A 72089-nucleotide genomic window follows, 5' to 3' on the forward strand; every position below is an offset into this window, starting at 1 on the left:
GGCAGAAAAGAAAAAAAATGTAAATGAGTGAGACAAAAAAGCCAAAAGACGAAAAAGAAAAAGAGAACGAGAGGGGGAAAGAAGTAATATTTTCCTTGATAAAAATGCACAAAAGGGAAGATGAACTTTGTTCTTTTTCTCTTTCTACTCTCCTCTCTTTTTCTGCTTTTCGCCTCGCAGCACGCCAGTCTAAGCTGAGAGCTGTAATGTCATTAAATTGCAAATGCTTTTTCATTTCCGACACACACTGTTTACTTATCTGGCAAAAACATATGTTGGAAGGAATCCGTTAAATTCTGCCCATTGCCTTGGGTAAAAGTGCAATGGAAACGGACCCACCGAGCGTCCTCTTTCTTCTTCTTTAGCACTCCCCTTATCTACAAGACGGCTTCGCAGAAAACTGGCTAGTTCAATGAAAAATGAAGATACAGCGGGAGATTAGGGAAGAACACTGAGCACAAAATTCCTGGAGAGAGGGTCACTCCATTGCAAATGATTTCACTCCTCTAGATCTGCATAAATTACTATTTTTAAGGCATCTCCAAAGTCTGTATATTTTTCTCACTCTGTCAAACATTTAATTTCACGCCCCGTGTTCTGAATATGCTAAAATGCATATCTCTGATGCACCTTTAAGCCAGAAAAACGAATGCAAAATTGAAGATAAAATGATGTGATTTGCACTACAAGCCTATTACTTGAGGTATTTACATATAGTTTACCTCTGCAGTTCTGAGGATGATTTATTAAAAAAAAATCTGGATTAAGCTCATATAAATATGTATAAATCTTTGTTTAGAAAATAGATTTTGCAGCTGTTGTGTCAAAAAAGTTCTTTAAGATTCTGTGAAGAATTTTCCTTTTAGCATGCTTTAAGAGGGAAAAAATGGGAGACAGAATTTGACATTCTGCTTGGGGGGGGGGAGCGTATTCCACCATCCGGCAGCTATAAAGACTCCTTTATTGCCCTTCTTTGCCCAAAGCAGCTTGGCCCCTCCTCGCTCTTTTATTATACTTATTTAATTTTCCTTTTTTTTTTTTTTCCTTTTTGCTTGGGCACAAATAATAGTGCCCTGGATTACTAAGCTCAAATTAAATATCGCTGTTTAATGACTGAAACAATCATGAGCCTTTTGGACTCGCCCCCAGCCCCTTCCCTGGCCTTTCCCAAACACACTGTCTTCCAATCAATACACCCTCCGAGAGTCTCCTCAGTGACACCAAGCCACGGACCTACCCGGAGTGACTTCTAGTTACTGATTTGGAATGATTATTAACACACTGCAAGTAAAAGATCTTATCCACTGGAGAAGCAATTCTAAAAATACTGCCGTGTCCTTCAAACAATCCCCACATGAGTGTGTTAGTGTTCACCCACCCACCCACCCATTCTTTCTCTAAAATCTAGAGTCTTGCCGCTTTGTCTGAAAAATGGTTCCTTTCGTCTGGCCCCTCGAATGCCCCCTGATCCCCGTCCCTCTGTAATCACTGTGGGCAAATTACTCTTTGCTATTTTCTTGCTAGGCTTTGGGTTTAGGAGAGTTCAGATAACAAAGTTGACTAGTTCAGGGCTGAGCACACACTGGGCCCCGCAAATACACCGTCGGCCGGCTCTGGGATGAGGGCCGGCCCTGCTTCTGGGCCGCACCTGCCAAGATGCTGGGGGAACAGTCGTTTCTGGAAGCAGGCAGTGGGGACAGGGACTTCTTCAAAGCCGGCATCCATCCTTTTGCAATTAAAACAAGAAAGGGGGGGCGCCTGGGTGGCACAGCGGTTAAGCGTCTGCCTTCGGCTCAGGGCGTGATCCCGGCGTTCTGGGATCGAACCCCACATCAGGCTCCTCCGCTATGAGCCTGCTTCTTCCTCTCCTACTCCCCCTGCTTGTGTTCCCTCTCTCGCTGGCTGTCTCTATCTCTGTCGAATAAATAAATAAAAAATCTTAAAAAAAAACTTATTAAAAAAAATAATAAAATAAAACAAGAAAGGGGTGTTTACAGGCATTTGATCACTTTGGGTAGAGAGAGTCGAGTTTGCTGGTGAAGATTGGATTCCAGTTCTGGTGTCCTGCACCTGCTTCAAGTTGACTAATGACGATTTGAAAGAATGAAACTGCAGTCATTTTCAAAAGTTAAGTCATTCTTTTTGCACGAAATGGCTTAACAATCCCCCTAGTGGTCTGTTTCCTGTTACTGTGATTTAGGAACACACTCCTTTCCCAAACTGCCTGCTTGGTTTGTTTATAGGTTCATGGCAGAGGAAGGGCAAAAAAACAAAACCAAAACCAAAGTCGGACTAGAGCTGCGATGAGCTCCCACCGATTCACTCTCTCCGATGAAGCCCACCAGGTGCTGTCTGGTTTCCGGCCCAGAGGTGGGACTGCATCCTTCCACAAAGCCAGCCTCTTCTCTCGAGGGTGTTCTCTGAGCTGACCACCTCAGCCTTCTGGGGTTCATGCCCTCGTCACTGAAATCAGTGGATGGCTGGGGATATGATGCACTCAGGACTTCCAGCATCCGCAGTGCTGGCTTTGGGTTCCTGAAGGCAAAAGGAGTGAATCAAAGAAATGGTCTGTGCCCGTCTTACAGGAAGGTTTGGCCCAAACTGGATTATTTTAATCCTTTAGGAGAATTACCTTTACTTGATTAAAAACACTGTATGTTTTTCAAGTGTCCACAAAGAAAATGCCTGGTCATCATCCCCATCCCGTATTCAAGTCTTTTCTCTACTCTGCACACTAAGGGTGGTAAATCCTGTCTCCTTCAGTGTTTGCAGCTGCCGTGAACTGCTGACCTTCTCCTCCACTTCCCTCTAGGCCCCTGCCAGCACACGAGGCTGGCCAACACTGAGTTGGGGCCACCTAAGTATTTCAAGCTTTGAACACTGAGACGGGGGATATGCCATTCACCTGAAAGCTAGCTACATTTCCCTTGGCCATGCTCCCAGTCGCGCTCCTTTCCAGACTATGGAGAAATGGAATCCAGCACACACACTTATAATGGAAGAGGTTATGTAGTGTTGCCTCTTGGTAGCTCCGATGGGGATAGTATCAAGATTTCTTTTTTTTTTTAAGATTTTATTTATTTATTTGAGAGAGAAAGAGAGAGAGAAAATGAGTGGTGTGAGGGACAGAGGGAGAAGCAGACTCCCTGCTGAGCAGGGAGCCTGACACGGGGCTCGATCCCAGGATCCCGGGATTGTGACCTGAGCCGAAGGCAGATGCTTGCTTAATCGACTGAGCCACCCAGGCATCCCTCAAGATTTCTTATGTCATTGGGTATCCTTGTTCAGGCTGCTGTAACAAAATACCACTGACTTGGGTGCCTCATAAACAGCAGAAATCTATTGCTCACAGTCCTGGAGGCTCTAAGTCCAAGATCAGGGTGCTAGCATGGTCAGATTTTGGTGAAGGTCCTCTTCTGACTGCAGACTTCTCACTGTGACTTTACATGGTGGGAGGGGAAGGGGTCTCTGCTCTGTCTACTTCATAAGAACGTTAATCTCACTCATGAGGGCTCCGTCCCCACAACCCAATCACCTCCCAAAGGCCCCACCTCCTAATACCAACCCACTGGGGGTTCAGATTTCAACATATTTATTCTGGGAAGATATAACATTCAGAGCATAGCACTGGAATATGGGAGAAGAAAAATATTAGATATTTACTAAATATGCATTTACAAAAAATGGTGCAAAACAATCCTAAATCCCTCAGCCCTGATCCACAAGAAGCTTACAATAGGAGGAAAAATTAACATATAAAAATGAATCCATTGCCAACTTCCATGAACTTCAGCCTTGAAGGTTTGCAGACTTGAAGGATATTTCTCCCAAATATCTAGACTATTGCCCTCAGTAACGCCTGGACTTGGCTTCATTTCCTTCCTTTCAGTTTCTAGACTCCTTCCAGATGCACAAAATCAACATTTCTTGCTAGAAGTAGCCCTAGGAGTCCCCGTGCCTCCTTTCATTTATTTGTTAATTCCTTTTAGCCTCGGTAGCAAGGAATAGTCACCTAACCATGCAACCATCCTGCTTGGAAATGTGCTCTGGTTCCCAATTATGTCATCGTGAAACTTCCTCTCCTTCATTTTGAGGCCCCTGAAAGGACTGGCTTTTCCATCAACCACCCAATAATATAATTGTCCCCTCACTCATACTCTAGCCCATAGTTTGTTCAACCTGTTTGCTCTTCCTTGAAGCACAGTTTAGGTCTTTACACCTACACACACCTCTCCCGCAGAGACAAATCCACCAAGAAGCTAGTGAAGCTCAGGCCTTGGGGCGCATCCTTGCATCCGCCATGTCTAAGGCCTCAGCCAAACTTTGCACTCGTTTTCTTAAGGAGGGTCCCCCAGAGTGTAGAAGCTTCAGGCCCCACAAAATTAGTACCTGCTCCAGCCCCTTTAATGTTTCACCCAGTGTGGACATCTACTCAGTCCAGAACCTTCTTAGGATTTGCACATATACCTGCTCGTTCTCTCCCTCTGTCCGAACTATATTATGCTGTGTGTATTGTCAGTATTAAGGAGTTTGAGGATTTTCCTCCCTGCAATTGTGTTATCTTTTCCATTAGATGATATAGTGATTCTGCAGGAGGAACTGTCTCTTCTTTATATTCTGTACCAAAATATGAGAGTCCTAGTTTCATATTTTATTTTATTTTTTGAAGATTTATTTATTTACTTGAGAGAGAGAGAACGTGCATGCACCCATGCGTGAGCAGAGGGAGGGCAGAGGAAGAGGGAGAGGATCTCCAGCAGACCCCTCACTGAGTGTGGAGTCAGACACAGGGCTCCATCCTGACCCTAAGGTCAGGGCCTGAGCTGAAATCAAGAGTCAGATGCCTAACCCAACTGAGCTGCCTAGGCGCCCCAGAGTCCTAGTGTCATATTCTAAACATACTACACAAACATTTTGACCAATTGCTTCTGAGGAAGTTTGAAATGGTTTGTGTGTTCATAAGTATCTATATTAAAGATTATTAGAGGCTAAAACTATAATATATTCTCAATACCAAGATCATTCAAATCAAAATCAAAATAAGCACACATTTATGGAACATGTTCACAGCTGTGTCTTTAAGCCCAGCATGGGTAGGTCGTAAATACTTCTTGAATTAATCATATGTAAGTCAGGCCTGGGGGTAGAGCGTGGAAATTGTCACCCACTGACTTACATCACTAAAGAAGCCGGGGGAATTTAACTGGCTTCTGGCATGGGCTGGATCTAGAAATCAATCTCTTCCTCTGTTGGTTCTACTTCTGTGTTGGATCCACTCTCAGGCAGGTGTAATTCATGCACTCAAATGACCTTTAGCACCTCTAACGCATCCTATTAGTTCAGAAGCCCCATAGTCGGGTTAAAAAAACAAAAACAAAAAGCACAAGCTCCTTTTCCCCAAACTTTCCAACCCGAATTGCAAAATCCAGTCTCATGAGGCCAACTTGAAGCACGACTTGTCCCTCCTGCCTTGTGCCTGGGTTGATGGACCAGAGCCAGGCTGCATGCACTCTGGGGAGTGGGCAGGTGGGAAGGAGGCTATTCCCCATTAGAACCACGTGGATCAGGAAAACAGAAGCAGGTGGTTTCCTAGCAGAAAATTGAGGAAGCCACTTCCATTTCTTTAGAGAAAAATCTGAAGAATAGTTACAAAGCAAGGGAAATCTTTACAAGCCTCTAGATGGAGAATAATTTGGTAGAACCACCATAAAAGATAGCTTGGGGTCATGTCGAGAAGTTGAACGTGTGCATTGTCTGTGAGCTGGCAGTCCCACTGCTCGGGTCTGTGCCCAAGAACGGCTTTCACTCACGCTCAGTGACCTCTGCAGCAGCATTGCACACGATATCTGTTACTTACTTAGAGGTGGAAAATGGTGATCGTCTACCAAGTTGGTTAGTGGGAAGGTAGCAGGATTAAATGCCCAAAGGACACCTTCCTAAATGACCCTTCTCCCTTCGGAAATGTATAAGAATTTGAATACAATATAACTTGCCCAAAGTTACATCATTAAGTGATAAAGCTGGAGTGGTCCTTGAACAGTAAGAGGCCAATGTCCATACACGGTCTCTCCACTAAGATTAAAACTGTTGTGATTTTAAAATACGTGAACTATACACATGCCTAGCTCTCTACATACTCATCCTTTATCATATTTGTATATATATGTATACATGTACACATGTGTGCATGGGCATAAATTCATATATACACACATATGCTTATGCACACACACATATATACGCACATGTACTCAAAAACAAATAAGATAAAAGAGAATGGGTAGAGAGTTAGGCGTGTATATAATTCACAGATACGTCTAACACATACACACAGCTGACACAGCTTCTTCGGGTACTGAGTCTTACATATTTACTACATGTTTCAACAACTTGTCTTTGAAGTATATGCCTAATAGAGATCATAAATCCAAGGACCAAATTTCCCTTCCAGTCTTGAACCTTGTTTAATTCTCAGCTTGCACTCAAGAAATATTACATTGTGACCATAATATTATAGGAAACAAACTAAGCAATTCAAAATCGGAAGTCACAACAAGTGAAAATTAAACTGGTGATTTATGGAAAACAGAGCCGATAGTCTATTCTATATCTCATCTCTTCTAACCAAGATAAGACTAGAAGAAAAAGAACAAGTAGATTACACACTACAGGAAGTATACTGATTACTGTAATCCTTCATACGGACATGTAATAGAGCAAAATCTGGCCCTTATGGTATATGTTTCTGAGGCAGGGTTGGGCAACTTAATATTAGCATTTCAACTCTAATTTTAAATTTCTTACAATTCAAATATCTACTGGATGCTCTTTTAGGCAAACCTATTACTATTTAAAATAAATTAGACCTCACATCTATTAAGTATGAGGACTCATTTGTTGCAATCTGTTAAAACAAATGGTACTAAATTTTCTATTTCTTGGTAGACGTAAGGAGGTTGAACTAAACTTACACTTTCAACATGCCATTCCACCAATGTGGTATCCAATGGTTGAATTCAAAATTAAATGAAATGAGACATATCTGAAAAGTAACCGCTGTACTTATGTGCTAATCACACCTCAAAGCATAACACTGCTTGTTGTTTGCTTTTTTTTTAAAAGAGAAGCAATAAAATCCTATTATGGATTAATCTCGTGCCAAATTTTGTTTTTTAATCAAATCTATTTTCAGCTAAAGAAAATACAAAATGCAAATGAGGGGCCTGATCCTCCAGATCTTGTGAACATGTAAGGGCTGATACACTTCAAAGATTTGTTTAAAAACTCATAAATTAAAATCCTCATACAACACAGCAAAACATACTTATTCGCAAACCTTTTAATTTCATATTCCATGTAAAGTTTTAGCCCAATAAAAATCTTTGGGGGAGAAGACTTTAAAATTCCTAAAATTAGATGTTTATAAATAAACACTGGTCTAATTTAATTTCTTACATATGTACCATATTCTTAGGCTGCAAGTGAGAATTCGGTTTTTCATGCTGTAAACAAAACCAAACAACAACAAGAACACCACATTGAAAAGAGGGCTCTCAAATATGCAGCCTCATCCTCTCCAGTACACACACCACTCGAACACAAAGGGTGGGTGAGTTCATGGAAGGGTTGTTTGTGTGGCATTCCCCTGTGTGCTTTCTCCATCTGGGATGAAATATTCATTAGCAGACCTAAACAAACTCTTCAGAACATTTTTATCTCAAAGTGAGAAAATGCTATTCAAACAGGCTGCTAATGAAGCCATCCACCATCTTGTTTGATGTTCTCCTAGTTAAAGAGTGCCCTGAAAGGCTTCAGGCGGTCCCTACTTTCAGTTGGCAACTGTTTCAACTGCTATAGGGCAATTGTGTAGCTGTAACACAGACTCCTGTAAAATGCCAACTCACATGCTGTAAATGTAAAATACAACAATATTCATGGACATCAACTATATAATAGTAGGTATCACATAAACTACCTTTTACTACATGAGATCACACTCATCATAACATATCATTATGAGGATGCTTCTTCTGAGAATTCAAAGCATAAGAAAGAACGCGATTTGGTTTCTGTCCTGAAGCCAGAGAACACAGAAAATGTTGGGAAATAAATGTATCCTGTTGATGAAATATGTAAATCAAGTCATTTGTGCATATATATTTCATAGGATATCTCAAACTGCTTAGAAGCAAATATGGGAAATAACTATATGATTTTGAAGATGTATATGTGTGTATTTACACAGGACTGTAAGTAAAATTGAAGTGTGTAAAATGAAAATTTGATACTATGATTGTAATGATTCAAAGAAATCTCAAGATGTTTTTATCATACATGCTATTACTATCTTTGTTCAATTGGACTATTACAGTTATTCAGATGATTTTGCCATGTTTGTGCCAAAGCCCATAGGTACTGTGTAGAAAGTCACTAAATGTAGTATTCTACACCCCGATGACACACAGGCATTTCAAGTTCGATATGTTAAAAGCCCAACTCAATATTTAAGCTCAATAAAATTGTCCCTCTTAATGCATTTTCTATTTCGATTCATGACAAACTCTCTGTCGTAGGCAAAATTCTAAGATATTCCCCAGTGGCAACACCAACCAGTGTCTGGATAGGGCCTGTGAATATGACAAGGTCATGTTCATGGGATCACTCCCATGATTATGGTACACTATGTGACAATGGCAAAGGGATTTTGCAGATGTAAAGTCCCTAACTGGTTGACTCTGAGTTAATCAAAAAAGAAATGAAGCTGGGGCAGGCCAGATATAATCAGGTGAGCCCTTTAAAAGAGGCTCTAGTAGTCAGAGAGATTCTCCTGCTGGCTTTGAAGAAGTAAGCTACCATGTTGGGAAAGGACCTGTCAGAGGGCCACGTAGCAAGAGACTGTGGATGGATTCTAGGAGGTAAGAGCAGTCCTTGGATGCCAGGTAGCAAGAGAATAGGACCTTGGTCTTACAAGGGCAAGGGACTGAAATCTGCCAACAACCCATGAGCTTGGAATAAGACCTTGGACTCCAGAAGGGAACACAGCCAGCTGCCACCTTGACTACAGCCTTGTAAGACCTGGGCAGAGGACCAGCTAAGCCATGCCTGGACTCCCCATGGAAACTGACATAATAAATGTGTGTGGTTTAAAGCTACTAACTTTGTGGTAATTTGTTAAACAGCAATAGAAAACTAATATATTATCTCCCCAGTTTCCCAAGGCCAGGCAGAAATCTTGGGCATCATCCTCACCCATTCTTTGATCATGATTATTCACAATCAATCTTACTTCCAAAATATATTTTTATTCCTCTTCCCATTATTTTCTGTCAGGTCTATAGTATTTCTCACCTAGATTGCTGTACTAGGTTCTCCAACTGTAGAGCCAAACCTCAGTAACCAATACTTCAGAATCTGAGGCCAGCATTCTCTTATTACAAAACTGATCAAGTTGCTCTCCTCCTAAAATACATTAGGATAACCGTTGTATTCTCAGTCTGATATTCAAAATTCTTTCTGATCTGACTACTACCCACCTTTGCCTGCCAGCCTCATCTTCTGGCACTCTCCAACTTAGACTTTGTGCTCTCTGGCCTTACCAAACGACTGTATTTCTCCACGCATGCTCATTCAAACCTCTGTGCTTTGCATAGACCATTCACTTGGCTCGAAACATCCTTCCTATTGTGGGCCACCTGGAAAACTTCCTCCTCCAGTCTTCAAGATTCTAATATCTTCACCTTATCCTTCATTTCCTCACCAAAGCCCTCCCTGGCCACCATCCACAGACCTGTAGTTCGCTTTCTCCTACAGTTTTTCCCATCAGACTTTGGGCATAACTCCTTCACTATTACCTCAACACAACATCATTTTTTTTAAAGATTTTATTTATTTATTTGACAGAGAGACAGCCAGCAAGAGAGGGAACACAAGCAGGGGGAGCGGGAGAGGAAGAAGCAGGCTCCCAGCGGAGGGGCCTGATGTGGGACTCGATCCCGGAACGCCAGGATCACACCCTCAGCCGAAGGCAGACGCTTAACAACTGCGCTACCCAGGCGCCCCTCAACATAACATCATTAATGGATTCCATGCTATCCTTCTTCTGCTGTCTTTTATTTTTTTAAGTAATATCTTCACCAATGTGGGGCCCGAACTCATGACCCCGAGATCAAGAGTGGCATGCCCTTCCATGCCTATCCTTTATCCGTAAAAGCTTCTTGAAGAGAGAGCCTCTATCTCCTTTCACGTTCCTTCATATCTCCACCCCTCACACACTGCTTGGCACATAGCAGGCAGTAAGCAAAAATTCACAAATGCAAAGAAGACATAGTAGAACCCACTATCATAGTCCAATATTATTTATGAGACTTCCACCTAGATTTGGCATTGTGCAACACACTATGAAACGTTTAAAAGGCACAATGAGTCAAGATCGTTAATTAATATTGCTGATGTAAGACAAATCACAGAAACACAAGCAGGAAGAAAACGAAAACAAACTAAAAACAAAAAAAGCAGACGTATTATTAAATTTGTGCTATGCACTGGAAAGGGAGAAAATTAATTTGGGCATTAAAATACACAGATCTGGATAAGAAGTATAAAACTTCACCCACAGATGGGAAAGACCATTATCACAGAAACTCATCCATTCCCTCTTCTATGCTGTGATGTGAAAGTCCCTGAGTGCCTACCATGTCCCAGACAGGGAGACAGGGTGCCAACAGAACAGGTCCAACCCACTTTAGCAGAACTTTGAGTGAAGATGCATTTTTGTTATTCTACCTTCTCTGAAAAGGACTGCTTGCCTTTACAAGTCTTTAAGGAATAATTCAGCATTTTTATAACACTGAAAAATAGAAGAAAATCCAATTGTTTAAACCAAATATCTAGGAATTGGTTAAATAAGTGGTATGGTTGCACAATGGAATATTTTAACTGATGCTAAAGGGGCGCCTGGGTGGCTCAGTTAGTTGAGTCTGCCTTTGACTCAGGTCATGATCTCAGGGTCCTGGGATGGAGCCCGGTCAGGCTCCCTGCTCAGTGGGGAGTCTGCTTCTCCCACTCCCCTCTGCTTACACCCTCTCACTCTCTGTTTCTCTCTCTCTTGAATAAATAAAAACATATTTAACTGATGCTAAAACTTAGTAGATCCTGAATATGATGAAATAATATTATAGTAGTCTCCCATTTCATTTGTGTGCAGTGTGATATTTAGCTTATGTTTGGCCAGAAGGGAAAATCTTTAAGAATATATACAAGCGGAGCCGGGACAGCTCAGTCAGTTAAGCGTGGGACTCTTGATTTTCGCTCAGGTCATGATCTCAGGTTTGTGAGATCAAGCCCCGGATTAGGCTCTGTGCTGAGTGTGGAGCCTGCTTAAGATTCTCCCTCCTTCTCCCTCTGCTCTTTCCCATTCTCGCTCTCTCTCAAAAAAAGAATATATACAGGGGCGCCTGGGTGGCTCAGTCGTTAAGTGTCTGCCTTCGGCTCAGGGCATGGTCCCAGGTTCCTGGGATCAAGCCCCACATCGGGCTCCCTGCTCCGCTATGAGCCTGCTTCTTCCTCTCCCACTCCCCCTGCTTGTGTTCCCTCTCTCGCTGGCTGTCTCTCTCTCTGCCAAATAAATAAATAAAATCTTAAAAAAAAAAAAGGATACATACTAATGTATTAACAGTGGTATCTGGTTGTTGGACATAGAGCTTTGTGTTTATTTGGAATATTCTTTTTTTGATCATATTTAAATTATTTTTCCTTAAATTCCTCTAATTTTCCTATATATTTAGTTTTGAACAGAATATATTAAAAAAAGGAATTTCTGCTAAAAAAAAATAGCATGAATGGAGCACCTGCGTGGCTCAGTCCAACTAACGAAGCGTCCACTCTTGATTTCAGCTCAGGTCGTGATCTCAGGGTCATGGATTGAGCCCCATGTTGGGCTCCACACTGAGCATGGAGCCTGATTGAGATTCTCCCACCTTCTCCCTTTGCCCCTCCCTGCTCACACGCTCTCTCTCTCAAAAATAAATAAAATAACACTAATGTTTTTCCTCCATACATGCATGTGGCCAGTAGGAGATCAGTGTTCTTGTAGACAAACTTTAGATAAGTGGTCATCATTCAACAAATATTTACTGAGTACTTACTACGTGTTAGGCCTACTACTAAATTTTGGCAGTATACTGGTGATACAATTCCTCACCTCAAGAAGTTCACAGTGTGGAGTGGAAGAAGACTCTTGGAAGATGCAATGTAGTGTAGGAAGGCAAGGCCACGTATATAGGAGCATGATGCCTGGGATGGGGAGCGCTGGGGAGGCTTCTCAGAGGAACTAACACTTAAATTGAGCCCCAAAGATCAAAAGTCAGGATATTTCTTAATACAAAAAGTAACGAACACCTTCCTTCCTTCCTTCCATAGTTCATGAAAACCAAAACGAATGACAATGCGTACTGACTCAACTGAGGCCATTAACATAGACTCTTAGACGTCCTGAGTTCACCAGTTCGAGGCTGGGGCTGGTGGTGGTTCTCAAGTGGTTGGTAGTTCCTTCTGTGTTTGCAGACAGCCCCACCAACAGAGAATTTTTAAGGCTCCCATGCACACTTTTGGCAGGTGCATGCATCTTCAATCACTGAATTCTTACTAAAAGTCTAACCTAAGTTCCTCTTACTATAGTTTTGAATTACTGCATATCGTTGTGTCATCTGTAAAATACAAAAGAGCTATTTTCTCCATACAATCTTTTATTCAACGGTTTGCTTGCTTGTTTGTGTTTAAGGAGCCCCCTGGACCTTTTCTTGAACCCTTGTAATTGTCACTCCTTTCACCCTTCCTCATAGGACTGACTTCACCTTGTTTTTAACTAAGTTTCTTCCACCCTCTTCAATATAGCCACAGTCCTCTCAGAATACTAAAATCTAATGGAACCTAATACCTAGACTCTGCAAAACAAAATATTGCTTTTCCAGCTCTTCCACATAATGCCTCTATTAAACATATCCAGGTCTTATAGAGGAAAATCCACTCCGCTTCTTGGTCATATTCAACAGCAGTCCAATACGATTTTGCTTCTATACCTTATTTCTACTGACTTATGCCCCCATCTTACGTGAGGCAACCTTGTTAGCAACCTTCATAGCTATGAATACAATGCCAGCTTTTAAAAATATTCTTTAGGTAAAATTTACATAGAGTAAAATGTGTAGATCTTAAGTGTACAAGTTGGTGAATTTTGATAAATGTGTACATCTACATAACAACATGCCAATCAAGATAGGAGTATTTCTAAGCAGCCCAGAGAGTTCTTTTGTGTCCCTTCTAATCAATTCTGTGTTCCTCTTTCTATAGCCATAGATTAGTTTTGCCCATTCTAAAACTTTATATGAATGTGAGGATACTCCGTGTATGCCTTCTTTCGCTTAAGATAATATTTCTGGGATTCATCTATGTCGTTGTGTCTATCAATACTTTGTTCCTTTTCATGGCTGAGTAATATTCCATAATATGAATATATCACAATTTATATATTCATTCCCCTATTTATGGTTTTTCCTAGCTTTTGGCTATTATGAATAAAGCTGCTATGAGCATTCTTATTCAAGTAAAATGTCTTTGGCCATATAAGCTTTTTCTCTAAGATAAAGACCCATGAGTGGAATTGCTGGATCCTAGATCAGTGTATGTTTAACTATACAAGAAACTGACGGTAAATTTTCAAGAGGGGCTGTGTCCGTTTACATTCCCAACAGCAATGTATGGGAGTCTGAGCTTCACATTCTCACCACTTAGAAACTGTCAGTCTGACTAATTTCAGCCATTCTAGTGGATGTGAAGCAGTGTTTGGCTGTGATTTGTTTTTCCCGATAGTTAATGTGGTTGAGCATCTTTCTATGTGGTTATACGTCATTCATATAGCTTTCTTTGTGAAGTGTCAGTTGAAGATTTTTGCCTGCTTTTATAAATTAGGTTGTGTTTTTTCTCATTTATTTGTAGGGCTCCTTTATTGATTCTGGATCAAGTCCTTTGATGGATATGTGTATTGTGCATAGTTTCAGTCTGAGGCTTGCCATTCATTTTCTTCGTGGTGTCTTTTGAAAAGCAAAATTTTGATTTTGACGAAGCCCGCTTCATCAACTTTCTCTGATACCTCGTGGTTTTTGTGTCTTAAGACATTTTTTGCCTCCCAAAGTTCACAAAGTTTTCTTCTAGAAGTTTTGAAGTTTTAGATTTTATATGTTAGGCATATTATTCCTCTCAAATTAATTGTTTAGGTGTGGCATGAGATAGGAGCCAAGGTTCGTGAGTTCACTGGTTGTTTTGCACACCTGCAGTTGTTTTTAGTAGAATCTGTTGCAAAGATTTTTCTTTGCTCGTTTAACTGCCTTGGCATTTTGTTGTAGAGCAATTGACTGTAAGTGTGGGTCAGTTTCTATCTTCTGTTCCATTGATCTGTGTGTTTACATCAAGCCATATCATCTTGATTACTGGAGTTTTATAGTAAGTCTTTTTAAAATTTTTTTAAAAAGATGTCATTTATTTATTTGACAGAGAGAGAGAGCACAAGCAGGGGGAGCAGCAGGCAGAGGGAGAGGTAGGCTCCCCGCTGAGCAGGGAGCCCCATGAAGGACTCGATCCCAGGACACTGGGATCGTGACCTGAGCCGAAGGCAGATGGTTTACCAACGAAGCCACCTAGACGCTTTATAGTAAGCTTAAAATCAAGTCATCTGAGTCCAATTTTGTTCTTCTTTGTCAAGATTATTTTTTCCACATCTTTAAAATCATATACTGTTTACTACAATAAAGTATAACCCTTGAAAAAAGTCAATTTTAATAAATGAACAGTTCCAAGATGCTTCTTTTAGCCAATAAAACCACCACCAATACGATCCCTCTTTGCCCTGAGGGCCCTGCCAAGTCTGTTTAAATACATTAGCAGCCTTATATTCCACATTGATATTTGTACATAAAACCATTCAGGGATGTGTGTGAAGAGAACAGACACTGAGTCAAATTTTAGAATTTCACTTAAAAATATTTTAAGAAGCAACTGTGATGAGAGAGCCAAGTGGCAATGCTGATGTGCTATTGCTGAAGGGAGTATTTTACAACTTCGGCAAATGACACACCTATTTTTGAGGCTAAGATTAACCTCTTTATGGAATACAAGGTTACATATTTGCAAAGAGATTTAAAGAATGCTGAAAAACTATGCTTGTTAATAATGGGATGAATAAATAGACAACTTAAAAATAGGATAACAAAAGGTAAGAACAGAATCTAATTTTCTTTCACATACCTCAAGGAAAGGATAATATTTAATAAAAATGATCTGGTTGATGAGAAAGAGGCAATGCTACCAATAAAAATCAGACATATGGTGACCTAGGAAAATGGAATGGCTTTTCTTTCCCCTCGCCGCAAGCCCAGTACAATAGAAGCAGTGACACACTCGCCCCACCAAGTGTCTCCCCTCCTCCTTCTCTCCCAAAGGGACTGTGGACATTCTGGCAAGTCCATCAAAGTATCACGTGCAAACACGAGGGGCCCAGAATGTTCGTCTTCTATGCAGTACAAAATACCTCACTGGAAGTTTGTTTTAATCACGAGAAGGAAGTAGAGTGGAGCAGCTAATAAGCTTTCGAGCCTGACACAGTCTCCATTCTGTCATTTCACTGTGTAATGTTGGGGAAATTACTTAATCTATTTGAACGCATTTCCTCTCAAGGTTGTTGAGAGGATTACATTAAATAATGTGCCCTTGGTCACTGCCTTGGACTCCCAAGTCATCAATACTAGCTTCTTTTCCAGATTTTTCCCAAAGTAGGTGAAGCAAACACTTAAAAAAACACATATGCCAAAATAACCACATAGTTTATAAATTCAGCGTTCTCAAAATTACTTCATAACCATAATGTTCATCATGTCCCTGAATGCCAGGAGTATGAAATAGCAGAAAGGGCGTACTAGAATGGGACCCAGCAGCCTGGCTTCTATCTGGGCGCTGCCTCTATGTGACCGTGTGATCTTCAGCAAATTACTTACCCCGGAGGCTCTCTAGGTTCCTTTTCCATAAAATGAGGGGATTGTTTTAAGAGAATCTCTAAGACTCCTTTTCGAATCTACGATTTTAAGATTTGGTTAAGCAATATGGTTGCTACTGTGCTCAGCTCTGACAAGTCAAATATTTAGGATAAAATATCTCACATATCCTCACTCCACTCTAGCACTAGGGGAAGGTGCAAAGTTACGGCAAAATAGGCGCCAGAGTCACTTAACCAATCTCAATGCTTTGACAGAAGAACTCTTGCTAGCTGTAAGACGTTACATTTAGTATGGCAAAAACAAATGTCTCCAAACAGGTCACCGAATGTTACTCGGATTGGCAGGAAGACATGGCCTCTGAAAAGTCTCAGGTTCATCCCCCACCATAATACCTTTATCATCACTTGGACTAAAGAAGTCTCCTAACAAATTATCATATGAAACCTTTCTTCACTAATCTCAGTTATAACAGCTACAACTTAACGGCGGTGTCTAGAACAGTCTGGATATTAACGTTTAAATCCTGGATGAATCGGACGAGAAAGTTTCCTCATCTTTCTGTGTTCTCACTTGAACGAATAATGCCTATGTTTCATGGATTCTAAGATGCGTCTATTTTTCAAATGTTAAGATCTTGAAATTGGATGCATCTATAGTCAACATGTTTGGAAAACACTGTATCATAATTTGATTAGCAATACTTTTTCTTTCTTAGTAAAATTAATGGTGAGTCTTAAAAGCAATGAAATCTTAGATTGAGTTAAATACAGTAAATTCCTGCCAACCTAATACAGGGATTTTTGTAAGGCTCTGATGAAATAAATGATCTCCAAAAAGTCTTTTCTATTGTAAACAGGAGAATGGACCGACCATTGTCTAAAGTGCTTAGTCCCTAATGTCTTTAGAAATCCCAGATGAACGTAAGATCTCATCATTAGATTGATTCCCCACGCAAAGTGAGCAGATGTGCTAACGCAAGCCAAGATAAAACCATACTGTTATGATTCTCTCATTGACCAAAGCAATCAAAAAGTGAAATACATAGATTCTTTTTATCAATCTTCCCCAAATTATGCTTCATTCTCAGAGATAAGTGAAATAAAAAATTTAATAAACTCAAGATCAGTTATAATTCAAATCAATATATGTATATAAAATGGATAAATATCTATTTATTTATAAAAATAGAGACAGCAAACTCAGCAAACCTTATGTATGCCAGTGCATATGTCCGCATCAAACAACCCACCTTTGCAAACGATAGCCTTATGATTTTTGTCACAGTTAAAACATTTCTTATACTCGTCTACGCACTGTTTAAAAAATAATGCCTAAAAATTAATCTTTTAAAAAAATTAAAGTTCTTTTGCAACCAATTTTTTTTCCCTTATAAAGGGTAATACATGCTGCTTATAGAGAATTTGGAAAATGCAGAAAAAGGTAAATAAAAAGTTTAAATCTCACCACTTCGAGATAATTGCCATTAAAATTTGAATGTATTTTTTAGTCTTTTACATAGTACTATATACGTTAGTGTAAAATTAGAATTAGTACTGGCATATGTGCATACATACAAAGTTTATATCAATATTTTTCACTTATGCTCATTTTATCATGACCATTTTCGCATCCTTAAGAGGTGGATCGGAACAATCTGGAAAAACAAAACACTGGATCCATACTTGACTACACATTGATTCTTGACTCTTGGTTGAACATCACACTTGCAGAAATTCTAAAACAATGTGATGGCCAGACCCTACCCTCAGAGATTCTAAACGAGTTTTTCTGGAATGCGATCTAAGCGTGAGTTTCGTTTTTGTTTTTTTGTTTTTTTCCTCATGTAATTCTAAGGCATAGTCCTGGACGAGAACTATTGCTTTACATCAAGATAAATTTCAAATAGATTAAGAAATGATGGTTAAAAAAAAAAAAACCTGTGGAAATAGTGAATAAAAATATAACTGTATATGTAATCTTAGGGTACTAAAGAACACTAAAGGCAGAAACATCAAAGGAAAATATTTGTATATTTAGCTACATAAAAACCTTTAAATTTCTGAATGCTGAAAATATCACAAACAAAACCAAAGAGCAAATCGCAAAGTGGGAAAAATATTTCCAATATATATTACAGGCAAAGCTCTTAAGGAAAAGATGAAGAACAGAAAAGGTTAGGTATAGGTAAATCACCTAGAAAAAAAAGTCCCTACATATATGGAGATAAAAAGCATTTCCTTCTTAAATGACAAACAAGCTGATCTTCCCTTCAGAATGTATTCCTCTTTCCCTGACTCTTCCCCTGCCACTCATAACTCAGGGGTTTACAGTAGCACTTACATTCATACCCTGAAGCTTTACCTCATTAAAAAAAAATCAAACTCTAAGCAAATATATTAAAACTAAAATATGAATACATAAAGAGGAAAGTCACACTGACACATAAAGGTCTCATAAAATCAGATGCAAAGGAACGTAGCACCACTTTATTACTGCCTGAGTCCAACTCTGCACAGGTTCAACTTGCAATAAAAGGAAGTCTTTTCAATCTTCTGGAGTGACTTTACCCTTATTAGAATGCATACTCATTATTTTCTGATTACTCCCCTCCATAAAACATTCCATTTTGTACCTTGGTTTCCACACCCCTTGTACAGTATTCATATTTTATCTCTAAAGATTGTAATAAATCACTTCAAACACAATAACCCGTTTAAGAATGGGTTTTATAGGCAAAAAGGCACACCTTGAGTGATGTGATTGCAATCCTCAGATGCTCCCATTCTCCCCCAAGCCCATATTACCCAGTGAGCACACAAATGATACAGGAGCACAGCAGAGACTACCACAGGCTGAACGAGCCAACTCAACCCAATGGGGACTTCCTGGTTGCAGGATGTAGCCATAGGAACCCTTTGAGATGTTTTGTTTTATTAATTTGGCTCCTTCTATTTCTCACTAGTGCCAACACTTTCAAGATAATGCAGTTTAGACATGTCACAGCTGCTGAAACTCAGCATAAGCTTAAGCTGACAGTGGTGTGTCATCAAGCACCAGAAAGGCCAAAACAACATTATGATAAAGAGCAGAAGTATGAAAAAGAAGAAGACAAAGGGCAGGAAATATTGCCTTACCGACTTAAAGCAGAGCCCTGGGGGGAAACATCTGGTTCAGAGCAAACAGTGATCCTTTCAGCGCAGTGAAGGGGTCTTGCTGGAGCGAGTGAAGGCTGACCACATGGGAGAGACGGAGACCCAGAAACTAAAGACCAGGCAGCGACGTGTTGTTCTCTGTAAGGGAATTTCGATATTTAAGGAAGGGAGACATCTATCATCTTGAAATCCAGATAGGAGCTGTAATTTGCGATTTTTACTATTGTGTGTAAAACCCGACCTATGTCGGAACACCTTCTCTTTGAGTTTTCAGGTTAAGTTTACGAACCATTTTATACGCGTTGAGGAACAATCAGAGGTAGATCCTCCAGGGGGTTAAAAGTATTGTTAGTTTGGAAATACTAAACGTTAACAACTATTGACTATCATTTATTTCTACAAAACTATTGTCCTTACAAAAGGAAATAAAGAATATTACAGTTTACTATTTGATGAACTTCAGTTTTAGCAATCTCTGTGTCTGAGGAAAAACCACTTCTCACTTAAAAAATTCACCTTCTCCTCCCCCCCCCCCAATAAACTTTTTACAAACACTCTAACTTCTGGGTAAGTCTTAAAAATTATCTTCTGAAAGATCTATAAGGCTCACAGGCTAGGCAAGAGATTTAAAAGTTTATTTTGTGTGGGTGTAAGTTGGAATGTAGTCGTGTGTAAATTAGATAGAATCTTGAACGTATTCCAATCACGCCTACTTTCTGTTCTAACCACATATGTATGATTATTTAAAGCAAACACTTTCATCTCACGGACATTTAAATATTATCTCCATGAATGAATAGATTAGGAAGAACCTCAGGTTCACTGAAAGTTTTGCACACAACCTTCAGGTCTGTAAATAAAGAACATTGTATTGAGTAGGCACGAGCACCATATATAATCTTTACAGCAATCCCATGAGTTAGTAATATTAAAACCCATCCCTCACATCTGGCCATTCCTCACTCTATTCAGGAGGACCCCTTCTCTGTGCTAAAAGAATCACTATTTGTTCCAAAACCAGATTACATATAAGAAAATCATCGAAACATGGCAGAGTCAGGATTTGAAATCAGTCTGTTGTGCCAAAAAGCCCCTTTTCTTTCCAGTAGATCATAATACCTCCTAAATATAAAAGAATTCAGCACCTTTTATACCTAACCAGCTATACTGTAAAGCACTTACTGGCAACAAACCTGAAATATAAGTGACACATAAAGCAAACATTCAAAATAATACAACTGACTTTGAATGCACTTTTCAGAACAAACACGAATCTTGTCTTTCCAAGACAGCCTCAAGAAGTGAGAGATCTGAATATTTTCATTCTCCAAACTGCCTAAAGTTTCTACCCTTTTAGAGATCCCAGATTTTTTAAATTTTTATTTTTTTTACAGATTTTATTTATTTATTTGACAGAGAGAGAGAGGGAGAGAGCATGAGCCAGGAGGAGAGGCAAAGGGAGAGGGAGAAGCAGATTCCTTGCTAAGCAGGGAGCAGGATGTGGGGCTTGATCCCAGGACCCGGGGATCATGACCTGAGCCAAAGGTAGATGCTTAACTGACTGAGCAACCCAGGCACCCCGAGATCCCAGATTTTTAAAAATCTTATCAGACTGGGGCTGTAAAACTTCCAAAAATATATTGAATGATGATTCTACATCAGGAAATTTGTTAACACTACTCACCATATTAATAGAACAAAAGAAAGATTGTACTATCGTATTCTTAGATGCAGGAAGGATTAGATAACACATCCAACATCCATTTTAAAAAATGTATTTCATTTAAATTATGACACGGTAAAATTGACTTTTTTGGTGCGCAGTTCTTTGAATGTTAATACATGTATAGATTCAATGAAACCACAACCACAATCAGTATAGAGAAAAGTTCTATTACCCCTCAAAAAGTCCTTGGCGTTACCCCTTTGTTGTCATACCTTCCTCCCACCTGGCAACTACTGATCTTTTTTTCCATCACTACAGTTTTCTTTATTTGAAAATGCCATCTAAATGGAATCATACAATATATGACCTTTTAAGATTAGCTTAAAAAAGATTTATTTATTTATTTGAGAGAGAGAGAGAAAGAGTGAGGGGAGGGGGAGAGAGAGAGAATCTCAAGCAGACTCCCCACTGAGTGCAGAGCCTGATGTGGGGATTAATCTCACAATCCATGAGATCACGACCTGAGCTGAAACCAAGAGTCAGGCACTTAACCAACTGAGCCATGCAGGTGCCCCAAGACGAGCTTTTTTTTACTCACCATAATGTTTTTTAGACTCATTCAGGTTGTGTGAACCAATAGCTTGGGGTTTTTGTTTTGTTTTGTTTTACTACTGGTAGTATTCCTTTGTATGGGTATATTATACTTTGCCAATTCAGGACATTTGGGTTTCCAGTTGTTCTTGATTGTGAATAGAGCTGCCATAAACATTTGTGTACAGATTTTTGTAGGAATATAATTTTTCACTTCTCTAGGGTTAATAACCAGAAGTGGGGTTGCTGGGTCATATGGTAATGTATTTAACTTTATAAGCAACTGCAAAACTGTTTTCCAAAGTGGCTGTACCATTTTGCATTCCCACCAGCAATGTAGGAGAGTTCTAGTTGCTTCACATCCTTGGCAGGACTTAATATTTTCAGTATTTTTATTTTGGTCATTCTAATAGGTACATAGTGGCTATCTCACCATGATTCTAATTTACAGTCCCCTAATGGCTAATTATGTTGGACACCCACCTCTTCGTGTGCTAATTTGTCATCTGTATATTATCTTTGGTGAAGTGCCTGGTGAAGAATTTGGTCCATTTTTTTTAACTGGGTTATCATCTCACTGTAGGGTTTTAAGAGTTCTCTATACACTCTTTATGTAGAGTCCTTTATTAGATATGTGATTTCCAAATATTTTCTCCCAGACTGTAGTTTGTCTGTTCATCCTCTTAACAGTGTCTTTTGTGAGCAAAAGTTTTTAATTCTAATGAAGTCGAATTTATCAATATTTCTCTTGGGGTTTGGGCTTTTGGTGTCTAAGAACTCTTTGCCTAACCTTACGTCACAAAGATTTCATCCTATGTATTCTAAAAGTTTTACAGTGTTATGCTTTACATTTAAATTTTGATTAATTCTGAATCAATTTTTGTATAAGATGTGAGGTTGCAGTTGAGATTATTTTGCATATGGATGTCCAATAGTTCCAGCAGTTTGTTGAAAAGGCAGTCACTTTTCCACTGAATCGCCTTTACTTTCTCTCTGCCTCCTCTTATATTTTTTGGAAGAGATTGTGTAGAATTGGTGCTATTTCTTCTTTATATGTTTCATAGACTTCACCAGTGAAACCATCTGGGCCTGGAGATTTCTGTTTCTGAAGGCTTTTAAACAAAAATTCCTTGTAGTTACAGGACTATTTTGGACATTTAGTTCACCTGGAGTGGGTTTGGGTAGTTTGGTGTTTGTAGTAATATGCTATGGGTCCTAGGCATCCCTGTATGCCCTCATTGGGTATGCCAAGATGCAAAGCTCTAACCACTCTTTCTCTGGGCCCGTTCTCAGGGCTGTGTTTGCAGGGAGTAGGATGAGGTAGCATTTTCCTCTCAACACAGTGCCAGGATTTTTTGTTTGTTTTGTTTTTTTAGAGAGAGAGAGTGGGGGTAGGGGGACAGAGAGAGAGAAAAAGCATCTTAAGCAGGATCCATGCCCAGTGTGGAGCCTAACTTGAGGCTCGATCTTATGACCCTGAGATCATGGCTTGAGCTGAAATCAAGAGTTGGATGCTCAACTCACTGAGCCACCCAGGCATCCCCATAGTGCTGGTTATAAAAGGGATAAATTTCCCAACTTTGGTGTTCCTTGGGGCCACATGAATCTCACTGCATGTGTAATATCAATCTAGTCCCACTACCGACTATACCTATTGCACCAGTGGATTTAGGAGTTATGTGTAGCCAACCAACAGGAAGCTCATGATATTTGCTATACTACGAATAACAAAGTCCTTCATCTCTGACCTAGGAGTCTCGTGTGCTCTGCAGCCTTTATGAAGCAGTAACAGGTTAACTAGTTAGCTTGTAAAGAAAAGTAAAATATTGGACTCTTCATAGTTCTTGACATACACTTTCCAGAGAATAAGTTATTAAATCTAAATTGTCATATTTATGTAGAGGATTTTTTTTCTTTGCAGTAGTTCCTTATTGTTCTGTTAATGTCTGCCGAGTCTGATACCTCCTCTTTAGTGACAGATATTAGTAATTCATGTCACCTTTTTTTTCCTTTGTCAATTTTGCTAGAGGCTTATTAATTCTATTGATCTTTTCCAAGAACCAATCATTGATTTTTTCCATGGATTCCTGTAATCAAGTTCATTGATATCTATTCTTATCTTTTATTATTTTCTTTCTCCTGCTACTTTGGGTTTATCTTTTATTTTCTTTTTGTTTTCTTAAATTAAAAGCTTAGATTTTTGATTCAAGACTTTTCTCCTTTTCTCTATAAGCATTTTGGTTTTGAAGATTTTATTTAAAAAAATTTTTTTTAATTATTTTTAAAATTAAAAAAAAATATTTATTTGCGAGAGAGAGCATGAGCAGGGGAAGGGCAAAGGTAGAGGGAGAAGCAGACTCCCTGCTGCTCAGTGGGGAGCCTGATGCAGGGCTTAATCCCAGGACCCTGAGATCATGACCTGAGCCGAAATCAGATGCTTAACTGACTGAGCCACCTAGGCATCCCGAAGATTTTATTTTTAAGTAATCTCTACACCCAATGTGGGGCTTGCACTTACAACCCTGAGATCAAGAGTTGTATGCTCTACTGACTAAGCCAGCCAGGTGCCCCTCCTTATAAGCATTTAATGCTATAAATTTATTCCTAAGAAATATTCTTCCTTCCATACATTTTGATATGGTGTACTTTCATTTTGTCAGTCCAAAATATATTTAGTAAGCCACCGTTAATTTAAAAGTAGTTTTTCAAGTATTTGTAGATTTTCTAGCTATCTTTTTGTTATAGATTATGATCAGAGAGTGTATTGGCATAATTTCAGGTTTTTTTAGACTTTTTTATGGTTTATTACCCAGGTCATGGTCTATCCTGATGAATGGTCCATGTGTACCTGAAAAGACTATATCCTGCTGCTGTTGGGTAGAGTGCTCTATAAATGTCAAGCAGATCCCATTGACGGTGTTTTTCAGTTCTATATTCTAGCTGATTTTCTACTAGTTCTACGGATGACTGAGAGATGAGTGTTGAAGTCTCCAACTACAAATATGGGTTTGTCTATTTCTCCTTTCAGTTTTGTCAGTTTTTGCTGAATGTATTTTGAAGATCTGCCATTTGGTGTATACACTTAAGATTGTGAGTTCTTGGTGAATCAATTCTTTTATCTTTTCATCCTTTGTTTATCCCTGGTAGTTTTCATTACTCTGAAGTGTACTTTGGTATTAATAGTTATTCCAGCTTTCATTTATTATTGTTTGCATGTGTGTATCTTTCCTGTCATTTTATTTTAGCATTATACTTACATTTAAGTGAGTTTCTGGTAGATAGCATACAATTGGGATATTTTAAAAAATCTATTCTGACAATCTCTGTCTCTTGATTGCTAAATTTAGAACATTTACATTTAGTGTGATTGTTGATATGTTTGGATTTGGGCCTATCATTTTATTATTTGTTTTCTGCTTATTTTTGTTTCTAATTCCTCTGCTTCCCATTTCTTCTCTTCTTTTGGGTTATCTGAACAATTTTTTTTAGCATTCCATTTTAATCTTCATATTGTAATTTTGACAAAACATTGGTGTGTGTGTGTGTGTATAGTTGTTGCTCTAGGGATCACAATATATATTTTTAACTCTTCAAAGTCCACTTGGAATCACATCATGGGGAATGTAGAAATCTTACTGCCATGTTACCAAAACTAATTAACACAGTTTTGAAGATACTAGCAATAAGAGGGTAAAAACGAGAGGTAAAAAAGAGAAAGGAGAGAATAAATATGATCGCTATATGCAGGTGACACAATTGTTTGCCTAGAAAATACAAGAGAACCAGCTAGAAGATTATTACAACTGTTAGGAGAATTCAGTTAGATTGAGAGCAAAATTAAAATACAGAAATTGACACGCTTCATATGTAAAATAACCATTTGCAAGATACAATGAAAGAACACACTATAATACGCAGGGGGTATCATGAAATGTACAAAGTCTATTATATAAGGAAGTCCTCAAAAAGTGATTGACAAACACATAGTCACATTAAAGAAATAGAAAGGTATTTCATACCAGTTTCTTAGATCGCCATGAGAGCAACCACAGGTTCACAGTTAATGAAATGCTTTGCTAAGGAGCCGAAAAGATGAGCAACCATCTGTAGGATTAATATCCAACATGTTAAGGCAGTCAAATCTCCCTAAATTGATATCAAAATTAAAGTCATCGAACTAAAAACAGCAAACAAGATTTTTCTTTTGAAAATCAGAAAAGTTGATTCTAAAGTTCATATTAAAAACTGGTAGGTGCAAGAGCAGTAACAGGTAACTCTCCCTGCCAGACAGTATGGCATATTTTAAAGCTACAATAACTGAAACAGTGCGGTTCTACCACCCTGAACGCACCCGATCTCCTCTAGATCATGAATCAAAGAGTTCACTGGAACAGCCTTAAGTCCAGAAATAGATTAAGCAACAAATCCGTAAGGAAAAGGTAGAATACAAAATCCATTACATTGTAAAGGTGGGAAACCATCTGAAAAATATTAAGTTGGATTCCTAGTTCATATTTTTATAGCAAAATAAATTCTAGATGGATCAAAAACTTTAAACATATAAAAGACCAATCGAATCATTGGCCATAAGGCTGAACTTAATCTTGAATCCCTCTTCCCTCCCTAGAGGTCAGGCCGCTGTCACTGTGATTCAAAGCCCCAACTCCTTAATCACAGGGTTGGTCGGTCTTTCTGGTGTGGTCAGTCTTCATCCTGAGTCATCTCATTAGCACAAACTTTCAGGTTCCACCATGAATAACAAAGACACTTCTTGCACTCAGGACACTCCAAGAATTTACATCCTGGGAAGGTGGGGGGGGGGAGGCTGTAGTGCTGGGAAGAGGGGAAGAGGGCCAGGCAAATTTTTTATTCATTTTATTTTATTCCAAGTGTTTAGAAGCTAACTATAATAGCAAAAGAGTGGAAACCAACACTGTCCAGTGACAGAGAACTTATTTAAAAAAAATTAAAATACACCCATTTAATGGGATTCTATGCAACCAATGAAAAAAATGAGGGCAATTCTGTAGACTGGGATACAGAATAAACTGCCGAATGCGCATGACATTGTGTATGGTATACTATAATATGGCCATCTAGGAGAATAAACAAGAAACTGATAGCAAAGATTGGATCCACAGAAGGGAATGGACAGCTGAAAGAACTTAATTTTTTTACCCTTTCAACCTTCTGATTTTTGCATGACATGCATTCATTATCTGTTTAAGAATAAAACATTACAACATACTTGCACACTTCTCTGAGGATACTGAACATAATGTACAACTTAATCTTTGATTACTAAGAGCCATTGTTGCAAGTTACATTGAACAATAAAGCTCTAAGAGTCTATTCAGGCACACACGGCTGTTTTCATCCACACTAAATGATGGCTCACTAAATCACAGGCTCCTGTGATATGAGTTATTGTGATTTTTAATTTTTCTGACTTCTCCCAGCTACTTCTCACTACCATCAGCCTTCTTCCTCTAGCTGACTCAAACTTCTTTTAAACTGGTGTTTTTAATTCTTATGGACTAAGAAACAAGGCACATGGTCCTAATACTATATAGAGGAAAACTCCCTTTGACAACTTGAGGAAGCCTCTCATAATTGGTGAGTTTGAGAGATTAAACTTCATAACAACTACCTGACTACTCAAGATTTTTACACATTCTTGGTTCCATGTAACTGAATAAAGAACAGACAAGGCATTAAGTCATTATGGGAAGTCCTATGATTTAATTAATGCTATATTGCTAAGTACATGTCTGAAACTTTTTCAAAATTGCTTTCATTCATTAATTCAAAAAATATTTTTGAGTATCTAGTGTGCACCAGGGAATGTTCAAGGTACTAGGGATACAGGAACGAACAACAGAGACAATGGCCAAACTCCCTCAGAATTTACATTCTAACTGGGGAGAGAGGCAGCAGGCAGAGAAAAAGCGTAAGTACTATAACAAGAAAAGGGGAAATGTGGGGCACCTGGGTGGCACAGCGGTTAAGAGTCTGCCTTCGGCTCAGGGCATGATCCCGGCGTTATGGGATCGAGCCCCACATCAGGCTCTTCCACTATGAGCCTGCTTCTTCCTCTCCCACTCCCCCTGCTTGTGTTCCCTCTCTCACTGGCTGTCTCTCTGTCGAATAAATAAATAAAATCTTTAAAAAGGGGGGGGGGAATGTGATGGAGCAGTTAGGACAGGGTAGCAGCATAGACAGGATACCTATCAATCAGCATCTGATCAGAGAAGAACCACTAGGATATCATACACGCACGCCATTTTAATATAGAAAATAAGGGACTATAGGAGGCTGTTCTTTTTTGTGTTAGGCAGGTGGGAAGGGAAGATGGGTGTGAAGTGGGGGAACTGCCAGAATGAGTGGAACCCATGGGGATTCATGCCAGTCTCTCACTGCCTCCAAGCTCAATGATGGGGCTGTGCCACAGAACCCGGCACCCTTTGTCACAGAGTGAAATACACACCTGGCCCAGAAGAAAATAAAGGAGGTGATCCAGTAGGAGCTGCCATTCCTGTGTGCCTGGTTTTTGGCCCACAGACCAAAAAGATAAGCCAGAAGATAAGTGATAATGTGGGTGAGCTGCAACAATGCGTGGCCTGCTTGGAACTTTCAATTATAAAAAGAAACTGGATCTGGCTACTTAACTTCTGCCTTTTAAATCTCACACCACACAACTCTTGTACCCCGCACGATCCTAAAATCATGCAGGGAGAATCAAGAGGAACGCATCTCCAGCTTAGCCACATTGGCACCATATAAAAAGCCACTACAGATGGTCAGAAGTCTCTGAAAGATACCTGAGCTGAGAACCTGGAGGGTGAGGATTCAGCCACACAACCATGCCAAGATTTGGAAGAGAGTATTCCAGGCAGAAGAAGTAGCTACTGCAAAGCCCTGAGGCAGTGATATAAATGAGGTATTTTTTAATGATGAGGCCAGAGTATGGTGAGAGGGAGAGTGGTATGAAATAAGATCAGAGATAGAGGCAGGGACCAGATCACGTGGGACCTTGTGGAACATGGTAATGAGCATGGATCACTTTTTTCTAAGTGCAATGGGAAGCAAATGGAGAGTTTTTAACAAGCCAGTAGTAGTTTGATCTGATTTATATTTTTTTAAACTTTATTTTAAAATAATTTCAAACTTAAAAAGAGGCATAAGATTAGCACAAAGAATTCCATTATTCAATTGATTTCCCTTCACTTTGCAGAGAATGGGCTTTGGTGGACAGGACCACTGCTTTCTAGGACTCTTCCAGGTCTCCTGGTGTCCTATGTGAACGACACTCCTAGAGGACAATGTGCATGATGCCTTGGGAGTTGTGCAGAAAGGGCTGCCCAAGTGAGGAAGCAGGAATATTCCTTTGAGAACTACTGCAAGGAGTTCAAGCTAGTGTGCTTCCACAGTTTTCAGATTTCACAGGAAAACCAATCTTGTTATTTTTCTCAGTTCTTGAATTCATGTTGGTACAAAAACCAGTATTATCTCTCAGATCTGGTCTCAAATTGACTGGTTACTGCATTACTTCTCAAAAACAAACAGAAAACCTCACAGATTTGACACCACTGAAGCTATTTAAAGAGAATGTTACACAAATAATTCCAGATTTCCTAAGAATTTCCAGAGAACAGGCACATCCTCCTAAGGGAAACAGGCGGAAGGGCCAGGCCACTGTTCATGCGGATGTATACGTTCTAGTCTCTACATTACAGTCGGCCTTAGACTTACAGATCTTGTTACTTCAACAGACTTGGCTTTCAAGTTGAGACCATAGAAAACCTTCCTTAAAAAGCTCTTCTGACTAGATTCTCTCTCCCTCTAGCTCAAAGCCAAGGTTCAAATACTGAATGTGCTGAGGTGCACACTTACTGATAGATATGCAAGCTCATTTCTGACTTCGGTACAATTTTGGTTTAACGTTAGAATCAAGAGTTAAATTTACTATGGATAGCCATGCATTTTCACTAAAAACATACACACCTAATAGGTGGTCATTAAATCATGAGGGTAAAAAGTAGAAAAACGAAAGAAGTCTGGTGCCTTTAGAGAAGTCATTTCTTACACTCAGTTCAAGGGGAGATCTGCTAGCACAGTAGGGCTCAGTGACAAGAAGTGCTTGACACACAGCACACATTCAGTTAAGTAGGAGCTAATATTATTACGTGTGTCAATAAAAGTAAATATCTTCTATACTTCCCCAAGACAAGAAACAAAATGCTTCTGAAAAAAAGAAGAAAAAAAGAGCTCTGGACACAACCATTCATCTTCTTTAAGAAAAAAAATGTAAAAATAGATTTTAAAAAAGCATGATCTGACAGAAAGAAAAGTAGAAAAGTTTTGATCTTTAATGAGAGTCTGCAGTACATACTTATCCTTCCATGCTCTGTGCCGACAGAGCTCCACATAAACATTCAGCAGAAGAGTGGATGCTGTGCCATGACTTACGAACTATAAATTTTCAGCTCTGATTACTAAATTTATTAACAATGTTTTATGTGTTATACGTTAATTATTAACAACTGTTTTCCTTCATTGAACAACGGCTCTTGAATAACAAAATAAATTATCAACAAATTCAACCATAAATTAAAAAATAATAAAATAAAAATAAAAAGACCTGTTAGAGTTTCATACACACAAGCACAGTAACACATTTCATATATTTGGATTACCGTTTCTATGTTCTTTGTGTAAGGTAACAGAAAAATTGTTCCCTATTTCTACTGGTGCCAAGTTCACAAAATTTATGAAAAGGCTTCCCCTTTTTTATTCTGCTTAATTCACTGCACCTCAGTTGAACACAACAGACAGTACCTGGGCTTATGACTGGGATGTGGTATAAGGAAAGGTCGTGATCACACAGCAGATTGTGTAAACCTAAAATAGACCTCAGACTTCCTAGAAGTAACCTGTAGCCCTCATTTATCAAATAATTTACAAAGAACCATTAGAAGGATGATTTAATGAGCAGGCTGACCTCTGTCACTCTGTCAGTTTGCTACTCATAAACATATATATTTTGCCTTTAAAATGAAACAGAAAATACTGTTCATTTCCAATGAGACTAGGTGTAAGGTAAGAACAAAAACGAAGCCATAGCTACTTTCAAGTTACACTGTGTTATTTTAACTATTTAAAAACTTTAATTACCAGATCAGTGCACCATTTCTTGCTTAAAAATGTAATACCGTTGGAAGCAGATAAAAAATATATATTAAAAAAATAAGCCAGATGTAAAAATGAAAAGGCCTGAACAGCATGACACACAGAAACAGAATAATTTCCAATCAGTGACTACTAACGGGAATACTCATTTTATACAGCAGGGATTGACAACCAGTTAGCAATTCTTTAAACAGGCACTTGATAGAGTATTTTGTAGCTAGCATACTCAATACTGGGGCATCACATACACAAAAAAATATGGCTTTATTACAAAGGATTCAAGATGGCAACTACTTAGAATCCAGTGCCAACACGGATTATAACAAATCCAGTGAGTATTTTGTTTTTCAATTATTCATAGAAAATTTAATCCTGATTAAGTATCCTTGGGCAGGAATTCATGGGTAGTTGATGACTGAAACCAACATTTATGTGAAATGCTTCTGTTAATTTAATCTGTGTATACGGCTTAATTATGATTGGGGATTCAATGTAAGAGAAATGAATTATATCAGGATTAAAATTTTAGTAGCATATCACATAGTACGTTTTTCTTCTCTCTTTTTAAACATGTAACCCTGCTTGTCCCTTCACTTAAGTGCTCAGATTTTAAAACTTTGTAAGGAACAACCAATGTAATGTATCTGAGCTTTATTTTTCATAAACTATCTGTCAAAAACCCTTTGCTAATCAAGCCATAACCTGAACTAGGGCCAAAAGTGAGAAGAAAATGGAGAAGAACCCCACACACAAATAAAGAAAAGTTTACTCATTTAGCTATAAATATATTTTATATTCACATTCTGAAGTAATTTCAATTCCTTTAAACTCCAATTTGAAATGTGTTTTCCTTAAAGCATAAAAAGAAGTTTTTAATCAGTGTATTACACTGATTCTGTAATTGGAGTTAGTTTAGATATGTATAAGCAAGTAATCATTTAACTGATTACTTTTTATAAGACTATCAAACCTGAGTTAACTATTGATATGAGGCATTACAAGTGGTGAATCTCTTACCAAAATATCATATAATTCTTTTTCATCTTAATTTCCACAGAGAAATTGCATAAGTCACGTTATAACAACACTTCCTTGAAAGTTTATTAAGCATATTTCAAAACATTTCATTTATTACCTTTTTTTCAGTTTGATACTGCTTAAATGCAGTCGTATAAATAACATGCTCTGCCTTCTTTGTTCAATTTTTCACACCAAAAGTATGAAAAAAGAGTCACTGTATTTGGATCCTTATTGCACTCTTAAATCGATTCACTTTTCCTTTAAAGAAAATCAAGTATCAGAAGTGAGGCCGACTTTTGTGTCCAGATGATATGGTCAGTGGTAGTGTTACTGAAGACAGTGAAGAAACTTCCCAGTATAGACTGTGGGACAGAAAGAGTCTGTAGAGAATAACCATGGAAACAGACTGACAAAGGATAACACCTATTGTAATAACCTGAAAAGAAAAGAAAGGGAATGCTTTTACCACACGCAAAAACAAACAAATTATGTTCAATTTATCGTGAACCTATATACTTTCCGTTTACATACAAAATACACATATACATATCCTGCTCTATCCTCTATCTTTAACATGGGTACATTTTATCAAAGAAATTTTCAAGAGGAAAATATGACTAATGTTCAGAACTGTAATCGTTCAAAGGCAAAATTTATTGAACAGTTAAGTTTAGAGACTCCAAAATAAGACACATTCAATTTGCTAAACCATGCTCTCCTCAGGGTGCACACACTACCGAAAGTGGTAAGAAAAATCAGGTTCGTGGCTAATCTGGTTAAGAGGAGTAAAGCATGCCCCACCTGAATCCTGAAGAGCATTCTAAAAGCCCTTTCAAAAATTCTCAAGTTGCTTCTTTATTTCTGTAGACTACTGTCCTATCTATTTACCCTTTGCGAACACCTCAGGTTCCAGAACCATCTGTGTGTTCTAGCCCACACTGCCTTGCTTGTAAGCGGTACCTGGCAGAGCACAATGCAATGACGGAGCAGTCTACCTACGCAGCCAGGTATCCACACAATCAAGTGTGGCCCCCTTGCGCGTGGCACCCCCATCTGCAGTCTGGTAAAGCAACTAGACTGATTTTTCATCAATCTATTTTGATTTTTAACCACTGTGTCTTAAAAAATTTTAATCCGTTGTTCGTAACAAAGATGGATCATGAATTGTCTAATTTATAAAACAGTATTATGAAATAGTCTGAAATAATAAAAGCGATTTTCATCATTTTTTTATTAACTAGAATGAAACATTTTTCTTTTATATTATAAAGTTCTTATTTATATACTCACCAGTTCAATTATTTTGTTTCAACGTTTTGTTTTAAAGAATTCAGAAAACCTGATGAGTGGATAAATAGGGCTTTTCTACTTTAATAATTTCTCAATAAAGACAACAAAAAACTACTGTGATCATGTATATTACCTACCTTATCTCTTTGGTAGTCACTAAAAATGACAGAAATACATGCAAGACCTGGATGGCATAAAAACCACAAGATACAGCCCTGAAACAAATGACAGATCGGTCAAATGAGTACATCTGGATGTTTATTTCCAGAAGGTGCCAGATAAAAAAAATTACTAACCTATTTAGGAGGTCCTGATTGACCTCAATTGGTCTTTAGAAGTTCAATCTAATAAAATGTAAAAATAAATTTGCTATTGCTGTGATAATATTTTGTTTCTAATCAAATGCATATTTTAAATTTTATATTTGTAATTCTCTCATATGAACCCATTTTAATATACTGCATTGTATATATTACATACTTAAACATGAAAATACATTAATGTAAGTAACATCAAAAGTTGAGAAAAGCAAAGTACAAATGTGTAATATTCCTATAAAAAAAGAATGTATAAAAAACACATTCGTATTTGCATGTAGAGATACACAAAGAAATTCTGTAAGAATATCCAAAACACCGACTTAATAGTGGTGGCCCGTTTGCTGATTAGTACGTAAGAGAGTGGAATTGGGCAAGAATGGGAAACTTTTTAACATTATACTCTTCAAGCATCTCTTTCCTATTTTTCCAAGAACGGCCATGTATTTTCTTTTCCAAAATTAAATCTGAAGTAAAAGAGTAAGTTAATAAATAGTAGCTGCTGAGATGCTCAGTACTTTGAAGATAAGGGAAAAAACAAGATGTAAAATTTGTTTAGCATGCTACTACTGCTTGTGTAAATATGGAAGGAAATACACAGGAATATTTGAAATTCTCTAGGAAGATAAATTGGGAATTAACAGCAGTGATTATATGAGGAGATAATAACTGAGTAGATGGGAGAGAGGGAAAAAATATTTGCTTCTCTTCTAATATTTTCAGATGTTTGAACCCATTAAAAAAATTAAATTAAAACATATAAAATAATTTTTTTAAGTTCAAGAAAAAAGTTTGGACCAGTTTTAAACACAGACCAAAAGAGGAAATTTCATTTTAAAACACCTTAAATATATATTACCTTTCCAAACAAAAAGCATTCCTGTTTCTGTGAAAAATTCAAAGGCAAAATGGCGTTTTCTTGCCTGTTTGGTACTCAGAAAGCTGAAGTGGGTTCTGGAGCTGCAGGAGCAGCTTTAAAATGATGAACGCTGGGAATAAGCAATCTGGCCCTCCTTCCACAGCCGCCCTCGAATGCCGAGCACTGTGCACTCGGCGTGGGGGGATGCTGACGAACAGCTTATCTGAATGCTGTTCTGAGGTGCCAGGATGAAGGCGTACGGATACTCTCAATCTGACAGAAAACTATAGCCTTCTAGCGAGGTAGGCTCCTGCAATGTTACTGCCCTGACTTCTCTCCTCATCTTTTCCTTCATTAAATGGGTAGAGAAAAAATACCAAATTTGCTTTCAGATCCCACTTGTGTAAGAAGGACATAGAAAGGAGGAATAAAGTCAATGTGACCTCACAGGGAGGTAGTGAAATGGCTGAAACATAGTATGTGCTCGCCTCCTGCTTCACCTGCTTATGCTGACGAGAGCTCCTCATGGTTAGAAAACACTGCATAACTCTGACAGTAACAGTTCATAATTAATAAGTGGTTTTTGAGAAATGTAAACTGTTTTCTAATTTAATTTTTTAAAAACTCCGATACTACAGGAAAATAAAAGTGAAATTCCTATTGATAAATTATGACCCAGGCAAAACTGACCTACCTAAGATTACAAGAAACTACGATTTCACAGGTTCTGTAAAATGGGAATAGTAATACCTACATCTCATAGGCTGTAAAGATTAAATGCATTAAAGCACATCAAGGGCATATCTTAGTGCTCTGGCACATCATAAAAACTTAACCAACATTAGCATGGGGTTGCTTAACCTCCCAAAAAAAGCAGGACAAAGCGGATAATCAGAAGAAGCCATTTTCTACCCAAACCCATACTTTGGCAAACGTGATGTAGAACTCCCTTTTAAGCGTGCTTCTCTCCACTGTGATGATCTGGTAGAGTCCACAGCCTAACGACAATGCCAGGCAAATCCTTAAAATGATTAGCAAAATCCCAGCTAAGTTGTGATGTGAATGGTAGCTGTGAGGACTGGTATCTTCAAACTGTTCCCAAAGTAGCAAAATACTCTGCAAAATACAATATTACATTTAGAGGAACAAAACCCTGTCTACTCATAAATACTTTGTCAACTCTTTTCAAACATCCCCTTAAAGAGTATATGAACATTCCCAAGAGGTTCTAAGATTTACCAGACTACACAGGCTGTTGACTAGTAAAGCACAGGCATCAGGTATAGATTTTTCCTCCCTGATACCCTAAGCTAAGAAAAGGGATTTTTATCAAATAAGACCACATACAAAACATAAAAAATGCAGTTGCCACCACGATTCAAGCAAGACATCTCTAAGGATGAAAATAAGTTGAAAACATTAAGAGACTAAACCTAAACTTTCTTCTACATCTCTCTTCCTTCAGCACCATATTAGGAATCAAACTGCCCTGTATTCAAGCTCATTATCTCAGGATAACTGAAATATCCAGTATCTTCTGTAATCCAGAAGCGAACAAGTCAGAATTGTTGATTTCAGATGTCACTCCCCAGGGTAAAGGAGAGAGAGAGAGAGAGAAAGTGTGTGTGTGTGTGTGTATTTTTTTTTTTTTTTGAGTGAGAATGAGTACATGTGCATGCACAGGCAGTGGGGAAGGGCAGAGGGAGAGGGAGAGAAACCCCAAGCAGGTTCCACACCCAATGTGCAGCCCGATGGGGGGGGCTCAAACCCATGACCCTGAGATCATGACCTGAGCCGAAATCGAGTCGGACCCTTAACTGACTGTGCCACCCAGGCACCCTAAAGGACAGTGCATTTTTAATATTCACTATAAGCACTCAGGTTATTCATGAATAGCCAACAGTTACTCATCCTTTTGTTTGTTGACTTCTTTTTCCCATATTGTTACCATTATAGTAAAAAGCTCAGCAATTCCTCATTAGCTGTTCTGTTTATGGCTATTCAGTAGAAACTTTCCTTCCATCTTTTCCAAATGTCAATCACAAATTACTATAATGTTTTTGCCATCGCACATGTCAGTAGCCCTGTGTTTCCTTCGTTTGCCAACTCAGCCCTCAGAATTGTCTTCAGTGGCTTCCAAAGAATTCAGATGAAAACTCAGTCATTAAATCCAATTCTTAGACTTTATGGGGTTTGTCAGCAACCCTTCCTCTTCTCACTCTCAAATCTTCTATCCTGGTCTTACTCCTACTACCATGTTTGACAGCTGAACCTCTGTCATCCTGCACATGTGCGTTTCCTTGTTAGGCTGACTATTTGCTCTCCATTACTGAAGTGTTACTTCTTCACTCTCCCAAATTATTATACTCGTATGATTGCTTAACTTCTACTTCTAAACTTAACTTTTGCAATAAGGAAGTGCTACCGTACAACTACCACCTCCCGTTATCTATGTGAGGTGATGGATACGTTACCTAGCCTGATTTTGGTGATCATTTCACAAATGCGTGTGTATGTGTGTGTGTGTGTATATATCAAAACATCAAGTTGTATTTCTTAATATGTACTTCTATTTGTTACTTATACCCTAATCAAGCCAATAAAAACCCTATCGCTTCCCATGATTCACATTTTTACATATTCCAACTCCACGTTCTCAGATGTGCATAGTAACACGTGACCTGTGGAGTATCCGCATGTATTTATGTAGTTGCGTTCACCGCGTCCGGTGGTTGTTGAGGACCAGGGCTGTGTCTCACTATTCTTCACAGGTGCTTACATGAACTCAAGAGTAGTGTCATAATCTCAGGTCTCAATTCATATTTGTCTATGATAATGGATTAAAATGACAATGAAATAATGAAAATTCAACTTTTAAAAAAGCTCTTTGAGAAATGAGAATTTAACCCAATATTAACACTACTCTCCATAAGCCCTGGATTAAAACATTAAGTTGGTAGAATCTTGCCCTTATTTTCATCACTTCTAATTCAGTTGTCATTAGCCCTTCGTTCTAATGCCTTAGAAAGGCATTATTTCCTTCCTAACTAAATATCGCCACCTGTGACAGGTCTCTTTCTAACTCAGTCATGAAAGTCAATATACCTATTTCACTTAGCACCTACTATACTAAATAAATACTGAGTAGAAAGATGAATAAAGCACAGGACTTATCCTTCATTAATGAATTTTTCACTTTACTTAATGCATTAAAACTTAGATTATAATGTGCTTGATAGAGCCTAGGTGTAGATTTCACTTTCATCTACAGCTAATGATGGTCACAAACTTAGGATAAATTTTTGTTTATACTTTCCTTAAAAATTTTTATAAAATCCATTGCACATAGCCTTATGGAAATCCTAGAATAGAAGAAAACAAACAAAGAGCTAAGAGAACTAAATCTTCTAAAAGACTATATTTGTTTTTGGATTTGTTTTCAAAAACTAGATCACATTCTTTCTTGTTCTGTATTTTGCTTTTTCACTAATCTCAGATATTCATTTGAATTCTTTCATGTATAAAGTAACAGAACTGGAGCTAAAAATCCTTGCCCATGGATGAATCTCAAATTCACTGATTCACACATTTAAAATGCTGAGTTCTTACTATGTGTTAGAAAATATGAAAGAAAACTATTAAGTAGGAAATGAGAATCTATCCTAATATGAAGCTTTCTGCACATTTTTAAATAAGCTGATTGAAAGCTCAAATTCAAGTAAATTATAACTAAATTCTGCAATCTACATATACTAGCGCTCAGAACATTACAGGTTATTTGATCTATCACTCTTTAAATTCATACTTTAAAATGAAAAACTTCTCATGGGTCCCAAATTTCACTTTTGAAATGAGGTATGTTCAAGTTTGCATTTTTGCATATTGCAAAGTACAAACCCTGAGTATCAATGCTCACCTGTGTTATGACGATGAATACAGCAATGCCAGTAGATGCAGGAGTAGAATCCCACTGGAGAGGTCTGCTTTGAGATTTCTTCATTCTGACTATTGTCCAACCCATGCATAGACTCAGAAGCAGGTATAACATTTGAATTTGGGAAGCAATGTCAAAAACTAATGGGAAATGAAAACCAAAGTCAACCAAGTTTTCATAATATAAAGGATTTGGTCCTTTTTGCACTGAGAATATAATTATTTTTTTAAGCACAAGAAGATAGGCATTTTCAAAGAAGTTGATAAAATTCAATAATAATTCAATAATAAGAGATATTCAAGTACAACTCTAAAAATTCAAATTTTGTCATTAAGTTTGTAAACATTTCTGAAAACAGAACAATGGCAATTGTCTCTCTCTCTATATATATATCTTTATTAAGACCAACTTTAAATCTCTTTGTGTCTCCCATTTTTCTTAGCTTTTCTAACTACATAATACTGTTCTCTATAACTGCTTATTAAAATAAACACACTTTTTTTTAAATTTTTTATTTTTTTAAAGATTTTATTTATTTATTTGACAGAGACAGAGACAGCCAGCGAGAGAGGGAACACAAGCAGAGGGAGTGGGAGAGGAAGAAGCAGGCTCATAGCAGAGGAGCCTGATGTGGGGCTCGATCCCAGAACGCCGGGATCACGCCCTGAGCCGAAGGCAGACGCTTAACCGCTGTGCCACCCAGGCGCCCCAAAATAAACACACTTTAAATGTAATTTCTGCAATGTGGAGAAGACCAATGTCTTCATTTCCAGGTTGTTAATTATTTTTTGGTGGTTGAATTATATAATGTGAACTTATTTTCTAAAACTATTAACAAGAAGTAGCATGACAATAAAATACACGGGTGCTGTAACACTCAAAGAAGTTGGCTTTAGTGTTGAGAGTCTGAAAGACAAATGAAACTCTCCCTGCGTTAGTGTGACGCGCCACCAGGTGGCCATCACTGACACTGCAGGGGAAGGCCGCTACTTTACAAAAAGGAGGCAACAAGACCACCCATCCAGTTCTGCTTGGAGCAAACAACAATCTATAAATACTCCAAGTTCCACGCATTTTTATTTTGGAAACTAGTATTTACTGACTTAAAGAAGATGACCACTTTCTTATCTCATCACAGGGTATTTTGATGTGGATTTTGGAATAAACGCGATCAGAATTTAACAAAGTGAAATTTTCCTGAAATTGCCAGCGTATATACCTTTGATGTCTACAATTTTTACTTCTTTTATATAAAGATATTCTTGCAGAAACAGGTAAAACAAGCTGTACTACAATATATTAAACAGTTACAAGCTGAAAACCTATTAATGATACACCTTTCCAGATATATTTTGACCATTTTCCCTCTACTCTGCCATCCAAATTAAAACTGGATTCTCCACATTTGTGGTCATGTATTTGTAATAGTGAAATCTGATAATAAACTGTTACTACATTTGAATGGTACAAAATGTCATGGCCTTTCAGATCAAGCATGATTTTCTTACATCACAGATTGTAAGTGACTGTGATGCCAATTACTTTTATTAAACCCCTCACAATACATACTCAGTTACTTAAAGAAGTCAGCCAAAGGAATAGTCCTGCATAAGTTGCTAGTTAGCAAAAACAAATACCTGGGGGGAAAACATTTCTTTGTATACTAAGACACATATTGACAGAACACTATAACTGTAAGCACAGGTAGAAAACTGCATATCTGTCACTGAAAAATAACTAATTGTACATAAAATACAGAGGTCACAAAAAAATCCCAGTCTGTGTGATTTTATTAAAAATCTTGACATTTTGGGGCGCCTGGGTGGCACAGCGGTTAAGCGTCTGCCTTCAGCTCAGGGCGTGATGCCGGCGTTATGGGATCGAGCCCCACATCAGGCTCCTCCGCTATGAGCCTGCTTCTTCCTCTCCCACTCCCCCTGCTTGTGTTCCCTCTCTCGCTGGCTGTCTCTATCTCTGTCGAATAAATAAATAAAATCTTTAAAAAAAAAAAAAATCTTGACATTTTAATCATTTAACTGATTAAACCTGTTGTCAGAACACCAAAATCTAGCAACATTTATTGTAGTTTAATAAAAAAAATAGTAACTTTTGCTTTTTAACATACAGTGAAGATGCCAGACAGCCTAAAACACTATTTTGTATACAGCAGACACTCACAGAAATTCAAAAGTCCTTGGTTTTAGTAGTAGCTTCCACTGCTGGGCTTTTGTTTGCTTTGCCTCTCAAAATGCAGCAGCTAAATTATTTCTCAGGTTCTGTTCAGCTTTAAAATTCTATAGTTCTATTAAATATTCTGAGTCACCTAAGAGACAAGGGCAGGAGAAGCCAGAGCTCTCAATGCTGTTCAACAGGAGAAGCAACTCTCGCTCATGTCCAAGAAATGACCAGTACACATCCTCTTCAGTAGGAAAACAAAGATTCTAGAAGGTTTAAAGTCTTAACACGAGGAGGATAAATGGGTCCTGAAATCATTACAGAGATTACATTGAGCTATCCTATTAAATGAAGAGAGATGAGACCAAAAGAGAATTATGGAAATATTTTAAAAGGTAAATCCTAGAATGGTTTCATATTCAGAATCTGCTTTTTTAGAACAAATCTTGAGTATTTTTCTGGGACTGAGAATGGCATTACAGTTTATGGGAACTTTTAAATATTTTCCCCATCATGCTTAGTTGAAAAATTACTTCATCAAAGTTCTTCATACAAATAAAAGAATGAAGCTGTGAGGTCAATTCGATTATAGGTATAGTATACTCTCTGGCTCTGCGTCAGAAATAGAAAAAGTTTAAAAAGGGATGAAAATAGGAAAACCACCTCAGCTTTGGGATCAGAAAACCTGGGTCTGAGTTTGGTCTCTACTGCTCAACAGCTGCTGACATTTGGAAATGTGCTTCCTGTCAATGAGCCCAGATTCTTTATGTGCAAAATAGGGATAAACACCTCTACTTCACTGAGTTTTCATTGAGATAACTGAGAAAAGGCATATAAGTATGCTCCAAAACCAATGAAGAACTACGCACATTACCTATCAGCAAGAAGGAACTAAATGGGACATATGGGAACGAAAACTGTGATCCTCTTTTCAGTTGGGTTGAATTCTAACCAACCCTGGATAGAAAAATTGTATCAGGACAAAAATAATTTACAAAGAAGGAAAACAAGCCAGAAGCAGATAGGAAGTTGAGGTTTCAAAAAACCCATCTCAGAAAGATACTCACATTCTGCCAAACTTCCCATAAAAGGTATCCCTATTCCATCTTTGGAGTAACTGAGGAATTGAAGAGAAGAGTATTAGTGTAAATTACAAATGCGCAAAGATGGTTCATAATCAAAGCAAGCATAATTTTGGCAAACTAATTAGGATTAATTAGATGTACTGCTGAACACAGTTTTAGTGGTTTCGAGTTACCTGGAGAAATGAATATAATTGGCTAAAGCTGAGCTGGCTTGTAGCAGCAGCGCCGTTGTCAGAACCTTTAGGATCACGTGCATGGGTCCTCCTTTCCTGATAGCCTGCCACAATGACTGAGCATAAATGCAAGCAAGCACGAAGTACACCAGGACTAAGAGGAAAAAGAACTCATGTAACCCTGTGAAGAGAAGAAAGGAGTTTCCTTCAGTACAACAAAGCCAGTCATAGTGTGGGGTTGCTTTCAAATCATCCTTCAATATATTTCTAGAACTTGCTTTTTTAATTGGAGTCAGAGCATTCACTTTTGCATGGAAAAAAAGGGAAATTGTTAAAATGTAAATAATTTCCTACTTTGGGATAAAGATTTAAATGTAAGAAGGCAGATTAAACTAAAGTAGGTAAAATCAATCTATAAAAAAGCATCGTGGTCAGGGGATAAGCCCGAAGACTAACCATAAGACACAGTTTTGGTAGAAAACAGTAAATTAAAACAAGGATTTTGGCATTCAGTTAGACATATTTTTTACCCCCAAAGTGGATTACTTTAGCATGAAATTTAGGAAGATTTCATCAACAATAGTTTAATACACCCTGACAATGGTTCTCAAAGTATGATCCCTGGGCCAGTGGCATTAGTTGGGAACTTGTGAGAAATAGAAATGCACATTTTGGGGCCTTATCCCAGCTCTACTATATCAAAAATTCTGGGAGAGGGGAGCAGCAAGCTATGTTTTAATAAGCCCATCAGGTGACTGATGCAAAAACACAGCTCTGGAATGTACCATGACATTTCCAGTTGGACAAAGTTTCCAAATACCTGTTATGACCAGAGTCCCCTTCTGAAGTAAACTGTCTTCAGCTCTTTCAAAGAGGAAATCCTATGGAGACCATGAGACTCCACTCCGCAGCTGACTAAGACTGTAATACCTGACCGAACGGCCACCAATCTGAAGACTAGCCGCTGGCCACCAGACTAATGTGGTTCTCAAAAGTAAGTCAGGCTAATCATATTCTCTCAGGAAATGAAACCACAAAACATGGAAGAAATCAGGCAACAGAAACTGAAGTTGAAAGGAGCTGATGCTGGGACAGACCAAAGACAGCAGATCAGGCCACAGTGACATAAATATTTTGAGTAAGCCGAAATTTTGAATAAGCAAAGGGAGCTGGCTGGTAAAGACAAGAACAAAGTAAACGAGCAGACTTTATATTACAAACGGTGCCAGTCGTTAAGCAGCCTCTAGTTTCTACTAACAGCTTGCCAGTACAGTCTTCATGCATCCACAAGATAAACACCCCCTTTTTCTGCATTACCTGGAATCTTTTGACTGTGTCTTCATTTTTCAGAAATTTCAGAAAATTTTTATCATAAACTAGAGGGCCAGCTTTGAGTTGAACAGCTTACTCACATTGACTTGGTTACATAGAGAGCTAGTCCCTAATACTAAGATTTTATACTGTATCTAAGTAACACTGGAGAACAGCGCGGGCAGCTGTGGGTGAGCAGTCTGAACTGCGATCACTTCCACCCCATCATGAGCGCTGAATCCGCTCCAGCTTCCCTTCTGAGGTAAATTCCGATCAACAGGCAGAGAAGGGGGTATTAATTTTGAAAAAGCAATCCAGAAAACGCATGTAGTAGGAAAAACAGTCAATAAACTGTTCAATCTCAAATCATGTTTTTGGAATGGTTAGGAGGAAAAAGAGAGATAGAGAGAGAGAGAGAGAGAGAGTGAGTGTGTAGTATTTCAGCCACTGGGTGTCTCTCCTGCTCTGCGTATATAAATGTCGCTAGTTACTCCTCCCATTCAGGTAAAAAGGCATGTTTAGTACTTTAGGAAGAGAAGATCAAAAAACTGAAAAGGCATAATTTCTTTTTCAACTCCTTACATAGAAAGTATTCCAGCTTTAGAAATAATGGGACAATAAGCCCGGGATTGTTACAGTAATGGAACAAGACAGAAAATATGCTAAATGTATTATCACTGTGGGTCAGTAAAATTCTTTATGTTGTCCTGTCTTTTGAATCTCGGTTTTTGTTTTTCCTTCTTAGTATAAAGAATTAAATATGGCATTCTTTTGTTTTACTTACTTATAATACTTTACAGAGTATCCATTACCAGATAAAGTTTCAGGCTCCACTAGGTTACAAATCCAGGACAAAAAGAAAATCCTCAGACTATTTACTGAGTAATCAGAATAACAGGGGAGGAAGGTACGTGTGAAAAGAAGACATATGTCAGTAGCACAAAACAGGATTATTCAATATTAAATGTGCCTTCCAGAAAAGCTAACATTATAAGCAAGGAATTATTTCACTCAGATGATATACTGAATAACTTGAACTAGTGCAGGACATTTGTGTCCTGTACTGTATTCATTCATGACTCTTACCTTGGCCCTGTCCACAAGACAGTCTAAAGATCAAATGCTGATTTTGCATGCACTGTTCTCTTAAATAAATCCCTTCTAGAAAAAAGAAGTCTGTTTTTTTCTCTTCAGTGGTCCACTTTGCCTTTACTCTGTCACCATCCTTCTCAAGAGAGCAATCTATATTTGTTCACTGTGAAATTAAATTCTAATTTTAAGACAGGCGTACTAAAGTATTAAATCTCATCCATACACAAAAGAAGAAAAATACTGTCAAATAAGCAAGCAACATGTGGCAAACATGTATGTTCTAAGGAAATGTGTAGATTTTAAGGACAGCTTAATGGGACGAAGCACTGGCAAAATTCAGCAGGAAGAAAACTTACAGAACAGCTTCAAAAAACTCAGCTCCAGCTACATGATGGGAGTGGGAGGAAAGGGGGTAAAAAAAGGGGAGAATCACTGGGTGACTGCAGCGCTGGAATACTCTTGCCTACCCCAATGTCCACACCACCTGCAAGGGTTTCAAGATATATCCTGATTAGCCTCCACTGATCACAGAAATTCCAACACCCCTGCCAGTAAGAGGTGAGCCTAACCCTTTACTTTGACATGTTAGTCTACCCTTATCCTTCTTCTGACACCTTCGCTTCCATTTCTCTTAAGATGTTGCAGAGCAAGGACACATGACCCAGCTCTAGCCAGTGAAATCTGACACGGGAGCTTCTGAGAAAGGTTTCGTTGCTCTCAAAAAAGAGATACTGCATTTTGTCATTACCTAGATGTGATGCCCACAAAGTGAACTGCAGTTACCTTAGAACACGGGGGCACTAGCCTAAGGACAAAGATGGCGGTCTGAACATGGGAGGGTACAGAGACGCTGAATAAACCCCCGTGAAGAAGCCTCAGAAATTCTTGTTATGTAAGATAATCTCCTTAATGTCTATCCCACTTGCATGAGAGTTTTCCATTACTTGAAACCAAAAGCATTCCAACATGTTACCAGAGCTAATATCTGGAATTTTAGAAACAATGAGACAGCAGATGTGACAGAGAATAATACCACAATATTATTCCGATGAAAACCAGCCTACTTTAGATGATAAAGCTTTAACTCTTGGGATTCTGAGCACTTCTTCTGGTCTCTAACAAGACCACAAATATTGTCAATGAAGATTCTAATTTTTTTAAGACGCAGTTTTACTTTATTTTACCTTAAAACATAATATTCCTATGTAGTATACCTTGTCAAGTGGCATTATCCTTGCCTTAGTGTTTTTTTTTAAACACAGGCCAATCTGTAAAATAGGAGATTAACCAAAAGCCTGATAGATACAAAATACGTAAGTTGTTTGAAAGAAAACAAATTATAAAGTCTAACTGGAATAACATGTAACATTAATTGCAGCTATCCACACCAGGTTATTCTAATTCAAACTCCTTAGACATACGGCTTAATAGTCAATTCTCAGTAAAAACCACAGCAAATCAATCTTCCCTACTCAGGGCAGAAAATTAGACAAATAAGCAAAAGTTTCTAAAATGAACTAACTAGGGATTATTCCCTGGAAAGAAATTCCATACCTGAGGCTACAGAATAGGAAGAATCCCTCTCAAGGCTCTGCTCTAAAACCAATACAACACCAAAACAATGTGGGATATGGACTTCTATTTTTTTTAACTTTTTAAAAAGATTTTATTCATTTATTTTGAGAGAGAGCGAGAGAGAGCACGAGAGAGGGGAAAGGGCAGAGGGAGGAGAAGCAGACTCCCTGCTGAGCAGGGAGCCCGATGTGGGACTTGATCCCAGAATCCTGAGATCACGACCTTAGCCAAAGGCAGACGCACAACCAACTGAGCCACCCACGCACCTGGGATATGGACTTTTAGATCACTGGTTCTGCACATTAGAATCAACTTGGAGCTTTGACAAACCACAGTTGCCTGGCTTTCACTCCAAAACCAAATCTATCTGAGTCTCAGGGGATGGACATTTGTATTTTTTTTTAAGCTCTCCAGATACACAGTGATGGGCTGAGGACCACTGATTTAGACTCTGATGTAGAGCTAATTATATTTTAAGGGTTTTAGGCACCTTAATCAATAAAATGATGTGATCCCTAGGAATTAAGCCAGCCATATAACAACTTTGAATACTTCTGAGTATGTCTGCTACTTGTTAATGATCAATCCCCACAGATTAGCCTTGCACAGAATCATGCTTAATGAAAATACATACTGTAGTGAGGTTTTTGCCCCTCATTTAAATATTGTTGATGACATGACCAACGTAACTCTCTCCATTCTACTATAAGAGATTTTATTTTTTTATTTTTTTAAGATTTTATTTATTTATTCGACAGAGACAGAGACAGCCAGCGAGAGAGGGAACACAAGCAGGGGGAGTGAGAGAGGAAGAAGCAGGCTCATAGTGGAGGAGCCCGATGTGGGGCTCAATCCCATAACGCCGGGATCACGCCCTGAGCCGAAGGCAGACGCCCAACCGCTGTGCCACCCAGGCGCCCCTACTATAAGAGATTTTAAACATAAACATAAGCATCAAATCAAAATCAGTCTTGGAGAAGGTACGTCAGAAAGAGTCTGGGGAGCTGAATGAGAATGGTTCATGTGAACCCTAAAGAAAAAGCTAGCCATAATTCAGAATGCCGGAAAAACACTGGAAAATGTGGGCAAGGTTCAGGGTGAGCCTGGGCAAGTATGGCTGACATTCAGTGGCCCAAGGGGGGCAGGTGTCACAAATCTGATCACTCTACGGCCTACAGTCAATGTTCAGATGTCTAATCAGGAATGAGGAAAGAGACCAAAAATGGGAACCTGGATAAGGATTTAGTAGAGTCTCGTGGATCCACACAATAAATAAAACAACCTCTTAAGCTACAGGCAAATTGCCAGGAAGGCCAGAGGGGAAAGGGCTTTTGGATCGACTACACTACAGGCTGTAGTGTTTGCACATACAGTGAATGCAGCAGACTGTTATTTTCTGCTGAGCCTTTACTAGTCCTAAAAATAACGGTCATATGAAATATTAAAGACTTAGGGTTAAAAGGGACTTTACAAGCAATTTAGTGCACCTGTCCATCCAATGCTATCAGTAGACCTGGTTTTCATCAATGCCTTTCCAAAATACAGAAAATAAATGTCAACATCTTTTATAAAGATAAAAAAAATAGGGCACCTGGGTGGCTCAGTTCGTTAAGCATCTGACTGTTGATTTAGCTCAGGACATGATTGCAGAGTCATGAGATCGAGCCTTGAGCAGGGCTCTGTGCTGGGGGCTTGGGGCCTGCTTGGAATTCTCCCTCTGTCTCTCTCTCTCTCCCTCCCTCCCACCCTTCTCTAAAAAATAATAATAAGTAAATAAAGATAAAAGACATAGTAGGACTGAATTGACTTCCAATAATGATCCATACTGATCCAAATTACTATTAAGTAAAATTTAACCTTTAAGTTCATTTGCATTCAAAAATAACTTGAGTAGCTTACCCTTCTGTCATTTCCTTCACAGGAAGAACTTTTAAATTTAACTATTTAAAAATGTTTGGCTCTCTATTCTGTCACTATGTAAATATTTTTTTCACACTAAAAGATATTTTAAAAATTTATCTCTTCATATGTTAAGAGATATGTTACTGGTGGGGCACCTGGGTGGCACAGCGGTTAAGCGTCTGCCTTCGGCTCAGGGCGTGATCCCGGCGTTCTGGGATTGAGCCCCACATCAGGCTCCTCCGCTATGAGCCTGCTTCTTCCTCTCCCACTCCCCCTGCTTGTGTTCCCTCTCTCGCTGGCTGTCTCTATCTCTGTCAAATAAATAAATAAAATCTTTAAAAAAAAAAAAAAAGAGATATGTTACTGCTGACCTACTGTCTACAACACATGTTCCTTGAGTGACATTTCCAGCTGTGGCAATTTACACTTTGAACTAAACAATCAGTTTCATCTAATGTAGCCTTAATTTCTTTCTACCTGCACCCACTCTCCCTGATGGCCAATGAGATTTAATGGGATTGAATTTCTCTCTAAGCAGACTGATTCTTCCAAATGGATAATGAACTCATTAAGAGTAAACTCCTAATCCTCTTCTTTGATAGACATCCTACAATATTAGTCTTCATTCTGACATGTTAATTTACAAATCTGCTATAATACTGTATAGCATGTTTATCATTAATCATAAGAAGTCGTTCATTTCTGTTTGGGCTAGGAATCTTACCTCTGTAGGGCAATACACAGTCAACATACAATTTTGATGAAATATTTCATGGTAGTAAATCGGATTTTGGAAAACATTATAAACTTTGATCATTCCTAAAATGGCTGCAAGTTCCCAAGAAGACAATCCGTAATCTCTTTAAACAATTTGGTGAAAGGACAGCCATATAAAATAGTGCAATTTCCATCTCATTTAAAAATTGATTTTCTAATTTAGATTGCTCAATTCATTAGCATTTTTCTGTTTATAAAAATAATGCTACGTTATCATAAAAACAAAAGGGTTTAGAATGCATAGAGAAAACTAAAAATCCATAATTCTACTACCCAAAATATAAAAACAATCTACTAATATTTTTGTACTTCTTTCAGCTTAATTCTCTGTATTTTTTGACATACTTGAAATCATAAAATATAAAATTTAGTGTTCTCCTCTTCTAAGTTAACAGTATGGCTATTAAAATACTAGAAGAGGGTTCACTTACCATCTGCCTACTGTTGGATACTTAAGTTGTTTTTAATTTTTAATATTCAAAAGACATAACATGAAGGTATTTGTAAGTTTTTTCTATATTTAAGACATATACTTAGGTATATATTCTTACCAGATTCTCCAGCACTAAAATGATCAAATGGATTCCCTTCGGCATCTGGGTTTAGTAGCATCATTTCAAATGGGATATCTTCCGCCTGAGAATTCTCATTGTCATCTTTGCATGTATACTTGTCTGCATAAAACACGTGCCATGTTTGTGGATATGGAATCTGGGACACGGTCAGATTATGTTCAGTCTGATTCATGGTCACTTTAAAGAGAAAGAAAATAGCACTTTCAAAGCAGAGCTCTCAAATGTATTCATAGTTTCAGTTATCTAATCAACTCAGTTAGAATTCTTTTGTTTTGTTCTTACTACCTTGAAAATCCAAGCCCTGGTGTAGTACCGGAATAAGGCCTGCAAATCATAAGGCAGATAAAATAACATATCCTCACCAAAGGAGTCCCTATAAAAGTACTGTGAAACACCACAGATGAGTAGAATGGTTTCAATGATATTTTCACTCTGAATTTCCAATATTTCAAAGTTTTCAAGTGGATTAGTAACACTAAGAATTTTTTATTGTGGTAAAATATACATAAACACAAAAGTTACCATTTTAACCATTTTGAAGTGTACAGTTCAGTGGCATTAAGTACATTCACAACACTGTGTAACAACTGCAGTGACATTTTTGAAAATTATATTTGAGTTAAATTTAAAATGGAACATTCAACTCACAGACTCATTATATCTAAAAACTATGACCCACAAATACCTTCAAAAGATTTTCCAAAATCTTTTTCTCATTGATTATTCTTTCAAAAGGTACCGAAAGGGGAAAAGTAGAAATTACTGAAATATATGAGTTGTTCTCCAGAGTCAGGTCTATATAGTGGGGGAATGGGGAGGCTCATGAATGCTGGCATCACACAGATCTGTGTTTGAATCCTGACTCTAATACTTCCTTACCTTCTGTGTGACCTTGGGCAAGTTATATAAGTAATGACACTTTCTTCATCTATAAAATGAAGCTAATACTTACAGCAAAGAGCTGATGGAAGGACTAAGTTATATGAGTCACTTACCATGATACCTGTCCTACAGTAATTGCTGAATAAAGGTTAATTCTCCTTTTCCTTTCTTTAAAAGAGGCAGTTATACTAATAAATGTTTCTCAATCCAGGGTAATCCTGGCTCCCCTCCAGTGCATTTGCAATGTATAGAGACAAGCTCTGTTGTCACAATAGTTGAGAAGGTCCTCGTAGGGAGGCTGTGCTAAGCTTCATGCAATCCAAGGTAAAGTTTCACACAATAAAGACCTGTTCTGCCCAAAATGCCAATAGCACCTCCTTTGAGAAACACTTAATGATGTCTAAGATGCCTTCCAAACCTGAAACTACGATTCTGACTTAAGAGGCACTCACTAACAATACCATGAAGCTGTACGACAGTACTGTCTCAAACGCTATGTATAATAAAAAGAATAGAAGAGTTAGAAGAGTAAGTCTTGGTGCTATTACTTAATAACCTGGCGACTCCGCACATAAATTGCTTAACCTCTCGGAATGTGTTTCCTCAGCAGTAAAATTAAGATACCTGGCCTAACTCAGAGCTCTTGTGAGGAGCAAATGAGACAGCATATGAAAATTCTACGTAAAGAGCCTGATTCTATACAAAGTAGAGTATTCTTAAAATATAAGATTATGATGGGCCCAAGTCCCAACTCTAGATTGCCCCCACAGCATGCCAGCTAGTCTTGATCTTTTTATCAATTGAAGAAAAAATGCTTTCTAATAAACTAAAAGACACTTCCTGATATAAACATGGGGATTTACATGGGGGCATTATGAACTTACTCATTTTCTTAGGTGTCATGATGGTATTGTTGTTATGGAGAAGTGCTCATGACACCCACAGCCTATTTTCATATGCCTTGATTAAAAACAAAATCACACACATACAAATATAAAGCAAATGTAACAAAATATTAACAATTATTTAATCTAAGCAAAGGATATACCGATGTTAGTTGTACTACCACTTTCGACTTATCTGTATGATTGAAAACTTTCCAAATAAAATGTTAAAAAATGCTATTTACAAGTTGTCTTTATAAATGAGATACAGATTTATCTAGTCGGGATTCAAATCTTGAGGATTTAGACTTTACAACTGGGAATTTAATTAACAGTGGTTAAAGCGAACAAGATGAATTTATTAACAATGCCACAGCACTGTTTTTTGGGGCTGTATTAATTTAGCTGACATTTATACTATTGTTTTTGGTTTGTTTACTTTTTTACTGTATATAGCTTCTTGAAAAATGTAGCAAAGACTCTAGTTTTTGTTAAATATTTGAAGACCTTTAATAAGAATTCAATATATGATGAACAGTGGCTCAGAAATTAGGCTTTTGAAATCTGCAGCTTACAATTACATAATCTGGACCTTATAATATAAAGGTTCTGATATGTTGCCATTTTATCACTTGCACTTTTTTCTTAGATAAAACAACATAAAAATTAACCATTGTATTTTTTACCAATATACTTTTCAATGTTTCATTTTCAATTATGCAGATTTACATAAAATAAAAACAAAAGTGTGCTTCAAAAAGTGATATTGGCCTTCAGTTTTTTGTCTTGTGGCCTTTTTTTAGCAAGCCTGGGAAACAAGCATCTTGACAAAACTGTATGTTCATTGTTTTTGAGACAAAAGAGTTACCACAGAGCATGCATATTCCATGCTGATGTAATTAGTATTTCACATATTAACAAAACTTGAATTGCACAGAATGGTGTCACATGGCTAGCTGCCCCATCATGTTATAAAAGAAAATGCACAGAATAGTAAAATGTTAACACCTTTAAATAATTTATAAAATACACCAAATGTAAAAAAGGAAATTTTGTGCAAATGACATAAAAAGACAATACTGAAAATGTTTCGTAAGCAAAATATTTAGTTCTTGTGACCTGAACCTCCCTGTCAATTTTTTTACATAAAGCCATAATTTTCAGTGCTTTTAAATGCCTCATTTGCTTGCTTTAAAAACCTACAAAATAGTTATCATTTTTTAAAAAATCTGATGTTTTATGACTTTACTGAAAGAGGAAAAATGAAAAATGATTTCTCAAACATTAACTTGGGGAATGTATACTCACAAGCAACACTTGATACTACAGAATTTTTCAAATCTGCTAGTCTTTTCATAGTTCATGGCAGCAGTAAGGTTTTACATAGGAGTTTGGCATAGTTAATGAACTCATTATCAAGTAGGTGAAAGGCAATTAATTCTTAAAAGTCTCATTAATGGCCAGGAAATGAGAATTATTTCTACAAGAAATCATTTAAAAACATGTGATACTACTACATTGTCATGAATTTAAGGATATGCTTTTTGTTTCAATGCACCAAAGCTCCTGAAAAATAACATACTATAAATATGACAACTAATATGTAAAAGTAGAGAATATAGCTTTTCTTAAGACTTGGCTTTTGTTGCTGGGAAAAGAGTTGATGAAATTTGCAGAAAGCAATATATATATACATACATATATATATGTATGTATATATATGTGTGTGTGTATATATATATATATATGTATGTATATATATTTATATATTTATTTATATATATATATATATATCACCAGTACTTAATTTATTTCAGGTCCCATAATTTAACAAAACAATCTTCATTCCTCACAAATTTCTATTTCCAGAGATCTTCCATTCCAATAATTCCAAAGAATACCTTTGCACTCAACAGAACAGCAGAGAAGGAAAAATAGTCTAAGAAACAACTGCAAGAGATTTTGGAAGTTATAGACCTATATATATGGATCTCCATCCTCAAGAGTTATAATTAAAATTGTAGCAGTTTAGGACTTTGAGGAACCTTAACGAAAACTTACCCAACTTTCTGGTTGTACAGATACGTAAAGTGAGGCTTGAAGAAGACAGGCAGTGATTCTCAGTTTAGCAGTCTATCCACTGTACCATACTCTCGCTGCACATATAAGGTCTGTGACTGAAAGTATATGACTGATACAAAAATTGTTTCTGCAAGTGTATGGTATAACATTAACCAGGTAATATAAAAAACTAAATCAGTTCCTATAGCTCAAAGCTTTAAATCGCCTGCTAAGTTTTTACTGGAAGAAAAAGAACAAATACAAAGCGATCAACCTACCAACCAAAAAAACCCCTCAATCTCTTCCACAAATGATGTTGGGAAAACTGGACAGCTACATCCAAAAGAATGAAACTGGACCACTCTCTTACGCCACACACAAAAATAAACTCAAAATGGATTAAAGACCTAAATGTGAGACCCGAAACCATAAAAATCCTTGAAGAGAGCACAGGCACTAATTTTTCTGACCTCAGCTGTAGCAACATTTTTCTAGATATGTCTCCTGAGTCAAGGGAAATAAAATCAAAAATAAATTATTGAGACTACATTAAAATAAAAAGTTTCTGCACAGTGAAGGAAGCAATTAACAAAACAAAAAGACAACATGGGAGAAGATACTTGCAAATGAGGGTTAGTATTCAAAATATACAAAGAACTTATACAACTGAACACCCAAAAAACCACAAATAATCCATTAAGAAATGGGCAGAAGACATGAACAGACATTCCTCAAATAAGACATACAGATGACCAACAGACACATCAAAAGATGCTCAACATTACACATCATCAGGGGAATGCAAATCAAAACCACAATGAGATATCACCTCACACCTGTCAAAATGGTTAAAATCAAAAACACAAGAAATAACAACTATTGGTGAGGATGTGGAGTAAAAGGAACCCTCATGCACTGTTGGTGGGAATGTAAACTGGTGCAGCCACTGTGCAAACCAGTATGGAGGTTCCTCAAAAGATTAAAAATAGAAATACTATATGATCCAGTAATTCCACTACTGTGTATTTACCCAACGAATACAAAAACATTAATTTGAAAAGATATACACACCCCTACGTTTATTGAAGCATTGTTTACAATAGCCAAAACATGGAAGCGGCCCAAGTGTCCACTGACAGATGAATGGATAAAGATACACACACACACACAAATGGAATAATAGTCATAAAAAAATGAAATCTTCCATTTGTAAAAACATGGATGTATCTAGAGAGTATACTGCGAAGTGAAATAAGTCAGAGAAAGACAAATACCATATGATTTCATTAGTATGTGGAATTTTAGAAACAAAACAAAGAAAAAAGAGACGGAAAAAAAAAAAAAAAAAGACTGTTAACTACAGAGAACGAACTGATGTTTACCAGAGTTAGAAGAGTAAGTCTTGGACAGATGGGTGGAGGGATGGGTGAAAAAAAATGAAGGGGATTAAGAGAACATTTATCGTGATGAGCAATGTACAGAGTTGTTTAATAACTATATTATATGCCTGAAACTAATATAACACTGTATTAACCATACTGGAATTAATTAAAAAACAAAACCAAAAAACCCTTCAAGCCCTAAGCTTTATGATTCATCCTACAAACACTTAGTAAAAGCTTAACCAAGTACTTGGGTATTATAAATTTTCATTTTCATACTACCATGTAACTAACATTCATAGTACTTATCGCAATTGCAATTTCACATTTATTGCCGTTGATGAGATTCATTTCTGTCACCCCCACTAACCTTAAGGACCAACAGAGTATATTTTGGTCCCTGATTTATTACAAGTGCCTTGCCTAGTACATGAAACAATGGAAGTGAATGAGTGAAAGAGTAGACCAAAAGAGCCCTGCTGCTCTGACTGATTTTAGAACAAATACGTAAGATGTAAGTGGTAACTCTAATATGTGCTATGGAAGAAAACAAGCTATAAAAACTCAAGTGTCAACTTAGCGTAGAGAGGGGCCAAAGAGGGACAGAAGAACAAACAGAGAAAAAGTCTATGCAAAGGCCCAGGATAGCACTGAAATAGAACAAGCTTACGAATAAAATGAGGCAGGTGGGGACAATGCTGTGAGATGGAACTGGGGAGAAAACAATGGCTAGACCAGGATGGCTTTGCTGATCAGGTTAAGAAGACCTGTCTTTGTTCTAAGAGCAGAAGAAAATGACTGGAGTATTTCTGGGTGTGGTGAGGAAGTGAATGTGACATGATCAAATCTGCTGTTCAGAAAGATCACTCTGATTACGGGGACACCAGCACAGCTGCAGCAGCCAGAGAAGAGACTGCTGCAACAGGCAGAAGATTACGACAGCCTGGTGGAGGCAGAGACGCAGAAAAATAGATGAATTCCAGAGATATTTAGAAGTCACTTACTGACAGATTGGAAGGGGATAGAGAGGTCAAAGAGGGAGTGTCGGAAGACTCCCTGGGTTCTAGCTTGTTTAACTGGACAGGTGATGCCAGCTCCTGAAACAGGGAATACCAGAAGAAGAAGAGGACCAGGTTTGAATGGGTAAGTTGATGAACTGGTTTTGGAAATGATAAGAAGTGGGAATGGAAGGCTAGAACTTTTTGTCCATATGTGGAACATTTAGATGACCAAATTGGTATAGGAAGAAAAAAACTGATAATGAGCATTTGCACAAATTTCCCAGGTAAGTTCTGAAAATCAGGGGAGAGGTAAAATAAATTTATGTAACTGTCTCTTTGATATCTGAATCTAGTTATTCAAGACTTCTTCAGCACACAAGTCATCTCATTAATCTAGATAAGAGATCCCCACAAGAAGTGGCAAGGATTGGGGGGGCTTCTACTCTTTTTTTAAATGATGTATTTATTTATTTGAGAGAGAGAGAGAGACCATGAGGCAGCAGGGGGCGGGGCGGGAGAGGGTGAGAATCTCAAGCAGACTCCGTGCTGAATGCAGAGCCCAACATGAGGTTCGCTCTTGCAACCCTGAGATCATGACCTGAGCTGAAATCAGGAGTCTGATGCTCAACCAACTGAGCACCTAGGCCCCCCTGGGGGCTTCTATTCCTACCCCTATTCTAGCTAGCTGCCTTATAAGGGACCCAGAGAGCTGCTGAGACTAGGAAGATTAAAAGCTCAGAAAACGGCAATGTTCTACTTTACTAGATTAAAAGAAGATCCAGACTCACTGATATGCAGAACACAGTAGGGGAAATATAGGGGGGGAAGAAAGGAGAGGGATAATTCCTACTTTTTCTCATGGATGCTTCACATTCCTAGTATCTCCTACAACCAATTAACTTCCAAGGCGTAAAATGGGTAGCATGGTATATGCCCTTCATTTCTACAGAAATTAAAGTTTCACTAATTCTGGATAGTGGACCCTAATATTTGGGATAGTGTTGATGAGAATGGAAGGGTTCAAGGATACAGGCAACTAGGATAATAAAAGTAGAGCTTCTCCAGGGGCAAATCTATAAATTTACAAATGATGCGGTGCTGGTACATCCTAAAATGATGTACTTTGTCACCATATGACTAGGTCCCATGTTCCAATAACATGTTGCAAAACAGCGTCACTTGGGCTAAATCATACAATTAACTGAGATAATACATATTTAGTGATTAGCTCAGTGCTAACAGATAATAAGCATTCAATAAATGCTATTATTCACTCCACGCTGCCACTGGGCCAAAATATATTCGCCATATTGGTCTTAATCAGATGACTTTTAAGAAGTACAAATGAAGGAAGCATGCCTTTATACATTATCTGGATATTTTTCAAAAATCTTTAATGATAAGGGGAGGAGAAAGGCATTCTATCCTTTGATCAAGGAAAACTTCAGCTTAAAACGTACTAGAGAAAATGTCACCACAGTGCGATGTGTCATGAAACATCTTGGTATGAAAACAAAGATTTCAACATTCAGAAGGAAAAAAAATGTATCTAATGATCAAAGAAAAAAAGATATACTCACTTGTCAACTGAGCTTTGGATAATTTTTCACCACAACTATAACCAGGACTGCTTTCCTGCAGCTTTAGCCATTCCTGGGCTTGGAACAAGTAGAGTTTAGCTTCTTTTCCAACAGCTACTGCTATGTTGTTGATTCTCACACACAGAAGAGCATGGTCACCTTGACATTAAAACAAAAATTATTAAATAGTTTGGTCTTGTATGGAACTGACATGATAAGACAATTCAACACCTCTATTTATCAAAATAGGAATTTAAAGAACATAGTTTTTCTTTCTTTCTTTTTGTTTTATTTTTTAATTTTTTAAATTTAAATTCAATTAATTAACATAGTGTATTATTAGCTTCAGACACAGAGTTCAGTGACTCATCAATCTTACAGAATACCCAAGAACACAGTTTTTCTTAAATCTCACTTAACTAGGTAGATCACATTGGAATGAACATCCCATACAGGTGCAAGTCAAGAGACTATTCACATTAGTTATCCAAATTAATGTGTGGTGTCTCCTTACACTTCCAATGAAGAGTGATGCCATTTCACTGAATAAATAACATCTGCTGTATCTGAACATTCACTACAACAGGATTTTTGCCTCATTTTACAACCACTCCACGTCTTTAATATTTGTTCATAAACTATCTGTAGAAGTTTCCCACCAAAGTTTCTCTTGTTTTCTAATATAATATGTGTGTTAATATTATACTTTTAACGGAAAAAATAGGCATAGCTAACAGCAAGAAAGCTTAAACAAATTAGTTTGGGGGTAGACATTTTACACCTGATAAAAAATTTGACATCTGTGACTTTTACAAAGGAACTTGCAGAACAAGAGATGTTGTGAGACTTAGAATGAGCCTGGTTGCACACACTGAGTACATTGAAGGCCCTAAACAGAAATGGCAAAAAAGTAGTTGCCTCTAGGCAAAGGAACTCTGGGTGAGGAAAAGTAAAGCAGGATACGGTTTTCATTTTTCATTTTAAGATCTCTTCTCCTGTGCTGTTGTCACATTTGTTATCATAATAATCACTCTGATTAAACATTTTAAATAAATTTAAATGTACAGTATGTATCAAGGAATGTCCAAGTCTCTTACATAAATTGATTACATGATAAATTATCCAAAATTTTAGAAGTGACTTGAAGGTTTAACATCTTAAATTGCACTGAGTTAATTATTTCAGTATAATTTAGTATTATTTTATTGAATTCAAATTCATTAAGACTGGTAATAATAAAAAAATATATACACACACATAGAAAGAGCGTGTATGTGTGTTAATATACTTGGAACACTCAATTTCTCAGTCTTCCTTGAGATATCTGGATTTCCTACCTATGTTTCTCCTGTTTACCAAGTAATCATGAAATATCTGGGTTGTCTAAGTCCCTCTCCTAGTGATAACCCATGTCATAGCTTCTATATATCCCAGATTTTCCAGCACTGTCCAGGTTGTGCCATTTATTCTAGTGTCTTTGCTGTCACTGTTCATATTCAAAGTACAGTTATAGCCAGCTGATTAAAAGAAACTAAAAATGTGACCTAAAAAATAATAATAAAGCGTTTCTATATTTTAAACACTTTGATAGAAAAAAAAAATTCAGGTTCCCCTCCCTTTACACCACCAATTCTGTAATTTTGCAACAGTTTAAATTCCTTTCCTACACCAAAATAGCTTCTTGTTTCTATTATCTTCTTAAGAATCCTCTCTGGGACAACAGTTTGACATTGCATCTTCTAATGCTAAAAACTGTATTAATCAAGGATACCAACCTTATCGAGGCAAATCATTATTTAAAATACAATACTAGTCAAATAGAGTACCAAAAGTACGTACCAAGAAAATCACTTAAATTTTGAGAGTGCAAATAAAGCAAAAATTAGAATGAATTGCAAATTCATTCATTGAAGATTTATTGATTTTTGAGGGAGACCAGGAAGTAAGAATCAAATGCAGTTCTCGTTTCAGAAGAGCCAGACAGGATACAAATGATGAAGCTTCCAGGACGCACTTAAATGCATTTCTGTCAAGTGAGTTCTAGACCTCCTGGTCCATGGTAAATCTACTCCTTCAGGAGTAACCAAACTGTCCTAGCAATTGTTACCACTAGATTAACAGGTATTTTATTTGGTTTCCAAAACCTCTCTGCTTCAAGTGCGTTTTAGCAAATTATCTTAAAAACAAAGACTAAACCCAGTAAACCTAAGTTCTGGAGCTTAAATGCAGACATAAGTACAGTGCCTTAGTGCATATAATCAGGCTGAGACAGGAGTGAGCAAACGATGCTCCCTTGAGGGAAGCATCTGGAAAGATGCAGCATAGGAAGTCCTCCGTACTTTCGTTCGTGCGGGGAGGGTGGGGGAAACGGTGTTTCAAGTGCAGAATACAATCACCAGTGGGGGAGGGTGCTGAGCGGGGAGCAGCAACAGCAGGGCTGGCGTTAACGCATCCCACGATTCCGGCAGCTGCAGTCGGGGGTGGGCTGCCGGCGACGCGGGAAGTCCAAGTGGGGCTGGGGGCAGTCCCCCGCGTCGCCGCCGCCGGCTCCAGGCCTCCGCAAGCGAGGTGGGGAGGCGCGCCCCGCGGGCTGGGCCCACGCGCCTGCATCCCGCTCCCCGCCCCCGCACCTACCGTGGAACTCGAAGTGGCCGATGCTCTGGCCCTGAGCGTCTCGGGCCGCGGCACTGCTGAAGCTGCCCCGCAGGGTCTTACCCTGGCTGCCCGGCGGCCACCAGCAGCAGGTGAGGGCCACCGCCAGCAGCCGCAGGGCTCCCATCCCCCCTTCCCTCTCGGCACCCACACCCCGGCCCTAACCGCCTGCGGCCGCCTTCCCCACGTCGGCAGCCGGGGGTGAGGGAGGAGGGAGCCGGACCGGCGTCCCCGACCCGCCCCCGGGAGACTGACAACCTCTGTGGCAGGCCCCTCCGCCACGAGCCAAGTACACCCACCAATCAAAGGCTGAAATGGGCGGGACGTGCGGAGGCGCGCGTCCCATCACTCCCCAGCCTGCTGGCTAGTTCCCGCCTTTTTTATGGAGACGCAGAAGGGTGTCGCTTCAGGTTACGGAAAAAGCATTGCCCTACGTCGTCTCCGTGTGTGTGCCACTGCGCATGCGTGGGGTCGCCCGCACAGCTCCCGAGGGCTTTCCAGGGGCGGGGCGCGGAGGGAGTGGTGGGATGTGGGATTCTGGAAGAACTGAGAAGCAGCGCACGACGGCGCCGGTTCTGGTGAGGAAAGGAAGACTCCCTCAAAGCCAGAGGTGCCTATGCAACCTACTGGACGTTTCCGCTTTACCGTCTCAAAGACACGTAACTACATGTCCAAGTTTAACACATGAATGCTCTTGGCGCGTCTAACCGATTTTAACCTCTTAGGTTCCCTGTCTTCTTGAATTATATCGTCAGACAGCTGGGAAGTATGTAGCTTACACCCGTGCATCCAATCATCTCAATAAAACAGGTCTATTAGCGCCTCTTCTGGGCGGCGATGGTAGGAAGCAGCTGCCTCTCTTCATATCCAGGGCCATCATGGTATTATCTTGCTTGGCCTGTGGAAGTAACTTGCCACCAGTCTTAATTTTCTCCAGTTGGCCACGCACAGCCCATCTCTATCCTAAAGCCACAGAAAGCTTTGGGAAACGAAATCTGACTGCATCACTTCCTTCAAAGGCTTTGGATCGCCTGTAGCACAGAAGCCAAACTCTTTAGAATATAGCTTTTGAGTTTCTCACATTTCCATCTCGACTTTTTGGCTCCATCCTTACCGAACCACTGTCAGTTCGCTGAACACTCCAAGTTCTCCTCTCTGAGCCTGTAGCTCTTGCAGATCCATTGTATTTAAAAAGTGAGATAATATTATTAGATTGTATGCAGCTTTTCATTATTACGTATAAGCAATATATCAGTGAACATATTTGTGTTTTTCTGCAATTATCTATATTATATATCATGGGATTTGGGAATCGTAGGGTATGTGCATTTGAACTTTTCCTGTATGTTACCATTTTTTTTAAAGATTTTATTTATTTATATGACAGAGATAGAGACAGCCAGCGAGAGAGGGAACACAAGCAGGGAGAGTGGGAGAGGAAGAAGCAGGCTCATAGCGGAGGAGCCTGATGTGGGGCTCGATCCCATAACGCCCGCTGTGCCACCCAGGCGCCCCTGTATGTTACCGTTTTGCCCCAAAAAAGGTTGTAACAAATGACATTTCCACATATACTGGGTATTCTCTTTCTTTTTATACTTTGCCAACACATTATATGAAAAAAGAAAAAAAAACCCAAGATATTTATCCATTCAACATTAACTGATCCTTTATTCTGTGCCAGGTCTGGTCCCACGACCTTGGGATTATAGCAGGAAACAGAACAAAGCCCCTGCCCTCCCTGGCCCATACCAATGAGTAGTTCAACATAAATGTTGATGACTATTTTAGAGAAAAAAGAAAGAAGGATAAGTGGTTCAGCAGGGCTGGGGTAGAGCTTGCTATTTTAATTGGGGTGGTCAAGGGTGACCTTCAATCTGAGAACTGACAAAGTAAGGGTAAAAACCAGGCAGACATCTGGGGAAGGGGCATCCAGGCCTTAGGGAAGTAGCACGCCTGGCAAATTCAGGGAGAAGCAAGGAGGGCAGGCAGGCTGGGGCAGCGTGAGCAAGAATAGTAAGGGTGGGATCTAGGAAATATCTTTACCACCATTGCCAGCAACCTGCGTTGTCGGTAATAATACTAACAAAGCAAAAGGCATTTTCCGATTGCAACCTCCCATTTCCACACTTTGCAAGCAGAGAACTCCCGGAGTTCTCAGCTCAACTGGTGAGTAATCTCGGGAGATTCTTTAGCAGTACAAGAATGAAAAAAGTAATCACTCATAATTCCGACTTTCTGTGTATCCAAGTAAAACCTGATCTATAGTGGTGTCACTTGACACAAAACATTCCAGACCCTACTTCTCAGATAGCCCACTTACGCCTAACCGGTCAGGTTTGGGAAAGAGAGGAGCTGCGCCTGCGCAGTAGCGCAGCACTGCCCGCCCACCCAAGGGCCCCGCCCAGACTGCAAGTGGGCGGGGATAAGGCGGCCGGGCTCCGGAAGCTGCAGCAGCCTGCCCCACTGACGTGTCGGGGCCGCGAGACGCGTCGCGAAAAGTCGCGGTGGAACTTACCTGCGGTGTATAGATCTGGCGCTTTACGCTGCCAGACACTGCTGAGCTGGGAGATGTCGGCTGCAGGCCGGACGGAGCCCTTGGGTCCTCCCAGCAGCTTTGCGAAGCGGCTTCTGGTGACCGGGGGTGCTGGTTTCATGTAGGTAACGGCGCCGCTGGCCGAGTAGTGGCTCCCCCAAAACCCCAACCTTTTCCTGCGCCTCTGCTTGCTCTTGGCATCTTGGAACCAGCTTGGGGGGTCTGATATGGGGAGGGTCTTAACGCACGAACAGGATCAGCCTACCTACTTTCTTCCCCCTCTCCCCGCCTGCGAAGACTTGGTTCCTTTGAAACTGCGATTTTATTTAAGATGCCTCCCAACCAAAGCCAAAGTACTGTGGTGCTATCTGCCCTCTTACCTGGCCGGGATGCACCCGACACTCTTCTGAGTGCCCCCACATTGCAGTAGGCTTCTCACCAACTGCCCCAGCCTCCAGCCCTCCCCCTCCGTACACAGGCCTTGTACATATAAGCGCCAAGAAACGATTTTTGAATTACAGTAAAGCATTCATTTATTTAACGGCCTTTAAAAAAAAAACACTCTTTTGAGGCTTTGACCTGGACGAGATGTGTAATGCCTCTTTCCCTTTCACACCCACACGCAATCAGTGAGTCCTCTTCCAGGGCTTCCGAAGCGAACACTTCTCGCCCCTCCCCCCTCCTATCCTAGTCCACGTTACTGTCTTCTGCCTAGATTACTACTGTAGCTTCCTGATTGGTCATACTGCTTCCCCTCTTGTTCCCTAAAAGTCTGTTCTTCACACAGAAGTCAGTGTTTAAGTAAATAAGTGCATAAAGTTTTACCCCAGTGGTTCCTGTCACACTTAGAATAAAATCCAAACTCTTTAGCATATCTAGAAGACTCAGGGGTCCAGGCCCTACTTTTCCAACCTGATCTGCCATTCTGCCTCTTTGCTTTTCTGTACCTGCCACACTTAACCTTTTTGGAGTTCCTGGAACACATGAGGCCCATTCTTCCTGTCTTGAGGCCTTTGCACTTGCATCACTCAATTCAGATGGTTACTTAGCTATCTATCACCTCCTGGGACAGGCACTCCCTGGCCATCCTATCTAAGATAGCCCCTTTCCCAACTAACACACTAATCATTACCCGAAGTTATATTGTGTATTAGAGTTTACTTGCTTACTGCCTGCATCCCCGCTCTAGAATGTAAACTGGATGAGGGCAGAGACTGTTGTTCACTCAGCATCTGTAAGAATGCCTGGCTTATTTTACAGAGGTCTTCAGTAGTTATTGAATGGCTGAATGCACAGGTACCAACAGGAAGCTCCCAGTGTCTAGTGGAAGAGGAACATGGGTATCACCTCCCCCATTAGCACATTAAATCACCTCTTCAGATCTGACAGTAACTTGGAGGAGGGTACCAGGCAGGCGGGATTTACTTAATAAGAGGAGGGGCATGAGGGGCGCCTGGGTGGCACTGTGGTTAAGCGCCTGCCTTCAGCTCAGGGCGTGATCCCGGCGTTATGGAATCGGACCCCACATCAGGCTCCTCCGCTATGAGCCTGCTTCTTCCTCTCCCGCTCCCCCTGCTTGTGTTCCCTCTCTCGCTGGCTGTCTCTATCTCTGTCAAATAAATAAATAAAATCTTAAAAAAAAAAAAAACTTAAAAAAAAAAAAAAGAAGAGGGGCATGAGCATAAAAGGGTGGTACTTGTGTGAGAGTGCTGGTCCCAGAAGGGCAAGTTCTAGAAAATGCTGTGAAAGGGCCATCAAGTACAAACTCTGAGTTCATAATTTCATCAAGGGCTGCCCTTGGTCCTGGGAGCCCAATGTTTTGGCATCTATGAGAAAATCTAGTGGATCATCGCACTGAGAGATGTCTCTGGTTCCACTTAAGGGTCCTCGGAAACCCAGGAGCCACTATGGCTTTCTAACTCAGGATGGCCTCAGCCATTATAAGCCTTGGAAACCTAGGTTTAATCTAGAACCTCCCTGAGGATTCTAGTTTACACCACCAAATTCTTGTACCAAGAGATAGCAATTGCAGTAAGGTTACTGTGAACATAGACAACTCCTATGCTCATACTAACTTAAGTTTTGCATGGTTCTACCTACAGTCTCTTAAAAGGTACGTTATAGTTTCAGTCTATTTGTACTGACCATCATCCATCGTATTGATCATCCTGCTTCACTCCCGCACTCAAAGCACATGGACAAAATCATTTGGTTAAACTATTTTTTTCCTTATACCCAGGACCAGTAAATTATCTTTTCTCCACAGTGCAAAGGGATATCGATATATCAATACCAATTATTGATACTGTTGAGAAAGTTAGTGAAAAGTGGGGGGGGGTAGTTAGGTTATTTTTGTTAGTTTGCAGAAACTTAAAGGTATCTTTGTAGTTAGGTTATTTTTGTTAGTTTGCAGAAACTTAAAGGTATCTTTGAATAGTTTCCTAATACTCGATGGGTTAAGGTAACATTTAGGAAATGTTAAGAATTTAGGGAAATCTAATGATGTACTGTATGGTCACTAACATATCATAATAATAATAAAAAAAGAAATTAGGGAAAATGTTTAATTTTTTACTAACAAAATATACTTTTTTCTTAAAGCGCATCACATGTGATTGTCTCTTTAGTAGAAGATTATCCAAACTATATGATCATAAATCTAGACAAGGTGAGTTTTATAAAAATGAGCTTCGTGCACTGACACTTAACGTACATTTTTTTAAAGCGTTAGAATCTTATCACGTTGATATTTTAGTTTTTTATTTAGTCATTTTAGCAACTTAGGGGACTACATTGTCATGTGATCATGCTGTAATTAATCTTAGTCTTTTTAAAGTTTTTCATTATGATAGCCCATAAAGTAAAGATTTTAAGTGCAGTATTTTTACCAAAAGAAAATCTTCAACCCTAAGTTCAATATTTAGTGTAATCTTGTCATTATTAACCTTTTTTGGAGTTGGGATAGTCTGATTATTTGATTTGATTATTTGATTATTTGATTTTATAACTGCCACCTCCTGGAAAATTACATATTTATTTCTTAAATTAAACTCATTTAGTTTTGAGGATTTTTCTGTAATAATTGAGGTCTCCCTGGAGAGTCTGAAAGCCATGATTGGTAATCACTGGATTTTTGACTTTAAACACAAGATGCAATTGGTTAGCTTAATCTCATAAAACATAATAGTAAAAGTCTATGGACAGAATAATCTGTAGGTCTTATCAATTTTTGCCTGCCTTACTATTAGGGACAGTAATTTTCCCCCTTTGTACAGGGATTTACAAACAATTCAGGAAACAGTGTAGTGAGTTATAATATGCATAACACAGGTGTGATTGTTTTCAAGTACTAATTCTTTTGCAGTAAGAAATGGTAAGCTCTTTTGGTGGCTGGGGGCAAATCTGGGCAGGAAAAATTTTTAAAGGTGGGGTTTCTAAAAAGTAATTTTTTTGTATTTTGAAAAGATAACAAAATTACATGGGTTTGTTTTTTACTTTTTAAGATATCAGAGACTTCTTCTAAAAGCAAAGAGCAAACACTTTAAGAAGACGTTTTCGTATTATGATCAGAACACCTGCAGTCTTTACAATAAGTTGATATTTTACAGGAGAAACTATTATCACTTTTTGTGTTGTTTCTCTCCCTCCCCCTCACTTACTTTAAGCTGGATTACTGTGCAAGCTTGAAGAATCTTGAAACCATTTCTAACAAACAAAACTACAAATTTATACAGGTATGAAAATTTTCTTATACTTATGTAATTATTATGCTGTGCCTCTTTATCCATTCAGACATTCTATCTTTCTACTTCGCATGCTTGTGTAATGTGGTCTTGGAAAGCACGCTTATTAAAGACCTTTTAATTTCCAGAAGTACCATGTGCTATAGAAAATACTGCTTTTAGATTAATACCACTCTAAAGCTGCGTGCGACTTTTGGTGCCTTGGCAGATCTATGGGTAGGTGGTTGAACTTACATGATTTATGATTTTTCGGTCCTCACTGGCCTTATTAATGAGGCCTTGCTGGGATTTAAAGAGACTGGTATAAAGGGGCAGGCAACAGCCAAAAAGCCCACCATACAGCCCATGGGATAATCTTCTGTGAAGGTCGATTGATTGGCTCTGGAAGGCTGATTCTTACTAGGTACTCTTAGTACCAAGAGTCCAAACTATAAACCAGAGAGCCAGGTCCTTGCAAAGGGAAATTTTAATGTCAAATGAAACTATTTAACTCATGATTTATGTTTTTTTTTTAATTACTTATAAACTCTCTTTTTCACCACAGATTATAAAGAATATACTGAGCAAACATTTTGTAATTCTACTCTCCTATATGAAAGTGTTTCTTTCAGTCAGCAAAGAATTGTTGAGAATACATATTTTTAGAAGAATTAAATGTGCATATAACATCAAAAGTACTCATAAGTTCACTTAGTTGTGGTGAAACACATTTTTAAAATGTCATTGTAATTGTTACACTTACTTTAAATGTATTGCAATAATGGTTACCTCAAACTTTAAAAATATGTTTAAAAAGTTTCCTGTTAACAAGGTTGGCAAGAATGTTATGGGGAAAAGCTAGCATGGTTCTTAGTCATAGTTGGTGTTTGATAAAATACTGCTTTAGACACATATTTGCAAAAAAGTATTTTGAATTGAATATCTTATATCCTAGGATGCTGGAGAAATACATCATTGCTATACTTACTTCACTCCTTGGTTGGATTTTCAAGATATTTTCTATTAAAGCAGGGTGGTAGTGGGGGGATTAATTTTTTTCTTATCATTTTTTTGGTTCATGTAGTAAAATGGTTATACCCATGGGAGTGCTGAATGAAACTTCGCTTTTTCCTGTTTGCTTTTTCATATAGGGTGACATATGTAACTCTCACTTTGTGAAACTGCTTTTTGAAACAGAAAAAATAGATATAGTACTACATTTTGCTGCACAAACACATGTAGGTAAGCATTGTTTTATGTTACAGTTACGATGGGCACATTTTTTTCCCAGTGACTAATTAGCCTAAATCAAAGTCCAGTATTGAAGTCAAACAAGTAGGGACTTAATATGTCTTTGAAAGAGCACATGCCATGCCCTACCAGGAATACTGGGTGCTTTTCCAGTCACTTTTATTAATATAGGTTGAAATATAACCTTGAATGCTATCTTAAAACTTTGAGTTCAACTAAATTCAGTATAGTGATTACTTCTGGGGAAATGGGCCTTCAATTGTATTTTTAATTTTTTTTTTTTAAAGCTGGGTGGTGGATACGCAGTTGAACATTATATTATTATCCATACTCTTTTGTGCAGTCTGAGATATCTTCTCCTTGTCTGCCATTTTATATTGTGCAATATACCATACGTACATTCAGAAGTAAAGCTAAATGAATAATGATGATGTGAATACCCATATAGCCATCACCTAAACAAAAGATAGAATATTGCTGAATCCTCATTAGTAGTTACTACTATTACTGCCTTCTTACCTGATTTTACAATTATAATTTCCCTTGGTCTTCTGCACGGTATATTTAGGAGATTATTCCATAACAGAATATAGAGATATTCCTCATTCCTTTTCCTTATTGTAACTGAGGCTGAGCTTCTTAAGCTTAAGGACCTTTGTGTTTCTTGTCTAAACTATTAGTTTATGTCTCCTATCCAAAAGGGTTGTTCCTTTTTATTTTTTATAACTTCTTTATAGATTGAACATATTAGCCCTTTGTTTCTGATAAGTTCAGATATTCATCCCAGTTTGTCATTTATCTTCTTACTTTGTTTATAGATTTTCTGGTTGTTTGTTTTTTCTATGCAAGAGCTTTTACATAGTCAAACTGATCAGTTTTTTTTTCATTTTGCTTCTGGGTTGTGAGCTATTTTTAGTAAAGTTCTCCTCATTCCCAGATTGTAGAGGACCTATTCTTCAAAGTAAATTTATTTTAAAAATAATTTATCCAGCATTTATTGTGTTTTCAGCAATAACAGATTGATCTGAAAAGCCTCGCCATTTATTAGTAGAATCTAGAAGTTTCAAGTTTTAAATTTAAGAACATTTTAAATTTAGATGTATCATTTTTTTTCTTTTTAGAATAAAAAAAGTGTTTCCTGCAAATTTAGCGCTGATAGTTTTCTAGGTTAAGAATTTACATGTACTTTATAATTTAGGCTTAAAGCAATCATAAATAGGAATGTGTTGGGGCGCCTGGGTGGCACAGCGGTTAAGCGTCTGCCTTCGGCTCAGGGCGTGATCCCGGCGTTATGGGATCGAGCCCCACATCAGGCTCCTCTGCTGTGAGCCTGCTTCTTCCTCTCCCACTCCCCCTGCTTGTGTTCCCTCTCTCTTTGGCTATCTCTGTCTCTGTCAAATAAATAAATAAAATCTTTAAAAAAATAAAAAAAAAAATAAATAGGAATGTGTTTTGTTATTTTTTTAAACTGTTGAAGTTGTGGTGAATGAAGAAAAGTGAGTAGAGCTTTCCTTAAACCTGAGTCTGCTGGTGGGTATTTGTGTCCCTTGGGTGAAATTGTTCTAGCTTTTTCTCTTTTCTTTAGATCTTTCATTTGTCCGTGCCTTTGAGTTTACGTATGTTAATGTCTATGGCACTCATGTTTTGGTAAGTGCTGCTCATGAGGCCGGAGTGGAGAAGTTCATTTACGTGAGCACAGATGAAGTGTACGGAGGCAGTCTAGATAAGGTAAGCTTCGAAATGGTAGGTTTCACCTGCTGACCATGGACCACAATGCAAATCTGTCTTACTAAAACCTCTTGTGGGCTTTTTTCACCCCCTCGTTATACACACTGTGGGACTCTCCAAAATGTTTTTCCTTTGTGTCTTCTGTTCAAATCAAAGAATGCCACCCCAAATGGCAACAACCACCTAGTCTCAGTACAGATTTATATGTAATTTGACTGACAATATTTTGCAAGAGAGCAGCACCTCCCGCCTTTCTGTCCCAGTACATACGTGACAAATGTCACTCCCGTGGGCCGGGTATAGGTAAATAGGCTGCAGTCTACGGCCTGCTCACCTTTCTCTCCCACTCGGAAACACTGGAATGTCAAGGAGTGAATGTGAAGTTATTGTAGAAGCTGGAAGCTATTCTTTTTTAATCATTCGTACCTAGTGTACTTTTTATGCAAAAGATGTCTCCATTCTCATCTGTATTTTTCATCGTCACTGTTTCCAACGAGTGACCACATTCTGTTTTATATTTTTACCAAAACATATACGTGGTGAAAAAAAAAATCAAGCAGTTTGAAAAAGCTTATAATGAAAAAAAGCAGACCCTGACCACATCTCCTTAATATCCAGTCCCACCTGTGAGACGCAGTTATTCTCAGTTCTCATTGCAATGTGTATGAGGTGAACTTCTTTCTTCCTGTACCTTTGTCACCCTACATCAGATCTGACACAGTAGCTAGAATGATTTTTAAAGTATAAGTCAGATTATGGCATTACTCTGCTCAAAACCTGTTCATATTGTTACACTGGCCTTCAGGGTCCTACATGTTCTGGCCTCCCTCTGGCTCTCCGGCCTCATCTCCCATTTCTCTTCTCTCACACCAACCTCCCTGCAGTTCCTTTGGACACAATTCTGTCCCAGGACCTTTGTACTTGCTGTTCTCTCTGCCTGCCTTATAGGGTTATTGTGAATGCTACTATATAAAAAATGCTTAGAAAAATGCCAGGGACATAGTTGGAGTTCAATGAATGTGTTTTAACGTGTAGTAATTAACATTTCAAGTTTTTAATATGTTTTCTGATTTTTCTACTTAGATATTATGCATAATACGTATTTTTTAATGCATCTTTTTAAAATAAGGAATTTGACGAATCTTCACCCAAACAACCTACAAATCCTTATGCATCATCTAAAGCAGCTGCTGAGTGTTTTGTACAGTCATACTGGGAACGATATAAAGTAAGAACCAATTTCAGAAACTCTTGAATTATTTTTCTTTTGACTTAGGTGATAAAACTCCAAGTTTGCATTAGCTGCATTCCATTTTTAGACTCAAAGACCTAGATTGAGGAGTTTATATATTAAGGAGTTTAAAATACTTATTTCCTATATTGTGTGGACAAAGCAGGACCTACTTCTTGTTCAGTTCACCACTTAAAGGAATAATTTGTATATATGTTTTCCAACTTCAGTGGTACATGGAGTATTTTAGCTGTAGGGAAAAGCCCTGTTGGAATATCCTGATTCTCAGAATCCTCCGGGTGGAAGAAGACAGAGGGGGGCAGATTCCGTGGCCTGCCACATGGTCCTCTCTACATGATTCCCCTCTTGGCTCCTCATGAGTGGGAGTTGACATTTTCTTGCCTTTTGTGTTTCATAGCATCGAGCCTTTTCCCTTTCGTGGTAGCTCTTTTTATTTGTAAGGGTTGGTGCATCAGAGAAAGACAACGTGAAGTTTCACATCTAACCAAGCCTAAGGTCTGAGACACAGTCTCTGAAATCATCAGGTAGAAATTCCCTTAATTTTCCGCTGTCAAACCTAACTAACCTTCCCCCATCTGTATTCATCCTGCTCTTGTCCTAGGAAAGAAAATATGCCTCTTCTTTATATGAGCCTCTGCCTTTCCTTGAATCCTATCCTCCTCCATATTTTCAGGAACCTTACATTAGAAAAAAAATCCCTTCACTTCTGTGCTTAAGGCGTGTGGAGGTATTGAACTTCAAGTGCCCATCTTTTAGGACTGCTTATCTTTAAAAAATCATTACAATTGGACCTCTTATTATGTTAACACTGACTACTCTTTTAAGTTTCCAGCTGTCATCACGCGAAGCAGTAATGTTTACGGACCACATCAGTATCCAGAAAAGGTACATTTTACTTGTGAATCCATGGTGTGTTTCGGTGATTGTAGCTTCTCATTATTTAAGATAATCTGTCTTCAGTTATTTGTCTGGAATAATTTCTGCTATAATTACTGTATAGGCCACATGCAAATCTCATCAGGTTTAGAGTCTGAAGACCTGAGTTCAAGTCTCAACCTGACACCAGCTGGTGTGACCTTAGGCCCTTGGAGCATCATCTTTAAATTGGGGGATAATGAAAATACTCAGCAGGGATTTTGAAGGATCCAGTGAGATGATAATGTGGAAATGCCTGGTGCTGTTCATGATTCTGAAGTCCTGTAGAGCATTCCCATCGCTCCTGTCATGTTGCTGGAGACTCCTTCCTGGTTTGCAGTCTAGAAATTTGAGAGCTAGTTAGAGAGTCCTACAGGAAGCTTGTACAGAAATTTGTCTTCCTGTCAGCTGGCTCACTGTTCCCCAGCTCCTCTTTATTGTTGCTGGCTGGAACATCTTCAGAAAGTAGTACAAGTAAGTGAATAAAGAAATGTAGTTAAAAGGCTGAACCAGCTGTGCAGTTGGGTCTGATCATTAAGCCTAATTTTAAGTAACCGTTGCCTTCTGTGCCTAAAAATGTGGAGACAGGGTTTTTCACCTTCCAGCCGGTTGCATTGATCTATTTGCCCGAAGAAAGGGGCCATGTCATGATCTGCTGGTCTTAATAGCTACTCTGCTTAATTTGGGGAGTATCTTTCAGAGGTGCATTATAAGTTTAATAATATATCTCACCCTGTTTAACATAACTTTTCTTTTAATTCAATGGCACTGGAATTTACTTTTCATTAATTTCACAAGCACTGATCGGGTAGGTGCTATATGCAAAGCAATAAGTAGGATATGATTGCTGCCCTTAGGAAATCAAAGGTGAGCCTTTATGATGAGACCAAACTGTCCCTGAGGACTGTTCCTGAATTTTGCACCATTTGTATCATTTTGTCTTTATGTTCGTCCAGCAGATAGCTTGTTTTCGTGAAGTAGGAAGCTATCTTAGAGTTCTTTCACTTACCAAAATTACAGTGGCTTTTTTCTTGAACTGATAAGAATTAGAATTTATATACATATTTCTTAATAATCATAATCTTTTAATCTTATGATGAGTTAGATTCATATTAATGAGTGAATTTCCAATGTCTGAAATGATATTTAAATATTCTTTTAGGTTATTCCAAAATTTATATCTTTACTACAACACAACAGGAAATGGTATGTTATTATTTACCTTTGTTCCCCTATGTTTTTCTTTATGCAGATAGTATTTGATGACAGCATGTCTTGAAAATCATAAAGTCTGAAGAGTTGAAGGCCAGAGAATTGAATATTTCAACAAATTTATGAATTCCCTCTATAATCAATGTGATGGTTCTTTAAATAATTACAATCTGTAACTCATCTTTATACTTTACTTAGATAATTTGAATTTTTTTTATAATTTCAGTTCTTAAATAACGTATCCTAGAACTTTGAATTATAGCATTAAGGCCTAACATCTATCTTTATATAATTTTACTTTTCCAAAG

At 38.4% G+C, this 72089-nt stretch overlaps 2 protein-coding genes across 6 annotated transcripts in view; one reads left to right on the top strand and one right to left on the bottom strand.

Moving 5' to 3' along the window:
• Positions 1-2118: 2118 nt before the first annotated feature.
• On the bottom strand, positions 2119-59412 carry GPR180 (G protein-coupled receptor 180). Of its 5 annotated transcripts, XR_006408892.3 has the most exons (11): positions 59151-59409; positions 56517-56675; positions 48703-48903; positions 41495-41675; positions 41304-41353; positions 38044-38201; positions 35052-35243; positions 33089-33166; positions 31777-32097; positions 19178-19333; positions 2119-2535 (listed from the first exon to the last, which is right to left on the bottom strand). XR_006408892.3 is itself a non-coding variant. In XM_026493470.4 (9 exons), the coding sequence occupies exons 1-9, from the start codon at positions 59293-59295 to the stop codon at positions 31939-31941; spliced, it is 1323 nt and encodes a 440-aa protein (XP_026349255.1). In that variant the 5' UTR covers positions 59296-59409; the 3' UTR covers positions 29799-31938. The 5 variants fall into 5 exon arrangements, 4 of the variants coding, with proteins under 4 accessions (XP_026349255.1, XP_044237832.1, XP_026349257.1 ...); XM_026493470.4 differs by lacking the exons at positions 2119-2535; positions 19178-19333 and having other exon boundaries at positions 29799-32097; XM_048215676.2 differs by lacking the exons at positions 2119-2535; positions 19178-19333; positions 31777-32097 and adding an exon at positions 33248-33295 and having other exon boundaries at positions 33109-33166.
• Positions 59413-61586: 2174 nt separating this feature from the next.
• The window catches only part of TGDS (TDP-glucose 4,6-dehydratase), a 15619-nt gene continuing 5116 nt past the window's right edge, over positions 61587-72089 (top strand). The window contains exons 1-8 of the mRNA XM_026493468.4: positions 61587-61822; positions 64303-64369; positions 65367-65435; positions 66575-66665; positions 68260-68402; positions 69532-69630; positions 70480-70539; positions 71732-71775. Of these exons, the coding sequence (XP_026349253.1) occupies positions 61737-61822; positions 64303-64369; positions 65367-65435; positions 66575-66665; positions 68260-68402; positions 69532-69630; positions 70480-70539; positions 71732-71775 (659 nt within the window). The 5' untranslated portion in view covers positions 61587-61736. The remainder of the gene's footprint in view (positions 61823-64302; positions 64370-65366; positions 65436-66574; positions 66666-68259; positions 68403-69531; positions 69631-70479; positions 70540-71731; positions 71776-72089) is intronic.

Source organism: Ursus arctos, unplaced genomic scaffold, assembly GCF_023065955.2.
Source record: "Ursus arctos isolate Adak ecotype North America unplaced genomic scaffold, UrsArc2.0 scaffold_10, whole genome shotgun sequence".
NCBI lineage: Eukaryota > Metazoa > Chordata > Mammalia > Carnivora > Ursidae > Ursus > Ursus arctos.

What these genes read in the sequence shown, in the direction of transcription:
- GPR180 (XM_026493470.4), bottom strand. Translation starts at nt 59,295, where the DNA reads ATGGGAGCCCTGCGGCTGCTGGCGGTGGCCCTCACCTGCTGCTGGTGG. An exon ending in CGGCCACTTCGAGTTCCACG is followed by an intron (nt 56,676 to 59,150) that starts GTAGGTGCGGGG and finishes TTTAATGTCAAG; the next exon opens with GTGACCATGCTCTTCTGTGT. An exon ending in TCTACATCACGTTTGCCAAA is followed by an intron (nt 33,167 to 35,051) that starts GTATGGGTTTGG and finishes CATTTGTTTCAG; the next exon opens with GGCTGTATCTTGTGGTTTTT.